Source organism: Arvicanthis niloticus, chromosome 15 (genome assembly GCF_011762505.2).
Source record: "Arvicanthis niloticus isolate mArvNil1 chromosome 15, mArvNil1.pat.X, whole genome shotgun sequence".
Taxonomy (NCBI): Eukaryota; Metazoa; Chordata; class Mammalia; order Rodentia; family Muridae; genus Arvicanthis; species Arvicanthis niloticus.
The window spans coordinates 56,635,542-56,700,558 of NC_047672.1; the positions used below are offsets into that span (position 1 = coordinate 56,635,542).

The 65,017-nt window shown below is 41.8% G+C and overlaps 2 protein-coding genes and 2 pseudogenes across 2 annotated transcripts in view; all 4 read left to right on the forward strand.

The window, feature by feature from the left end:
* Positions 1 to 4,196, forward strand: part of Samd9l (sterile alpha motif domain containing 9 like) — a 13,542-nt gene extending 9,346 nt beyond the window's left edge. The window contains exon 2 of the mRNA XM_034518762.2: positions 1 to 4,196. This exon is cut by the window's left edge and continues 876 nt beyond it. Coding sequence (XP_034374653.1) covers positions 1 to 3,886 — 3,886 coding nt within the window. The 3' untranslated portion in view covers positions 3,887 to 4,196.
* An 8,744-nt stretch (positions 4,197 to 12,940) lies between these two features.
* Positions 12,941 to 33,641, forward strand: LOC117720460 (sterile alpha motif domain-containing protein 9-like). Its single transcript, XM_076913174.1, is given in 5 exon segments — positions 12,941 to 13,055; positions 13,647 to 13,780; positions 17,429 to 17,754; positions 31,774 to 32,294; positions 32,297 to 33,641. Coding segments are annotated over 5 exon segments (2,412 nt in total). The 3' UTR covers positions 33,613 to 33,641.
* Positions 33,642 to 40,488: 6,847 nt separating this feature from the next.
* Positions 40,489 to 41,386, forward strand: LOC117720740 (non-selective voltage-gated ion channel VDAC1-like; annotated as a pseudogene).
* Positions 41,387 to 41,694: 308 nt separating this feature from the next.
* On the forward strand, positions 41,695 to 44,552 carry LOC117720461 (Krueppel-like factor 4; annotated as a pseudogene).
* The last annotated feature ends 20,465 nt before the right edge of the window (positions 44,553 to 65,017 follow it).

Consider the following 65,017-nt stretch of genomic DNA (forward strand, 5'->3'; position numbering starts at 1 on the left):
TGTGGAAGTGCTTTTGCAAAATAATACCCAATCTAATAGATTTGTTATTGAGGTAGATGTTATTCCTAAACATTCTATATGTCAAGAAAAGTATTTCAACATTATGATGCAAAGTAGCACAGGCAAATCATGGAAACAAAGCAAAGATACTTCATTGTTTGTGAGAGAAGGAGCTAGCTCTAAGAATATCCTGGGCAATCCCAACCAACGGGAGAGAAAGTTCAAAAAATTTCTAGAGGACTTAAAATCTTGGACAGCATCTAGAAAAGCAGCTGAAGAAGAAGAACTTAGAATGGTAACTAAAAAAGAGAGTGAAGGACTAAAACTGTCTAAACTTTTGACCAGAAACCAAGGCTCACTTGATAAATCTTACTATGATTGGTACATTCTTGTTGCAACCAACTGTGCACCAACTCAAATAGAGCACTTAGATTTCATAAAGGAAATTAAAGTGTTTGCTGTGCTAGATTTTGATCCTTACTCTCACATCAAGGGAGTGTTAAAAGCCTACAGAGAAAGCAGAGTTGCAAACCTCCACCTACCCAGTCACTATGAGGAAAAAAGTACCATAGCAGAGAAAATTTCTACACTGAAACTTTATGAGCAGCCCAGCTGGATCTTCTGCAATGGCGGAGTAGACTTGACTTGTCAACCTCTGGAGCCACACTTATGGCAGAGAGATAGAGCTTCTGGGGTTAGAAGACTCATTTCATTCCTCACAGATGAAAATATAATAGAAAGAGGAAAGGTCCTGGTGGTGTTTCTCTTACTTTCTCCAGTAGAAAACCAAAAAGATCCCCTCCTTGAGACTTTCTGTGCTTTCTATCAAGTTTTCAATGGAATGGACAATATGTTGTGCATCTGTGTGAACTCAGCTATCTACCAACAGTGGAGTGATCTACTACAAATAAGACTGGAAATCGAAGATGATTTAGCAAAACATAGCATTTCGACTTTAAACCTAGAACTGGTCAACAGTACCATCCTCAAATTGAAATCAGTGATTCAGTCTTCGAGGAGATTTTTGCCCTCCTGTGGCTGCTCCTCAGTTATTCTGGAAAAAATGGATGAAGATATCATGAGTGCACTGGAAATCCTCTGTGAAAATGAGTGTAGAGATACAGACATAGAGAAAGATAAATCTGCATTCCTAGAATTTAAGAAATCAAGAGAAGAACACTTTTATCGAGGAGGCAGAGTATCCTGGTGGAACTTTTATTTTTCTTCTGAAAGCTATTCTTCAGCTTTTGTAAAAAGGGATAGATTTGAAGAGCTAACAACTTTAATACAACAGTGCGCAGAATCTCCTAAACCAGTATTTGCCAAAGTCATCAACCTGTACCATCACCCAGGCTGTGGAGGTACTACGTTGGCTATGCATGTTCTCTGGGACTTAAAGCAGACATTCCGGTGTGCTGTCTTGAAAAACAAAGCAACTGACTTTGTGGAGATTGGAGAGCAAGTAAGCAAGCTGTTCAGCTACAAGGCTACCTGCCACCAAGACTACATTCCTGTTCTTCTCCTTGTAGATGATTTCGAAGAACAAGAGAACACCTATGTTCTGCAAAATGCTATCAATGCTTTTATAGCAGAAAAAGGTCTGAGATATGAAAAAACACTAGTAATAATCCTGAACTGCATGAGATCGCAGAATCCAGATGAAAGTGCAAAATTAGCTGATAGCATTTCACTAAAATACCAACTTTCTCCCAAAGAAAAAAGAGCCTTTGAGGCCAAACTTCAGGAAATTGAAAAGGAGTATAAGAACTGTGAAAACTTTTATTCCTTCATGATCTTGAAAGACAATTTTGATACAACTTACATAAAGAATGTCGTGAAGAATACACTGAAGGACCTGGATGCTAAGAGCAAGAAAGCCCAGCTCATTTCTTACCTGGCATTACTCAACTCTTACGTTACAGACTCTACCATTTCAGTATCCCAGTGTGAAATATTTCTGGGAATCACTTACACCATTAAACGTGGGAAACCAGAAACTGTAGAAGACAACATGGGAACATATTCCACACTGCTAATAAGAACCGAAGTTTCAGATTATGGGAGGTACACTGGTATACGTATCATTCACCCCCTAATTGCTGTTCACTGTTTAAAAGAACTGGAAATGAGCTACGGAATGGATAAGTGTCAGATTGCACTGAACATGCTAGAAGAGAATGTATTCTATGATTCTGGACTAGGTAGGGACAAATTTAAGCATGATGTGCAAACTCTCTTGCTTACAAGACAACGCAAGGAGCATGGAGCTGAAACAGACACACTGTTTTCCCCACTGATTGAAAAACTGCAGAATGAACAAACAGAAAAAGTCTTGACTGCAGGAAGTGATCGATTCCCACAAAATGCATTCATTTGTCAAGCTTTAGCAAGACACTTCTATATTAAAGAGAAGAACTTTAGCACAGCTCTGATCTGGGCAAATCAGGCCAAAAGGAAAGCACCTAAGAATTCCTATATTTCAGATACACTTGGTCAAGTTTACAAAAGTGAGATCAAACAGTGGTTGGGTAAAAACAAGAACTGTAGAAACATTAGTGTGGATGATCTATCCCATTTCCTAGACATTGCTGAAAAGGCTTCAAAAGCCTTCAAAGAGTCTCAGGAACAGACTGATAGTAAAGACTATGAAACCGAGGTCTGGTCACCACAGAAGTCCCAAAGAAGATATGACACATACAATACAGCCGGCTTCTTTGGGGAAATAGAAGTAGGTCTTGACACTATCCAGCTTCTTCAGCTAACACCCCTTTTCCATAAAGAAAATGAAATGTCAAAAGAATCTATGGCACAGTTTTTATCTGGAAAGAAGACCATCCCTACAGACTCGAAAGATGAATATTGTGTTGTTATCAGCAACTTTACATCCCTCCTACAGAATTTACAGTCAGATTTGAAAAGATGCTTTGATTTTTTTGGGGATTATATGGGTCTCCTGAAACCAAGGAACACTCCAAAAGAATTGACAGAACTCTTAGTAATTAAGAAAGTCAGCCGTTGTTTCAAGAAATATGCAGAACTTTTCTGCCATGTGGATACCAACTTGTTACAGGGCAAAGATCTGTTACTCCAAGAGGAGAACTGTAGGAATCAGATAAAAGCTTGGCGAGCAGATACATTTTCAGGACTCCTTGAATATCTTAACCCAAACCACAAAGAAGCTAACAATATGGAAAATATAGTGAAATACTACACCTCCTTATTACAGCGCACCCTAAATAACCAAGTGTCAAAGGCACTCACAAAGGACACACAAAATTTCATTTTGGCTAATATTATTCTCAGTTGTCTGAAACCCAGTTCCAAGTACATCCTGCCATTTACCACACTGAAAACAAAGCTCAGGGAGGTCCTGCAGATTGTGGGACTAACTCATTCATATCCAGATCCTTATTTCCTGGCCTGCCTCCTATTTTGGCCAGAAAACAAAGAGCTCGATCAAGATTCCACACTAATAGAAAAGTATGTCTCATCCTTGAATCGATCATTCAGGAGACAGTACAAGCACATGTGCAGGTCCAGGCAGCCAAGCACGCTCTTCTACCTGGGGAAGAGAAAGGGTCTTAACAGTCTTGTTCACAAGGCTGAAATTGAGCGCTACCTCAGTGAAGTACAAGATTCAAATTCCTTCTGGCAGAGTGGAGTAGTGTGGGAAAAAGGAGAGGTCAAAGGCCTCCTACGCCTGCTGGATGGCCAGGCTGAAGGCAAACTAATCTCACTAGAATATGGAACAGAGGCAAAAATAAAAATACCAGTGACTTCTGTGTATTCAGCTCCACTCCGAAGTGGAAGGAACATAGAGAGAGTGTCCTTCTACCTAGGATTTTCCATTGAGGGTCCTCTGGCATATGGCATAAAAGTAATCTAAGGAGGTATATTAGTTCAACAGTGTTAATTTGCATCTGCCATTGTACTTCATTTTTCTAGCCTATAGAATTTGTATGGCATTTTTGGCTTCATTATAATCACACAGTTTGCTTTCCTTTTCTCTGGATCAGTTATGGGAAACTTTGTAGGACAGGAAATATGTCCATACCAAAGAGCTTGGCCCACAGAAGCATCAGTTATTCCATACCCTCCATTTGAATTCCCAAACAGACATATTCACTTAAGAGGTTTCAGTTGGTTTCTATGAGTCATACTCTAGCTGATCAATAAAAAATCTGTTGTAACTTAAATGACTTTTCTGAATTATTTCTTCACTATGTCACCAGAGATTTCACTAAGAACAGGATGAAAGTAGTGCTAGAGAGACAGCTCAGCAGTGAGGAGCACTTGCTACTCTCACAGAGGACCCAAGTTCAGTTCCCAAAATGCACATCAGTGGCTCACAACCTCCTAAATTCAGCACAAGGGAATTTAATGCCATCTGTACCACCACTGACACCTGTGCTCACATGTGTGCCTGTGTTTGGGTGAGGGTGGGGAGGCATTGCCTGGGCAGGCTAGTGTGACTTCAAGCACCTGCATACTTCTCACCTCTAACACTTGATTTTAGTTAAAGCTTCTGTCTGTGTAAAGTAAATGTGTTGCACCTAGCTCTCCATTAAACTCCCCTAGTGCACGCATACATCCACACACAATTCCCTCTCCCACCTTTTCACTATGGGAATGCAAAGGGTTAAGGAACAAAACTGGAAGCAGTTTCTTGTTGAACTCACCGAATTCTTAGCCCCATCCTTAGTGAACCTGCTCCATTGTTCCTTCTTGCCTCCTGTGAACATAGACTTTCCCCCACCTAGACTTTACATCTCATCTCTCTTCCCTTTTTCCCTCCATTCTTACGTTTTTACTCTCAGTACTTCTCAGCCTGTTCTGGGCGCTTGCTCTTCCCCCTCCAAGACTGTCTTAGTTCCACCCAGCACCCTCCAAAAGGATTTATCCTTCACCATTCCATTCTCGTGTCACCTTCACTAGAAACTCTTTTCTGGTCACCCAAAGTCCCTGGCTGATTGATGGCTTCCCAGTGGCAGTATGTAACCTTTCTAACCTCTGTCTAGTACAGGGAATGGCATCCCAGAAGCTCATTCCTAAATATCTAGTAGCCAGAATAACTTCCAACAACATTCCAGACCTTAAAATTTGAAAAGCTATTCATCACCATTAAAATGAAACACATGCTAAAGTGATATTTATATATTATATATTCATTTCTGTTTCATCTGTCAAGCTATTCCAGACTCCATGCTTCTAGTCATCAAAAAGGCTGGACTCTGTCAGGGTTCTTACAGCCACTGAATCTGGAGGTGCTCACATAGTCTATAAAATAATAGTCCATTCCTATTTCCAGAAGCTACACATGCTACTGGTGCCTGTTCCTAACAACAGCTTCCTCCTCTACATCCTACCTCTCTCCCTCTGCTAACAAACCCTTCCAAGTGGCAACATTTCCCGAAGTGTCCCGTGGATCTAGTTGTTTTTTTGTTTGTTTGTTTGTTTGTTTGTTTGTTTTCTGAGACAGGGTTTCTCTGTGTAGTCCTGGCTGTCCTGGAACTCACTCTGTAGACTAGGCTGGCCTCGAACTCAGAAATCCACCTGTCTCTGCCTCCCAAGTACTGGGATTAAAGGCGTGTGCCATGGATCTAGTTTTATCCTTAAGTTCCTCACAAAGCAGCTAAGCCCAGGCTGCAGCATCTATAAATTAGGACATCCTAGGGTGTGATCTAGATGAGGGAAGTTATAAAGAAACGATGAAAAACTTTAGATTGCCCTGAGAGCCATAGCTAACTTCATGTTCCTCGGGCACAGAGACCTCTCTGAAAGTTCTTAGTCTTAGAAGTGAATTTGAAGACAGACTTAGAAAAAAAGTCATGGACAGTTTATCATGTACTTACTGTGAGCAGGAAAGAGAGAACAGGCCAGGGGAGCTAGAGAGCTTGGCAGCTGCCAGAATGTGGGAAAGTAGAAGGAAGGGAAATAGAGGGAGATACACCCTGAAAGATAACTGAGACAATGAGGAAAGTTAAAAAAAAATCCTGGTTTGCATCTGCACCCGAGAGCACATCTTATGCTCCAGCTGCCCACCCACCCAAAGACAGCTTGGCTCCCCAGGAGTTCTGACACCTTCAGGCTCACAGGTGAGTCCCCTCCTGCCCCAATACTAGCCTATCTGGGACCCCTGGGGACCAGAGGACACAGGACCTCCTATTGTGCCAAAGACACACCTTTCTTCTGATTCACATCTGCACCCAGGAGCACATCCTGTGTTTCACCCTGCTTCCCCAGTCCATCCATACCACACAGATACAACTTGATCCTCAGGAGTTCTGACACACCCAGGCTGACAGATAAGACATCCTCCCATACCCAGACACAGCCTTACTCAAGGAAGGCCACCTTAACCAGGCTCACAGGAGGGACAGATTTCAGTTAGAGACAGCAAGGCTTGTTAACACCAGAGATAACCAGATGGCGAGAGGCAAGGGCAGGAACATAAGCAACATAAACCAATGCTACTTGGCAACATCAGGACGCAGTTTTCTCACCACAGCAAGCCATAGATATCCTAACATACATAAAAATGCAAGACTCTGATCTAAAATCAAATCTCATGAAGATGATAGAAGACCTTAAGGGGGATATAAATAACTCCCTTAAAGAAATACAGGTGAACACAGGTAGAAACCCTTAAAGAGGAACCATATAAATCTCTTAAAGAATTACAGGAAAACACAATCAAACAGGTAAAATTGAACAAAAATATCCAAACTCTAAAAATGGAAAGAGGAACAATAAAGAAATCACAAAGGAAGACAACCCTAGAGGTGAAAAACATAGAAAAGAGATCGGGGTCAAAGACTCAGAATACAAAGGAGGGAAGAGGAAATCTTAGGCATAGAAGATATCATAGAAGACATTGACACAACAGTCAGAGAATACAAAGTGCAGAAAGCTCCTAACCCCAAACATCCAAGAAATTCAAGACACAATGAGAAGACCAATCTTAAAGATAATAGGTATAGAAGAAAGCAAAGATTCCCAACTTAAGAGGCCGATAAATATCTTCAACAAAATTATAGAAGAAAACTTCCCTAACCTAAGGATAGAGATGCCCTTAATCATACAAGAAGCCTACATAATGCCAAATAGATTGGCCCAGAAAAGAAATTTCTCCCATTACACAGTCAAAACACCAAATTTACAATACAAAAAAATTAAATGCAGTAAGGAAAAAAGGTCCTCAACATATAAAAGCAGACCTATCAGAATTACACCAGACATCTCATCAGAGATCATAAAAGCCAGCAGACCCTGGGCAGATGTCTACAGACCCTAAGAGAACACAAATGCCAGCCCAGGCTACTATATACAGCCAAACTCTCAATTACCATAGATGGAGAAACCAAGATATTCCATAGATGACAAAACCAAATTTCCACAAATTCAGCCCTACAAAGGATAATAGATGGAAAACTCCAATACAAAACGGGAAACTATCCCCTAGAAAAAGTAAGAAAGTAATCTATTTTTAACAAATCCAAAAAAAGATAGTCACACAAACAACTCCACAGCTAACAACTACAACAAAAAAGGAAGCAACAATCATTGGTCTTCAATATCTCTCAACATCAATGGACTCAATGCCCTAATAAAAAAGATATAGACTAACAGACTAGATATATAAACAGGACCCAGCATTTTGCTGCATACAGGAAAAGCACCTCAGTGACAAAGACAGACACTACCTCAGAGTAAAAGAATGGAAAATAATTTTCCAAGCAAATGGTCCCAAGAAACAAGCTGGAGTAGCAATTCTAATATCCAATAAAATAGACTTTCAACCAAAAGTTTCAAAAAAAGATGGGGAAGAACACTTCATTCTCATTAAAGAAAAAAAAAAATCCACGAAGATGGACTCTCAGTTCTGAACATAGTTACCCCAAATGCAAGGACACCCACATTTGTAAAAGAGAATGTTGCTAAAGCTCAAATCATTATTGAACCTTGCATAATAATAGTGGGAGACTTCAGCACCCCACTCTCACCAATGGACAGATCATGGAAACAGAAACTAAATAGGCACACAGTGAAACTAACAGAAGATATGAAACAAATGGATTTAAGTTTTACAAAAAATTTCACCCTAAAACAAGCGAATATACCTTCTTCTCAGTACCTCATGATACCTTTTCCATTATTGATCATAAAAATAGACACGAAACAAGCCTCAACCAATATAAAAAGATTGAAATAATCTTGTACATTCTTTTATACTAACAATAAAGACAAGGTCAAGCATGTGGCCATAGAAGTAGAAGTACGTTGTGGCTGAGATCATTAAACAAGAAGAGGTAGTTAGCAAGGTAAAAGGCCAAGAGATTAGGTGGATTAATTCTCTCTATTAAACTACCAATAATTATAATACAAAGTAGTATCTGTAAACATAAAAGTCCTCTTGAGCTGTCTGTAAAAATATCTTAAAGTGTATAAAAACCCATCTGAGCATGGTGGAACACCTAAAGCCCATGGTAGGAAGTACACAGGTTTTAGTCCAGCCACAGCTACATGTAGACTTGCCACAAATTTGAAAATAAAAGAACTAAAATCAGTTATTTAGAAAATTACGGCGTGTACAAGTTTGCATATGTGTGCTTGTCCCTATGTATACACCTGTGTATAGAAGTCATAAGTCAATATGGGCATCTTCAATAATTTTCCATCCTTACTTTTGAGACAGGGCCTCTCACTGAACCCTTGGCTCACTAAATAAACTAGACTTCCAGGCCAACAAGCTCCAGGAATTATCCTGTCTCCACTCCCCCAGTGCTGGGATTGCAAGAAGGAGCCCAACTATTTATGCAGTTGCTGGGACACTTTATCCCCTAAGCCATTTCTCCAGCCCCACATCAGACTAAAGTTTAATAATAAGAGATTTATATTTTCAATATCCCATATGAAAGAGAGGAATTTTAAACATCACCTTTTTTCTAAAGTGACTTCAGAAAAATCTTCAAGAATATAATGAATAACTGCTTACACTATCACTTCTGTCTAGAGTTCATAAATAATATGACATGGCAAGGCCACTCTCCTCAGTGAGATGGAATTAGCTATTTCTGTGTTGCTCTGACCAACCAAACAAAAGAGTTCAAAGGAAGAATATGTTGAGGGATATATTAAAAACAGTGGCATGCTATCTGGCTTGTAGTTACTGAGCTGCCATGTTCCCAACTAGCCAAGGCCTGAGGCCACGAGCAGCAGCAGCAGCAGCAGCAGCAGCAGCAGCAGCAGCAGCAGCAGTAGTTGTGTATTCTCAGCCACAGCTCAGCTCAGGCTGCCAATTACACCAGCCCAGCCACCCACAAGATGCCAGAGTGGGAGACGGCTCTGCCAATCTTCCATGCTGTCTCCACAAGGCTGGGCTGAGCCCAGACCATCCCACCATCCATGCCCAGTACAAATGAGACTCTAATGCTTAGCTTATCTAAAGGCTTTATATATGTTTGGTAATGCTCAATAACAAGTTGCCCACATAATTAGAGGTCTATCTCAATAGCTAACCTAGATATATCAACTACCTTTGCTAGAGACACGTACACATCCTCTGCCATTTTCCCCTCTCTCTCATCCACCTTTCTCCCTACCTCCCCCTCTTCCTCACCTTACTCCTCCCGCCTTAGCTCCTCCTACAAAAATTGATATTTTTCCTGATAGTTTCAGAGCTTTCTTTGGGTTTGTGTTCTTAGATGGGACCTTGTGGTAGTACGAACCTACAGCAGAGGACAGCTGTTCAGATCATGGTAGACCAGAAGGCAGAGATGAAAGCAGGAACTAGGGGCCAGAAGTAAACTTCAAAGGCCTGTTCTTAGTGACTTACGTCTGCCAGATGAGCCCCACACTTACCCTCTAAAGGTTTTACTGCCCTCCCAAGCACTGGAAACACTAGATTCAAACCAGAACATGGGCACATGAGATGTTTGTAGAGAAGTAAGGGATATCAGGGATCGTCCTTCAGTCCCCAAGCTGAAGAAACAGCTACTGGTCTGTATTTCCTTGCCCAGGACAACTACAGAGCAAGCCAATTCCTTGACCCTTGGTTCAAGCAGACCATCTACTTCCAGAGCACACATACCATATTCCTGAGACCACAAAGCAGGACTGAAGAAGCCTAGGCAGACTGTCACTCAGCTCCTTCAGTTCATCTCCAAGGCATCTTTCTGCTCCTCCCTCCCACCTTTAACTTCACATAAGACAGTCTCCCATATTTCTCCTACTCACAGAGCACCTGTCCTCATATCCCAGCCTAATGCCCCTCTCTGTCTAACACCTACCACAACTTCATTAGTATAACCTTTTATGAATATGCTTGGGTAACTTGTATGAAATTTATCTTTAATCCTTTTAAATGGAGTATAAGGATCATGGAAGAACTTGACAACCATTTGTGTTACAACTGATTTCCGTGAACATCATGTCTTGTCCATTTTAGACACTAACTTATTCTCGAATGAATAAATGGAGGCTAGCACCTATCTCTGAATACAATAGATGCACTAGTTTTGTGGAACTTCTGAGAATGCCCCAACTGCATTGTAAAGGAACAGAGTTGATCATCTGAAATACATTTATAGGGTTCATTGTGTCTATTGCTCTCACAGTCCCAACTGGCTTGGGACTGCTTGTGATCTTAGATTGAAGCCAAAAGAGAATTTAAGACACGAAGACAAGAAGAAAGAAATTCAACAAAGTAGAAGCTTCTCAATGGCTGCAGCCTGTGCCAATCAATATACCACCCGTCTCTTTTCCTTCTTGGGCCCATCATGGTCCTGCACTCTCAAGACCCAGTTCTTAATACTTTCCTGTTCAGGCTTTGAGAAGAGCCTCCAGGGGAATTTTTGCAAGAAATGCCAAACATATTTGGGTTGAGTCTGTATTTTGTTAGACTTTATAACTAGTAGTTCATACATTGATTTTAAACACACACATTCCTTAAATCTCTTTAAAATGAATCTTGTTAAATCAGCATAGAAATTAATGAGTTTCATCACTGCCTTTTCTTACACTTTGGGTTGATTTTCTTCCTTCCCCAATAGCCTCCCTGATCCACCTCATCCTACCCCTGCTGGTTTTCTTGTTCTCCCTGGTAGCACTCTCTCTACTGTTAAGTCACATGTGTTCTATACCTCTCTATTTTGTCCTCTCCCCTCTCATGTTTCTCTTTGAGTTTCACACACACACACCTTATAAAAATTAAATTCTAATTTCTCAATATGAGAGAATGTGTGTGGCATTTGTCTTCCTGAGCCTAGATTACCTTATTCACAATTCCATTCATTTTCCTGTAAGTATAATATTTTTTAAATCTTTATCACTAAATAAAATTCATTTGCGTATGTGCACTACATTTTTAACTGTTCATCTGTGGATATACATGTAGGATGACTCCATTTCTTGGCTGTTGCTATAGTGAAGCAATAAACAGATTGTGCAGGTACCACTGTGGTGAGACTTAGAAGATCCTCATTGTACTGCCGCAGAGTTACCTGCCTGTGAGACTGATCCGGTGAAGGTAAGAAAAAGCAATGCAATTAGGGCACAAGCATTGAGCAAACATGATTTGTTCTTAGAGGGTCTCAAAGAGTCCCTCAAGGCACGAGGAGTAAGGGTTAAGAAAAAGGATCCATTTCATTGGTGATGTTTGTCCATGGTTTCCTTAAGAAGGGACTACTGATGTGAAAAGATGGGCCAGGGTTGGAGAATGCTTAAAAGAATTTTATGGGACCTTTGGTCCTGAGAGAGTCCCTGTTCAGGCTTTTTCCTATTGGAACCTGGTGAATGATATACTGCAGGTATGAGAATAAATTGTAAAAATGAAATTTTAGGTCTCAACATGAGAGATTCTTAGGTTCACAGTTTCAATTTACACTCAAGTGTTAGCTGCCCCTGGGGTACATCCCAGGGACTTGAACTAACATTTCAAAAGAACAAAGGACCCAAGATAGAGGCAATAAAACACCTGGGTAAACAGTCACTTAAAAGAATTCTCCCAGAGCTAGAATACAGGTGTAAATTGGGAGTGAGATACAGATGTAAATAGGGACAGAGAGTGGGAAGGAAACCAAGCTTGACAACGAATGTGAATGTTAAAATCAGCCTTTGTAGTTATTAAGAGGTAAAACTGCCTTTATGAGCCTTGTGAATATTGGTATATAAATGACTCCAACTCTGATTCTGGACTCTCTTTTGTCTGCATACAAGAGAGTCCTGGTGCACCAGTATCAGTAAACCTCATGTTATTACAACCAGTCCTGCCCTTGGGTTCTCTGTGGGAGTGCATCCCTTGGTTTTGGATACTTAGAGTCCAACACAGGTCTATAAACAATGGCCAGATATTCAGAGGATAGTGAGAGAAAGAGAGAATGTCTTACAGCAACACTCTCGACCACCCTCTGTTTGTGAGTCTTTATTCCCATGCCTGATCCAGATATCCCTGCCGCCCCTCTCAAGGCTGCTGCAGCTGAGACAACTGCAAAAATACCTCCTGCTAAAATTTACTCCCCACCTCCTTGCAACTTTAAAATCCTTAGCCAAGTATGGGCCTGATGATGGCCTCTCTCTTGAAGAGGCATCATCCCTAGAGAAGGAGGCAGCCAAATACCATAATCCTCACTGGCCGCTCCTGCGCTCCCTTCTGCCAAAACCACCTCCCTGTGCTAAGGCTCCTCCATTTTGCACCCTAGTCCTTGACTTGGCTGATATTACCGATTATACCACCAAAGCTAAAGCACAACTTTCACAAAAAAATGGCTTCCCTTAGAAAGTTAATAGAGGAAAAACGGGAACATTTGCAGTTAAGAAAAGAACTGCGAGCTCTTGATTTAGAATTAATTTCTTTCTCCCCATACCCACCATCTCCAAAAATAAATCGAAGCCCAAATCTCAAAAACCTATATTGGCCTTTCCTGTCATCACAAGGAGCAAAATGGCTATCTCCCCCCATAATGACCCCCTTGCTGGGGAAGACAATGAGGATACAATGCCTTTGGGCAATGAAACCTCTGACAATGAAAAAATCGAAGCCTCTGGAGACTCAGAAAGTGAGGGCGATGAAGTAAAAAGAGCAAGCCGTCTAAGGTTCAAACATGTAAAAGATTTTAAAATGGCAGTAACAAATTATGGCCCAGACAGCATCCTTTACCATATCTCTAATTGAAAATTTGAGTGATCGGTGGCTTGTCCCTAATGATTGGTATGTTTTGGCACATGCCACCCTGTCAGGAGGCGACTATGTTCTTTGGAAGACTGATTTTGTTTGCAATTCTGAGAGTAAAACTTCAAAGAAGTGGACCAAAGATAAACTTTTGGGAAAGAGCCCTTATGATACAGGCTTGGTTCCCTCTTGGAATTCTAGCCCAAATTCAAAATGCGGGTCTTAGGTCTTGGAAATGACTCCCTCCTAAAGGGTCAGCAACCACTTCTCTTGTCCAGGTCCGCCAGGGTCCCGAGAGCCATACAGTAACTTATCAGCCTCCTTACTGATGCAGCTGAGAGGCTTGTCGGTCATGATGAAAAGAAAGTGCCTTTCTCAAACACCTTGCATTTGAGAATGCAAACCCTGCCTGCCAGGCCACTCTACGGCCCCACCCTAGTGGTGCTGAAATTTCTGATTATATAAAACTGTGTTGCAGGAATTGGCTCAGCCCATGTGATAGGACTTGCCATTGGAGCTGCCCTTAAGGACTCCAAGCAAGGTGGCCCTCCAAAAGCTTGCATTAATTGCAAACAGCCAGGACATTTCTCTAGGGAGTGCAAAGCCCCCAAGGTAGAATATAAACTCCCTGCCTCCTTGTGTCCCCTCTACCAGCGAGGGAGGCATTGGGCTTCAGAGTGCCATTCCAAGACAAAAATACAAAATAATACCTTGCCTCAGAAGCAGGGAAACCTCCAGAGGGACCATCCCCTGGCCCCAAACCTGAGACCCTGGGGCTGTCAGATTTGTCCCTCAAACATTAACCCCTCAGACTCAAGTGTTGTCTCCCTGCAACTCAAGTGTTGCACCACGGGCAGTGGAGGACTGGACCTCTGTTCCTCCACAGATATAATATTAACACCTGAGATGGGGACACAAGTCCTACACACTGGGGTCTTTGGCCCCTTGCCCCCTAAATGCCTTTGGATTTCTCCTTGGGTGTGCAAGTTCCACCCTCAGGGGTTTAAATATCTTCCCAGAAGTAATTGATAATGATTATACAGGTGAAATAAAGATCCTGACCTTGTCCACTTCTGGTCCCGTGGCTGTTAAATCAGGACAGAGAATTGCTCAATTGCTTTTAGTCTCACTTAAACATCCTAATCAAAGATTCCTTCGAGAATCTAGGAGCTCTAATAACCTAGGTCCATTCGATGTTTATTGGGTCCAGCAAGTTACCCAAGATAGACCCCTTCTTAAATTAGAGGGAAAAGCCTTTGAAGGCCTTATAGACATGGGAGCCGATGCCACAATTGTTTCACAATAAAACTGGCCTCCTCCCTGGTTTCTGACAGCCTCAGTAACACATCTAAAGGGCATCAGACAAACCTCTAATCCCCAACAAAGCTCTAAGGTCCTTACATGGGTAGATGAAGAAGGCAATTCTGGTACAGTACAGCCTTATGTTGTGCCAGACTTACCTGTTAATTTATGGGGCAGAGTCATACTCTAAATTTACCCTAATGGCTGTTGACATCCCTGTATCCCAAGCAGACAAGATTACATGGAAATCAGATGAAGTCGTGTGGGTTGATCAATGGCCATTAACCTCAGAAAAACCGGCTGCAGCAACAATGTTAGTACAGGAACAACTTGCTGCTGGCCATATTAAACCTACCACCTCCCCTTGGACCACACCTATCTTTGTTATTAAGAAAAAGCAGGCAAGTGGAGACTGTTACAAGATTTAAGAGAAACTAATAAAAATATGCTTACTATGGGAGCCTTACAACCTGGATTGCCCACCCCTGTGGCCATTCCTGCTGGATTTTTTAAGATAATAATAGACCCCAAAGATTGCTTTTTTTTTTTTTTTTTTACCATTCCCTTACACCCTGAAGATAGACAGTGGTTTGCCTTTAGCCTGCCAGTAACCAACTTCAAAGGGCCTATGCCACGTTTTCAGTGGTGGGTCCTACTCCAGGGCATGGCTAACAGTTCCACTTTATGTCAAAAATTTGTGGCACAAGTAGTTGATCCCTTTCGTAAAATTTGGCCTTCCATTTACATTGTCCATTATGCTGATGATATTCTTCTGGCGGGATGTGATAGTACCCAATTACTGCTTTCAAGAATTGTCACAGAAGCTGGCAGATAGAGGACTCCAGGTTGCCCCTGATAAAATTCAGCAAAAGAATTCTTATTTTTATTTAGGCTTTGAGCTGTGCCATCAGAAAATTATTACCCCAAAACTCCAGCTCCAAGTAGGCCATTTGAAAACACTTAATGATTTTCAAAAATTGTTAGGTGATATAAATTGGATCAGACCTTATCTTAAACTTACTACTGGGGAGCTTAAGCCACTTTTCAGTGTTCTTAAGGGGGATTCCATCCCCCTCCCCTCATTCCTTGAGCCCTGCAGCTACATGTGCCTTACGGTTGGTAGAAAAAGCCATCCAAGAACAGGGAGTTTTCTTTATCTCTTATGAAACACCACTCCTGTTATTTGTGCCACATCACATACACCTACAGGACTGTTTTGGTAACATGGCCCTCTTCTCTGGGTTCACTTTTCAGCTTCTCCCCCCCACCCCCCAAAGTACTTGCCCCTTATATCTCCCTGGTTGCTAAGCTTATTCTTTTAGGATGTGAACAGTCACCAGTTTTTTTTAGAAAAGATGCTGATAAAATAATTATGCCATATTTTAAAAATCAACTAGATTGGCTCATGCAAACCACAGATGAGTGGCCCATACCTTGCTCCTCTTTCTTGGGAATAATTGATAATCATTACCCTGCTGATAAATTGCTTCACTTTGCTAAGATTCATCCCTTTATTTTCCCAAAGTTCATCTCCTCTCAATCAATATCAAGTGCTTGTTTGGTGTTTACTGATAGCTCCTCTAATGGAATGGCAGCTTACGTTATAGATGGACAGGCTACCCTATTTGTTCCCCCCTTTAAATTGGCCCAACTTGTAGAACGTTTTTGCAGTAATAAAGGTTTTTCAGTTATTAATAAATCGCCCCTTTAATTTGTATACTGACAGTGCCTATATTGCTCACTCTGTTCCCACTCTGGAGACGGTCCCATATATTAGACACTCTACAAATGCTGCTGCCCCTCTTTTTTCTCAGCTTCAAAAATTGATTGCCTCTAGCCATCCCTTTTTTTGTTAGACATCTCCATGTTCATTCCGATTTGCCTGGTCATCTTTCTAGAGGAAATGCCTGTGCAGATGCTGCCACCCGCTTGACCTTCCCAGTGTTGTTAGGCTCTGTAGAACAGGCCCGGAAGGGTCATGCCTTACATCATTTAAATTCCCAGACCCTTCATTTACTTTTTAAGATTACCCATGAACAGTCACACCAGATTGTTAAACAATACCCCGCCTGTGTCACACTGTTGCCCACCCCCCATCTGGGTGTTCATCCCAGAGGTTTAATTCCAAATAAAATATGGCAAATGGATGTCACACATATTCCTGAATTTTAAATATCTCCATGTGACCATAGACAACTTTAGTGGATTTGTTTTTGCTACTTTACATGCCAGAGAGGCTTCTAAAAATGTTATAGCCCACGTTTTGAACTGTCTCTCAATGTTACAGCCCACGTTTTAGACTGTCTCTCCGTCATGGGTAAGCCTAAGATTATTAAGACTGACAATGGTCCTGGGGAACACGGGCAAAAACTTTCAAGAGTTTTGCCACCAATTACAAATCAGACATATTACTGGCATTCCTTATAATCCTCAAGGACAGGGTATTGTTGAACGTTCCTACCAAACTATCAAGAATACTCTACATAAGTTAAAGAAGGGTGAATTATACCCCCAGAAGGGGTCTCCTAGAAATACTCTCCATCATGCCTTGTTTGTTCTCAATTTTCTAAATCTGGACTTTCATGGCAAATCTGCTGCCGATCGCCTCTGGCATCCTGAGACTAATAAAAATTATGCCACAGTTATGTGGAAGGACCCTCTTACCTTTACATGGAACAGCCCAAACTCTGTTCTCATATGGGGCTGAGGATCAATAATGTCTGTTTGACACCAAAGAAGGCACAGCTAGAAGGCACAGAAAGACTGGCAAAACAGACAGATACCTCCACAAAACCAGACCCAATTGTAGATAAAATGGATAACAATTGAAATCCAGGGAAGAGAGATCTCCCTGAGAATTCCCTTCTATTTTCCTTTCCAGATAAAAATGAGCCACCCATGGTGATTGCTGTTGGAAGTTCTGATCCTGATGCAGGCCTCAGAACTTGTACTACTCAGAACCTTGACAGGGCCATTGACAAGGACATCGAACAGCTAGAGATTGGCATCAGAGAAAAATCCTTCATCTGTTTATCCTTCAGCAAAGGGGTCTGTGCCGCCCTCAAGGAGGAATGCTGTTTTTATACTGACCACACCAGGCTAGTTAGAGATAGTGTGGCCAAGATCAGAAAGAATGGTGAAAGAAACAGTGAGAACAAGAAAAACTGGTTTTCTGCTTCTCCTTGGCTTACCACCCTTATCCCCCTCTATCCTGGGTCCAGTGGTCAGTCCTGTTCGGCTTTCAGGCTTTCAGCCCTTGGGCCTTTAACAGACTCATTGGCTTTGTAAAGCAACAAACTGACTCCATGGCATCTAAACCTCTACAAGTGCATTATCATAGGTTTGAGTTGGCTGAGCCTTGCAATGATATATCTCCTCTAGGAGCAGCATAGAACTCAGATCTATGCACGTTGGTTCGGCATGGCATAAACGTAATGTGAGTACCTATAAGAGGTGTGTGATGAGGTACCACAGGGGGAGGACCCAAACTGTCCACTTCTGAGTCCTGTGGAAAGCAAACCTGATTGCATAGAGGTTGGTGTTGTTTTCTTGTGTCTCAAAGCACCCAACTAGGACCCTCAATATCCTATGTGGCCCATGAGACAAATAACCCTCTCCTCCCCCAAAAGACACCATTACAAATGATACTGGGAGGATCAGGTCAATGTTTTCCCCCTCTGGTCAATGCCCATCTATCTTCCAATGAGATTTCTTAATGTCCACATTCGCCTGCCAGCCTCCTTTAAAACTGTTAAAAGGGAGCAGATGCTGGGAGCCAAACCCAGGAAATTATCTGCTGTTCTAAAAACTAGTCAGTACAAGGTTAAGAAAGAACATTCTCAGGTCTCGGGTCCCAGGAACTTAGAACAACATCTGGCCTTTCCTGGGAGCCTGTTATGACAACGGGATGGTCTAGGGCAATAAGGATATGACAGTGGACTGGTCTTAGACAATAAGTATTCAATAGTAGAATAGCCCTAAGCAATGACCCTCACCCAAACTTCCCGTTTTGCTGTGTCCTTATAACCTGCCCCCAAAATTAAAGTTTCAGAGTTTAATCACAACCCCAGACTTACTTTGTGTCTCTTGTCCTTTCATTCTTTTGCCCCCTTCCCTAAGGTCTTGAATGCCCTGGGCCAGGGCATTTTGGTGGTTGGAGGTGAGGGAAGTCCCAATCCCAGGGCAAAGGAGATGAATCCTACCCTCTGGGATAGGTAGAAAATAGGAACTTAGGCTACTGATTGGCAGGTGTACTTATCTGAATAGAGTTTATTTGGTCCATGAGAGGAAGATCTGAGTGAGTTTCCTGTACCTTATAAGTTTACAAACCAGATTTGTTAACATGACAATTTTTTAAGATGAGCTTAGGGAAGACAAAAAAAAAAAAAAAAACAAAAAAACAAAAAAACAAAAAAAAAAAAACAAAAAACTTTTGTGTAACAGAAGGAACAAGAAGGGTGTTGTAATTATTTAAAAATTGTCCACTGGTCAAGCTAAGCTGTGGTGGCTCTGCCTAGCTCAGCCACCATGTTCTGTGGCCAGAGGCCAAGTGCACTCTGCAGCTAGAAACAGCCATCCAGAAAGACCAGCCCTGCCACCCACGAGATGCCAGCATGGGAGATGGCTCTGCCAATCTTCCACACTGTCTCCTCAAGGCTGGGCATTACCCAGACCATCCCACCATCCATGCAGGTCCAGTAAGAAAATAAGACTCTAATGTTTAAAGATTAATCAAAGGCTTTTATATGTTTGGTAATGCTCAATAACAATATGCCCATACAAAGAGAGTTGTTTCCCAATTAGCTAAATCTAAATAAAAGTTGTTACCCATGACTGATCTCCATATCTGCGTGGATCTCCATCCTCCTATGTCTCTACTCTCTCTAGCTCCTGCCTCTTCCTTTTCCTTTTCCTCTCCTTACTCCTCCCACCTTAGCTCTTCCTACATATCACCCTTTCTGTTAAGATAAAAAAAAAACTTTCTCACAAAATACAACTAGAGCATAAGTATACCAATTTGTATCAGTAAGGTACTAGATAAACTTAATACCCAGTCCATCATTTTTTTTTGACTAAATAGAACCTCTGTCATCTCTTCTAACTAAAAGACTTAGTTCTGAACCTGGCTTATGCCCTGGCTTTAGAATAAATGTTATCTGAAAACTATCTTCTCAAATCTGTTCTCTCAAAGTAAATAGCCTGGGTTGGCTATGAAACTATATGTCTTCAACCCCGTCAGAAATTTAGAATGACTGAATTAACTGAAATTATGGGAAGCACAAAGCATAGCTTCTAAAACTTAGCCAATTTATAGAGACTGCTGAACACCTGGACAGTCCCAATACTACAAAACGTTGGAGCATCTGATCTTCAGCCTTCTGGCCCAGGATCATCTGACAGACCTAGTAATGCAGAATTATTAAGGGCTGATTACTCTGTCTTGGCAGACATAATCAGTCGACTATTCTGCAAGTGTGTCCTTTTCTGGACAGTAATTTGTCTGTAGATGAAAAGAGGCAATTTTTGCCTAGTGGCTGTCTCACTGCAACTGAAGTAACTCCAAAGATGCTCAATTTCTTCTTAGAATCCAAGACAGGGAAGCTGTCAGGAGCAGACAAGGTCTCTAATCAAAATGAACATTAATACAGAAATGTTTGTAATGTCAATTCTGTGGACTTCTGACGTTTTTGAAAACCAACTATCTATGTAAAGCAATCTGGACTGTTGTTCGTTAAGTCCTTTCCACTATTTCTAATTAAAATCTAGAAAACATCCTAACGATAAACTCAGAGCCATGCAATTACTATAGGCTCTTAACTCACAGGCTAACCATCTCAAATCAGTTTTAAAAAGTTGAAGGACTGGGTCTAAGCCTTGTATTCCTAAATGTGTTATATAGGCACAATGCCTATGAGAGTAACAATATTAATCTTACTTTTATATTAACAAGAAACTCATAACAATGAAAATCTTAAATTTGAAATCAAAATAAATTTTGTACCATTAAAGAAATATAACTTTAGCTTAATAACACTTATACAGATTTCTACCAACTAGGTTATAGCTAAGTAATCAATTCTAACTATTCTTCCCTATTCCAAAAAACAAAAAAGCAAACAAAAAAACAAAACAAAACAAAAAAAAAACCATTACTTTCCCCTAGAAGGACAGCCTAATATTAACCACCTCAGTCCCCAAGCCCAAGGAATAGGGGCGCCGACTCTTCATTAACTTCTTCAAGCTGAATTTGGGCATTGAGATATTAGAAGAGGGGCAGGGAGAAGGGTAAATTGGTAGGCCTCTGACGTTTGTGTCTTCACTGCATCCAGCTGAATTTTTAGGACATCAGAGATTCGAGCAGGTCTGCTCAGCTTGCTTGATGAGTAGATACACCAAGGCTGTGTATTCTGCAATATATAATTCTCAAAACAAATTTTAGTATCAAGATAAATTTTTGTTTGAATTCTGGAATCTAGTATTCTGGTGGCCTGCCTCTGTCATGTGTAATCCATATAATTCTGGGAGGTAGAAGTACCTTAATCATCTCTTCTGAAAAAACACAGCCAAAATCTTTTTCCCTAAAAAGAATATCCTTGAACCAGTAACCAGAAAAACCTTCATCTTGACCTCTTTCCCACTCATGTTTTTCCCTATTTTGCCAAGCAAGAAATGAACCCAGAATTCCTGTGGGGCCCACGTTAGAAAGAACCCGAGTCTCCTGTGAGGCAATTTAACTTTATATCATCTGAATACACCTGATTTACACTATCTTTCTGTTCGGCCCTCTGACTAGAACAGGTTTTTTTTTTTTGTTTGTTTGTTTTTTTTTTTTTTTTTTTTTTTTTTTTTGTTTTTTTTTTTTTTTTTTTTTGTATTTATACCATCTATGTGTTTGGCTCTGTACTCCAGAGCAGCTTCCACTTATACACTGTACTCTCTACTCTAGAGCCGGTGACAATTTTCCCTATCTAAACTGCAAACTGTGGTCAATAATCCCCATGTGATTCGGACAAATCTGTTTATAAATCTTTCCTAAAACCAAATAATCCCTATATTTTAACTTTATACTTAAATCAGTAACTGTTCCATAACGAAGGCTTATTTGGCTCTCTTGGCTCAGAGCAGCCTTTATTTTCTCTCAAGCAGAGGACCTGCCTGCCAGCAGGGTTTTTTTTTTTCCCAGTTCCTAAGCTGGAGTCATGTGACTACTATCATCGCTAATCACTCACATTCTCACATTCACATTAAAAAAAAAATACAAGTATTATGAAACTCTAATGTTTAAAGATTAATCAAAGGCTATATATGTTTGGTAATGCTCAATAACAATATGCCCATACAAAGAGAGTTGTTTCCCAATTAGCTAACTCTAAATAAAAGTTGTTACCCGTGACTGCTCTCCACACCTGCATGGCCCTCCATTGCTCCTACATCTCCACTCTCCCTAGCTCCTCCTCTTCCTTTTCCTCTTCCTCTCCTTACTCTTCCCACAGAAGGGCTTTTTCCTTCTGTCTAGAAGACTGAATATATTACATTTAAAATATAATTAGAGAAAACTCAAAAATTTGACAACTTTGTGAATATGATAGTTGATCATATAGTTTAGTATGAGAAACACCTTAAGTCCATAGTTAAAAGATAACCAAAAGAAACTTATATTTTTAGCCATGAAAGCTGTAGTATAGATTTATCATAAGAAACACTTTAACTGAACTTGTGATTATATAAGTGGATTGTATAGTGGAATGTTCTATTAGGGTTAGGCTAATTTATAAGAACTCTCTATATATTATTGGTTAATGTTTAGGACAGTGGCATAGCAAGGAAAAGAAATATGAAGCACTTAATCACTGGAAACTGAGTTTAGATAAAGAAGTACATCTGTGAAAGCTTACATCTGAATGTGCAAGGCAAATCGACCTGACTCTGATAAGAGTTCTGTCAGTCTTAGCTAGTTAACAAATTTACTAATGAGCTAATAAGGTGTTAGATTACCTTGGGTAAGGACGTAGAGGTCTGTTTCTAGCTGTCAAGCTACAGTTAGCTTAGCTGTCAATGTAGTCAGAAATCTGGGAAGAATAAATTATAATCTAGGTGTCATGCATTAATTAAAATGACAGAGGTTGATCTATATAGTCCACTACCTAAACAGTTTCCAGGTCCCCGTGGTCTCCATTGTAACTTAGGCAGAGTCAGTCTGGCTGTCAGGCCCAAAAGATGAAACGCTTTTTTTCTGTGGAGTAGGTACATTGGAGAAATGACCCACCTTGAGTTACGAAATATGAGATAGTTAACTCTCCGGGTATCTTTTGTCCACAGTGTAGACTAATCCCTGGCAGCAGGTAAGGCAATGAAGCAGTGTTTCTCAGCAGTTATCATACCATAATCCAGGTAAGGATCACTGTTAGGCTTTGGAATCTCTGTCTGTCATAAGAAGTTCAAACATTTTACATTATGTTTAGCTGATTTCTGTCAAGACTGAGATCCAGTATCTAGTAAGCATATCTAAGTTAGACAACCTGTGTTGTGGGAAGCCATGGCAAGGCCTTACTCTTGGCAAACACTCACTCTTGGCTCTTCTACTATTTTTCTGTTTACTTTCCATGATTTGCTTGCTGTATTTTCAGTTCTCAGAGCTTCAAACAAGGCCTCATAGCAATCTACTCTGGTAACCCATCCTCCTGATCTTTAGATTTAGCCAACATCCTGCTAGATAGATGTTTTTAGGATCCCTGGAAATGGCAAGGCTTTGTGAGAACAACAGGTATAATATAGTTAGACCCCCACAGCTGCAGCTAGTTTCCTCCACCTGCAAAGACCCCTGTCTCTTCCTGTTCCTCCACATATTGTGGTTTTAAGAGTATATAACTGGTGTGACCAATGAAATCTTTGCCAGCTTGATCCGACTTCTTGACTTGCTTTGCCTCTTAATGTTCTCACATATCTCAGTCCTCTCCCCAAGGTCTGGGGGTCCCAATTTGATTGTCCAGCTGGACTGGACACTGATTATTTGTTTAAGAATGTATGTCACAAATAAAGAGAGCACACTGTAACTAATGACAGTAGCAAAACCAAGGCTAAATATATATTTAAGGCAGTGATATTTAACTTTTTACTCGTTGGGAGCCAGGTTTAATCAGAAAGTGGCTAGAAAACATCTATCAACTTTGTAGCCATCTGGAACCTTATACCCCGATAGAGACTTGTTTTTCAATAGCCTACAACAGCTGAAGCACACTCTGATAAATATCTTGTTTATCCCACATAGCTTGTTTTGCTGTTAGTGACCCCAGCTACATGGTGCACGTGGTAAAATGTTTTCATCTGTGTTCTCCTGTTTGTGCTTATAAATACCCAGGATTTCCTTGTAGTGCTGTGGTGTAATAATAGTAGGTGGGGTGGTGGTCAATAGGAGGTGTGAATATAGTCTGTGAGAGACAGTAAAGGAGACTTGACTACAGATCCTCTGGCTTGTCTCTATTCTTTGAGTCTCTTCCCCTTCTTCCCCCCACTCTCTCTCTTGCTAGACGCTGACCTGGGGAACAGAGCGAGCCATTATAGTTTGGTGCCTAATGTGGGGCAGCAAGAACAAGAGATCCAGTGAGGGAAATTACTGGAAGAAGGGTCGACTGAAAAAAATCAGAAGGTGATCACGTATCTGCCGCTTCGAGAAAGGTAAGGAAAATGGGACAAGAAATTAGTCAACCTGAATTCAACTCTGTTTTGGTTTTGTTGTTTGCTGCTCACATGTGTTAATTTTCTGCTTTTGTTCTTGAGTGCTGTCTTTTATGTTCAAAATAAAAAGAAGCGTAAGTTAGAATCCAAAATACAACCAAAGCTTGATGACAATTTGTCAGAGCCAGATTGTGCTGACCTAGAGGAAGTCAAATCTCATGATGCTGAAAGGCCCCCTCCCTACGTGCCTCCACCTCCAAGTGCTCCCCCAGTGGAGACAGTGGTTGTAGATCCCAGAAAGGAGTTACAGGACAAAATTTCTATTCTTAAACTGATAGAGTTAGAAAAAGTATCAGGACTTAAGTAATGAGTTACAAAAATTAAGGACAGGGAAGAGGTCTCAAGAGACTAACTTCGAAAATCCTATGACTCCTTGTGTTCCTCAACCCAGAGTCCAAAGGCAGCCCCCTATCCTCTAGCCCCTATCTTTTAGTTCAGCTACAGATCAGCCAGAGGAGGGAAAGGCTGAGGCTTTTCCTATATCAGAGACCAGAGATGATCAAGGGGTTGCTTGGAGACATCACACAGGGTTTAATTTTCAAATTATTAAAGAATTAAAAAAATACAGTATCACAATATAGTGCCACTGCTCCCTTTACTCTTACAATTTTAGAGTTTGTTGCAGAGGAGTGGATGACTCCTAGTGATTGGAATACATTAGTGAGAGCAGTTCTTAGTGGTGGAGACTATCTTATTTGGAAATCAGAGTATCATGAGAATTGTAAAGAGACAGCTAAGAGAAACATTCAGGCAAGCAATGGTTGGTCTTTTGATGCCTTAGTAGGAGAAGGGCAATTTACTGCTAATGATAACCAGATACAATATGACCCAGGTTTATATGCTCAAATTCAAAATGCAGCCATGAAGGCTTGGCATAAACTCCCAACAAAGGGAGACCCTGGTGAATCTTTAACAACAGTCAGGCAAGGGCCTGAAGAACAATTTTCTGACTTTGTTCATCAATTAATGACAACAGCAGGGAGGATTTTTGGTAATGCAGAGGCAGGTGTAGATTATGTGAAACAACTTGCATATGAAAATGCCAATCCTGCCTGCCAAGCGGCCATTAGACCCTATAGGAAGAAGACAGACCTTACAGGATATATCAGACTTTGTTCTGACATAGTTCCCTCTTACCAACAGGGCTTAGCAATGGCGGCTGCCATGCAAAGACAATCTGTAAGAGATTTTTTGGCAAATAGAGACAGAAAAGCCTGTTTTAAATGTGGCAAACCTGGACATTTTGCAAGAGATTGCAAGATAGAAAATGAGTTAAGCCAGAGACAGCCCAGAAAACAGCCTGGACTCTGCCCACATTGCAAACGTGGAAGGCATTGGGCTAGTGATTGTAGGTCTAAACGAGACACACAAGGTAACACCCTTTCCCATAGTCAGGGAAATGGGAACAGGGGCCAAGTCCAGGCCCTAAACTGACGCAAGCCAAAACAGGCTTATGGAGCAGTCAGTGTCATACCAGCAAACACCAATCCCTTTCCGAACTCAGTTGAGCAACACCAGGAAGCAGAGGACTAGACCTCAGTTCTGCCACCTACACAGTATTAACTCCAGAAATGGGACCTCAGGCCTTACCCACTGGAGTGTTTGGACCACTTTATCCAAATGTGTTTGGCCTGATAGTGGGAAGAAGCAGTACTTCTATGCAGGGACTACAAATTTTTCCTGGACTTATATAGATAATGATTATCAGGGTAAGATTAAGGTAATGGCACAGGCAATTCAGAACATAGTCACCATTCCTACAGGAAAGAGGATAGCCACCTATCCTCTTTGGATTGTTACTTTCATTGTACCCTACTAATCACAAACATAAGAATCCTAAAAGAGGGGATCAAGGCTTTGGTTCCTGATACATATTGTGTACAGCCTATAGTTAAACAAAAACCTATGATGACACTATGGCTAGATAGAAAGACATTCCAAGGCTTGGTTGACACGAGAGCTGATGTGACTATCCTAAAACAAAGTGATTGGCCTGCCACCTGGCCTCTGACCCCAACCTTAACCAATCTAAGGGGTATTGGCCAAAGTCAAAATGCACAGCAAAGCTCTAAGGTGCTGACGTGGAAGGATAAAGAAGGAAATACAGGAAATAAACAAACCTATGTCATCCCAGGCCTTCCTATTAATCTCTGGGGCAGAGATCTGTTATCCCAGTTGGGATTAATTATGTGCAGCCCTAATGAAGTAACCATGGCTCAAATGGTAAACTCTGAGCCTTCCCCAAAGGATTAGGAAAAGGTAAAGATAGAATTACTCATCCTACTGAGGTTTAAGGTAACAAAGAAGAGGCTTAGGGTATTTTTGATGGGAGCTACTGATTCAGCTGAACCCCTAGGGTGTTGTGCAGATCCCATCGCCTGGAAGGGGGACTCACCCATCTGGATGGATCAGTGGTCCCTAACCCCCAAAAAATTACAAGCTGCCCAATTGCTAGTGCAGGAGCAATTACAGGCAGGACATTTAGAAGAGAGTAACTTTCCCTGGAACACCCCAATATTTGTCATTAGGAAAAAGTCAGGAAAGTGGAGATTGTTACAAGACTTGAGGGGCTGTTAACACAACCATGATTAAAATGGGAGCCTAACAACCAGGGCTGCCCACACCGGTGGCCATACCTTTAGGTTATTATAAAATAGTTATAGATTTAAAAGACTTTTTTTTTTTTTTTTAAACTATCCCCTTGCATCCTAATGATAGAAAACGCTTGGCTTTCAGTGTTCCCTCTATAAACTTTAGAGAACCTATGAAAAGATATCAATGGAAGGTCTTGCCTCAGGGTATGGCTAACAGTCCTACCTTGTGCCAAAAATTTGTGGCTTCTGCCATAGAGGGTGTTAGAACTATGTGGAAACAAATCTACATGATTCATTTTATAGATGATATTTTGATAGCTGAAAAAGATGGGAAACAGGTACTCCAGTGCTTTGTTGATCTTAGAACAGCTTTACAGACTGCAGGGTTACAAATAGCACCAGAAAAGATACAATTACAAGATCCATATACTTATTTAAGATTTCAGATTAATGGTCCACGTATTATTAATAATAAGGCCACACTGAAGACTGATTCCCTTAAGACACTTAATGATTTTCAAAAACTATTGGGAGATATTAATTGGCTACAACCATATTTGAAACTTACGACGGGAGAATTGAAGCCCCTGTTTGATATCTTAGAGGAGAGTCTGACCCTAAATCTGGCAGGACTTTTAACGGAGGACGGTAGAAAAGCTTTACAGAAGGTGGAGAGTACTATTTCATCCCTATTTGTAACTCATATTAATTATTCTAAGCCTTTATATTTTCTTATTTTTAACACTAAACTAACAGCTACTGCAGTTTTTTGGCAAACTGCACCCATATTATGGGTTCATCTTTCCCTTATCTCCTAAGAAGGTTCTTAATCTATACTATGCACCTGTAGCAGATATGATTATGTTAGAGATAACAGTCAAAAATATTTTGGAAAATATCCTGATATCATAGTACAACCCTATACAAGGCATCAGGTTGATTGGCTTATGCAAAATTATGAAGTTTGGCCTATTATATGTGCCTCATTTGCTGGTCAGATAGATAATCATTATCCACCAGATAAATTGGTTCAGTTTTATAATCGCCATGAATTTGTTTTTCCATCTCGTACTGCACATGCACCTATCAAGGAAGCATTGCTAGTTTTCACTGATGGTTCCTCATCAGGAACAGCTGCTTATGCCTTTAAAGATCAAGTAATCTCCTTTGCTACATCATCTGTGTCAGCTCAATTGGTTGAATTGCATGCTGTTATTGCGGTGTTTCAAACATTTCCAAATCAAACTATTAATATATTTACACGGATAGCTCATATATAGCTCAGTCTATCCCTCTATTAGAAACTGCTACACAAATAAAGCATTCCTCAGAAGAAGCTGATTTGTTTTTACAGTGCCAACAATTAATTTTGAGGAGAAAGTGTAAATTCTTTATAGGACACCTGAGAGCCCACACTGGGCTACCAGGTCCTCTCTCTGAAGGAAACACCAATGCAGATCTAGCTACTTGTGTAGCTACAGTGACTTTATCAGATCCACAATCTAATTTGGATCAGGCCATAAAGGCTCATGAGTTACATCACCTTAATTCTAAAACTTAAGAGTTATGTTTAAAATTACCAGAGAACAAGCTAGACAAATTGTCAAACTATGTCAATCATATGTTAAAGTTTTACTAGTTCCTCATTTGGGTATAAATCCAAAGGGACTGATACCAAACAGTATCTGGCAAATGGATGTTACTCATTATAATGAATTTGGAAAACAGAAATATATACAAGTATGTGTAGATACATACAGTGGTTTCATTTATGCAACATTACAAACTGGAGAAGCAAGCAAGCATGTAATCGCTCATATGCTTGCTACAATTGCTTATTGAGTGTGACCTAAACAGATAAAGACTGACAATGGCCCAGGTTATACAAGCTCCAGTTTCCACCAATTTTGTGAGAAATTGGAAATACTACATAAAACAGGTATTCCATATAATCTACAGGGCCAAGATATGGTAGAAAGGACACATCAAACCCTTAAATGTCAATTTGAAAAAACAAAAAACGGGGAATGGTATTCTACCAAGGGATCCCCCCGAAATATCCATCATACACGCTTTATTATAAAATTTTTAACTTTAGATTCTGAAGGAAAATCTGCTGCAGACAGATTCTGACATCCTGATACCAAAAAGAATTTTACAACAGTCCTCTGGAAAGACCCATTAACTGGAACCTAAAATGGGCCAGATCCAGTGCTTATCTGGGGAAGAGGTTCTGTTTACATATATTCCCAAACTGCAGATGCTACATGCTGGCCGCCAGAGAGACTGATTAAACAAATAGACAGCAATAACAAATCCAGGGAGGAGAAAACCCCCTGAGAAGCATATTTTTTCTTTACAGGAAATATGAAGTGTGCCCTTCCCCCAGGCCTGAGTAGGCCTGCAAGTCATTTACCACAATAGACCAAGCAACAGTAGGACCTAGGAGATGCATTGCATTACCAGCCTTGGTGCCTGCTACCTGAGCTAAGAAGAATGTACTGCCTGCTGAGCTAGCCTTGACACCTTCCAGACTGCTATCTCCTTGCCCAGCCCCTGGGCTGAACCAAGAAGAGACTGGGGGGGGGGCTTCCCCTTTATATGTGAAAGCAAATTATTAAACTTCAGGCCTTGATCAGAATACTTTGTCTTGGCCCCACGATTCTCTCGCCCTCCATTCCTGTTCATTCCTAGGCTTCCTCTCAGGAGAACCCAGTAACCTATAACTGCAGGCAGCTACAATGAAGGATGCTAAAACATGAAGATGCTTCACAATTGCCTTCAAATTAGAATAGATCAATGAGCAAACCTGACCTGAGAAGTTCTCAATGCTGAAGGATACATCACCACCCGCATCTCCAGGGTGGCTCTATTGGACTCTTGATTTCCTGACTTATAATTTTGTGGGATATATTGTGTAAACCCACTACCACAGTTATTATAGTTGATTTTTGGGTTTGAAATTGATTGAACAGAGAAAGAGATTTCCTTAATTGTTTTGTTAAGATCAAAGCTATAATCAGTTCTGTAGTTCTGTGTGTTACCCTTAAAAAAGAGTGTTGCTTTTATACTGACTATTCAGACATTGCCAAGTCTCTATTCTCTTGGGTTGATGCGGTTCAACTGACTGATGACTTTTGTATGACAACAGATAGATGCTATTCAAATGAAACCCATACAGGTCCACTATTACAGGCTGGAAGTAGACTCTGAAACCTCTGCCATCAAGATTGACAAGGATTAACCCCTAACTTACTCACTAAGCCGGATAGTCAATGACAGGTAAGAAAACATACTGAGAGAGACCCTTGCCCCTAAAAGAAGGGAGGACTCACCATCCTAAGACAGGAACTCAACCAATGGCTGTTGAGTTATCTAAGGACAGGAAAGGGAGGCTGGAGTCCTTTGTTCCAACCTAGGACAGAAACTTACAGTTTCCATAAGTTTTCCCAGCCTTCCCTTTTGAAAAAATAAATTAAAAAGGGGGACCTGCTGGGAGCCGACTTTAAGCAGAAAGCGGCTAGAAAACAGCTATCAACTTTGCAGCCATCTGGAACCATATACCCTGATAGAGATTTGTTTTTCAATAGCCTACAACAGCTGAAGCACACTCTGATAAAGATCTTATCCCACATAGCTTGTTTTGCTGTTTAGTGACCCCAGCTACATGGTACATGTGGTAAAATGTTTTCACCTGTATTCTCCTGTTTGTGCTTATAAATACCCAGGATTTCCTTGTAGTGGTGTGGTGTAATAATAGTAGGTGGGGTGGTGGTCAATAGGAGGTGTGAATATAGTCTGTGAGAGACAGTAAAGGAGACTTGACTACAGATTCTCTGGCTTGTCTCTATTCTTTGAGTCTCTTCCCCTTCTTCCCCCTACTCTCTTGCTAGACCCTGACCTGCGGAACAGAGCTGGCCATCACATTTACTCTTTAGAAATCATTATTTACCAAGGATAGAAAGAAAACCTCATCTTAATTGCTAAGTGACTTTGACAGGCTGTACTTGTAAAGGCAGCAAATGGGGACTGACCAAGCAAAGATGGTGAATGGTCCTGGGACTCTTAGTTAAGATGGCACTGAAGGGGCAGCCAGCCACATGACGGCACTGAAAGATACAGCTCCACCTGGAGGAAAGTCATGTGTTTGTTATATGTTAAAACAGAATGATAGAGGGGTATGGGGACAGAGGGAGAAGGGGCAGGGAGAGAAGAACTAGAGAGCAAGAGGATAAGAGAGTAAGAGTAATGAGGAAGCACAGTCCCTTTTATAGTGTGGCAGGCATATCTGGCTGTTGCCAGGTAACTGTGGGGCAGACTAGAAGGTATGCTAACACTAGATATCAATTCTGGGTCTGAGACTTAGGTGCTAAAGGTTGCCTCTTTCCTCTGGTAATTGCTTCCTTTACTGTGCAGAAGAATTTAAATTTCATATCAGCCCATCTGTCAAGTCTTAGGATTGTTTTCTGTCCTACTAGAGTCGTTTTCAGGAAGCTTTTGTTTATGCCTATCGTCAAACTACGGAATCACAGTCTGTGCTCAAATTCAAGACGTGTCACCTGTCCTTAATAAGACAACTAGAAGAGAAAAATCCATGGAAATTAGAAGAATGACATTTATTCAATGTAGCCTCACAATCTGTGTCCTAACATGAGATTAAAGTTAAAAGAGAGGACCAAGATCTATACTTTTAAGCAGTTCTGGTCAGGATTTGGTTCCATCTACCACTGACCAATCACTGTCTAGGCTTGAATTCAAAGACTTGACAAACAGAGACAGGGACACAAGAGGATATAAAGATGAAACTTGGCAATGAGACTTTCTGATTTGCATAGGCTTGTATGAATTCACACACCAATTGCACTATGCACTTTGGAGTAAAGGACAATCCACATGGAGAAATTGTTGGGGTGCAAGTTACCAGTAAAGATGTCTTTATTAACCACTTCAATGTAATGAACAAAATATTTTCAGATCAGTTTCAGATTATGGGAGGTACACTGGCAAACGTATTACTCACCCCCCAATTGCTGTTCACTGTTTAAAAGAAGTGGAAATGAGCTACGGAATGGATAAGTGTCAGATTGCACTGAATATGCTGGAAGAGAACAGATTCTATGATTCTGGACTAGGAAGAGACAAATTTAAGCACGATATGCAAACTCTCTTGCTTACAAGACAACGCAAGGAGCATGGAGCTGAAACAGACACACTGTTTTCCCCATTCATTGAAGAATTGCAGAATGAGCAAACCGAAAAGGTCTTGACTGCAGGAAGTGATCGATTCCCACAAAGTGCATTCATTTGTCAAGCTTTAGCAAGACACTTCTATTTTAAAGAGAAGAAGTTTAGCACTGCTCTGTTCTGGGCAAATCTGGCCAAAAAGAAAGCACCTAAGAATTCCTATATTTCAGATACACTTGGTCAAGTTTACAAAAGTGAGATCAGACAGTGGTTGGGTAAAAATAACACATGCAGATGTATTAGTGTGGATGACATTTCCTAGACATTGCTGAAAAGGCTTCAAAAGCCTTCAAAGAGTCTCAGGAACAGACTGATAGTAAAGACTATGAAACCGAGGTCTGGTCACCACAGAAGTCCCAAAGAAGATATGACACATACAATACAGCCGGCTTCTTTGGGGAAATAGAAGTAGGTCTTGACACTATCCAGCTTCTTCAGCTAACATCCCTTTTCCATAAAGAAAATGAAATGTCAAAAGAATCTATGGCACAGTTTTTATCTGGAAAGGGGACCATCCCTGCAGACTTGAAAGATGAATATTGTGTTGTTATCAGCAACTTTATATCCCTCTTACAGAATTTACAGTCAGATTTGAAAAAATGCTTTGAGTTTTTGGGGAATTATATGGGTCTCCTGAAACCAAGGAACCCTTCAAAAGAATTGACAGAACTCTTAGTAATTAAGAAAGTCAGCCACTGTTTCAAGAAATATGCAGAACTTTTCTGCCATGTGGATACCAACTTGTTACAGGGCAAAGAAGATCTGTTACTCCAAGAGGAGAAGTGTAGGAATCAGATAAAAGCTTGGCGAGCAGATACATTTTCAGGACTCCTCGAATATCTTAACCCAAACCACAAAGAAGCTAACAATATGGAAAATATAGTGAAATACTACACCTCCTTATTACAGCGCACCCTGAATAATCAAGTGTCAAAGGCACTCACAAAGGACACACAAAATTTCATTTTGGCTAATATTATTCTCAGTTGTCTGAAACCCAGTTCCAAGTACATCCTGCCATTTACCACACTGAAAACAAAGCTCAGGGAGGTCCTGCAGATTGTGGGACTAACTCATTCATATCCAGATCCTTATTTCCTGGCCTGCCTCCTATTTTGGCCAGAAAACAAAGAGCTCGATCAAGATTCCACACTAATAGAAAAGTATGTCTCATCCTTGAATCGATCATTCAGGAGACAGTACAAGCACATGTGCAGGTCCAGGCAGCCAAGCACGCTCTTCTACCTGGGGAAGAGAAAGGGTCTTAACAGTCTTGTTCACAAGGCTGAAATTGAGCGCTACCTCAGTGAAGTACAAGATTCAAATTCCTTCTGGCAGAGTGGAGTAGTGTGGGAAAAAGGAGAGGTCAAAGGCCTCCTACGCCTGCTGGATGGCCAGGCTGAAGGCAAACTAATCTCACTAGAATATGGAACAGAGGCAAAAATAAAAATACCAGTGACTTCTGTGTATTCAGCTCCACTCCGAAGTGGAAGGAACATAGAGAGAGTGTCCTTCTACCTAGGATTTTCCATTGAGGGTCCTCTGGCATATGGCATAAAAGTAATCTAAGGAGGTATATTAGTTCAACAGTGTTAATTTGCATCTACCATTGTACTTCATTTTTCTAGCCTATAGAATTTGCATGGCATTTTTGGCTTCATTATAATTACACAGTTTGCTTTCCTTTTCTCTGAATCAGTTATGGGAAACTTTGTAGGACAGGAAATATGTCCATACCACAGAGCTTGGCCCACAGAAGCATCAGTTATTCCATACCCTCCATTTGAATTCCCAAACAGACATATTCACTTAAGAGGTTTCAGTTGGTTTCTATGAGTCATACTCTAGCTGATCAATAAAAATCTGTTTTAAGGTCCAAATGGGTTTCTCCCAGGCCACCTAGATCACACCAGCTAATGGTCATCAGAGTCCCTTTTCTGGATCTGCTTAGGTTCTTACAACTGAAAATCTAGTTCCACAAAATGCTTAACTCCATCCTCCAAACATCTGAGGCGCTTGAGATTCTCCAAGTCTTCCTGCCATGAAAGGACCAGGAATGACCTCCAGCTTAGCTTCATTCAGGTCTTCGGGCCTCTCACAGCCCGTGTAAAGATGGCCAGTGCGAGTCAGCCCAGACTCATGACTTCCTGCAGCTCCACAGTGATGACCTCTGAATATTCTACTATACCCCAGCCAGTCTCAACAACAAACCCTGCAAAAGCCCTTAATGTACCCCGGGCAGAGCCAGCAAATGCTGTGCTGGTTGACCAGATGATGTCCACAGGAAGCTCACCATGGACCTATAGCAATGATAGCTCCAAGCCCTTACTGTATACGAGAAGACAGCAGCCATGGGAAACAAGGTGACAGTCCCTATTGAAGAGATCCAGATAAATACCCTTTATGATAATCAGCTAGCAACTCTTAATGAGGGCACTGTGGCGAATTTCAATGCTGACCAAACCTCATTTGAGACTGTGCAGTCTTTTCCATGGAGGACCAATTCTCATATTGATGTCAGATGGTGACTGATTAGCTTCCAAAGCTAATCAGACTTACAAAGGGCATCAGAAGATGACTTCAGTAGTGAGCAGATAGTCAATAGAACTCAGTTAACAACTGCCAGTGCTGACAAGACAATCTTTATGGAACAGATGACAACATACAGTGATCAGAATGTCTACAGAGACAAGCTGAAGATTCTGATACTGGAGAAGACCAACTGTAGTGATTAAATGGCAGTTCTCAATGGAAATGAGAATCACTCTGGGGGAAACACAAAGACCCATGATTCCAACCAGACTATCTATGGGGGTCAGGCAATGCCCCATGATTTTAACCAGACTATCTATGTGGGTCAGACAATGCCCCACAATTCTAAACTGACTCCCTATGGTGGTCAGAAAATAAACCATGATTCTAACCAAACTTTCTATGGAGGTCAGACAATGCCCCATGATTCTAACCAATCTCTCTATGGGGGTCAGAATGCCCCATGATTCTATCCAAACTCTCTATGGGGGTCAAATTATGCCCCATGATTGTAACCAGACTGTCTATGGGGGTCAGACAATGCCCTGTGATTCTAATCAGACTCTCTTTGGGGGTCAGACAATGCCCCATGATTCTAACTAGACTCTCTATGGGGTCATTCAATGCCCCATGATTCTAACCAGACTTTCTATGGGATCAGACCATGCAACATGATTCTAACCAAACTCCATGGAGGACAGAATGCCCCATGATTCTATCCAAACTCTCTATGGGGGTCAAATTATGCCCCATGATTCTAACCAGACTCTGCATGAAGGTCAGACAATGTCTTTTGATACTAACCAGACTCTCTATGGGTTCAGGCAATGCCCCATGATTCTAACCAGACTCTCTATGGGGGTAAGACAATGTCTTTTGATACTAACCAAATTTTCTATGGGGGTCAGAAAATGCCCCCCCCCCCGATTCTAATAAAACTCTCAACGGGGGTCAGGTAATTCCCCATGATTCTAACCAAACTCTCTATGGGGGTCAGACAATGTCCTTTGATACTAACCAGAGTCTCTATGGGGGTCAGACAATGCCCCATGATTCTAACCAGAGTCTCTATGGGGGGGGTCAAACAATGCCCTATGATTCTAAACAGACTCTGTGGTCAGACAATGCCCCACGTTTCTATCCAGACTCTCTATGGGGTCAGACAATGTCTTTTGATACTAACCAAACTCTCGGGGGGGGGGTCAGATAATGCCCCATGATTCTAAACAAACTCTCTATGGGGGTCAGAAATGTCCCATGATTCTAACCAAACTCTATATGGGGGTCAGACAATGCCCCATGATTCTAACCAGACTCTATGGGGGTCAGACAATGTCTTTTGATACTAACCAAACTCTCTATGCCGGTGAGACAATACCCTATGATTCTAACCAGACTCTATGGGGGCCAGACAATGCCCCATGATTCTAACCAGACTCTATGGGGGTCAGACAATGTCTTTTGATACTAACCAAACTCTCTATGGCGGTGAGACAATACCCTATGATTCTAACCAGACTCTCTATGGGGGCCAGACAATGTCCCATGATTCTAACCAGACTCTCTATAGGGGTCAAACAATGCCCAATTATTCTAACCAACCTCTTTATAAAGGTTAGCCAATGCCCCCTGATTCTAACCAGACTATGGGGGTCAGACAATGTCACATGATTCTAACCAGACTCTGCATAAGGGTCAGACAATATCTTTTGATACTAACCAAACTCTCTATGGGAGTCAAACAATGCCCCATGATTCTAACCAAACTCGCTAAGGGGGACAGACAATGCCACATGATTCTAACAAGACTCTATATGGGGGTCAGACAATGTATTTTGATACTAAGCAAACTCTTTATGGTGGTCCGACAATGACCCATGATTCTAACTAAACTATTTGGGGGTCAGACAATACCCCTTGATGCTAACTAGACTCTCTATAGTATCAGACAATGCTCCATGATTCTAACCAAACTCTCTATGGGGGTCAGACAAAGCCACATGATTCTAACCAGACTATCTTTGGGGGTCAGACAATGACCCATGATTCTAACCACACTCTCTATAAGGTCAGACCATGCCCCATGCTTCTCACCAGACTCTCTATGGAGGTCAGAATGCCCCATGATTCTAACCAATCTCTCTATGGGAGTCAGACTATGCCCCATGATTCTGACCAGACTTTCTAAGGAAGTCAGACATTGCCCCATGATTCTAACCAGACTCTATTTGGGTCAGAAAATGCCCAATGATTCTAACCAGACTCTCTATGGGGGTCAGACAATGTCTTTTTATACTAACCAAACTCTCTATGGGGGTCAGACAATGCCCCATGATTCTAACCAATCTCTCTATGGGAGTCAAACAATGCCCCATGATTCTAATTAGACTCTCTATGGGGTAAGACCATGCCCCATGATTCTAACCAGACTCTCTATGGGGTCAGTCAATGCCCCATGATTCTAACCAGACTTTCTATGGGGTCAGACCATGCCCCATGCTTCTCACCAGACTCTCTATGGAGGTCAGAATGCCCCATGATTCTAACCAAACCCTCTATGGGGGTCAGACAATGCCCCATGATTCTAACCAATCTCTCTATGGGAGTCAGACAATGCCCCATGATTCAAATTAGACTCTCTATGGGGTCAGACAATGCCTCATGATTCTAACCAGAATCTATGGGGGTCAGACAATGCCCCATGATTCTAACCAGACTATTTATAGGGGTCAATGTCTTTTGATAATAACCAAACTCTCTATGGGGGTGATACAATGCCCCATGAGTCTGACCAGACTGTCTAAGGGGGTCAGACATTGCCCCATGATTCTAACCAGACTCTCTATGGGGGTCAGACAATGTCTTTTGATACTAACCAAACTCTCTATAGGGACAGAAAATGCCCCAAGATGCTAACCAGACAATCTATGATGGTCAGACAATGCCCCATGATTCCAACCAGACTCTCTATGGGGTCAGACAGTGCCCCATGATTCTAACCAGACTCTATGAAGGTTAGTCAATGCCCTATGATTCTAACCAGAATCTGCATAAGGGTCAGACAATGTCTTTTGATACTAACCAAACTCTCTAAGGGGGTCTGACAATGCCCCATGATTCTAACCAAACTATTTGGGGGTCAGACAATACCCCTTGATTCTAACTATACTTTCTATGGAGGTCAGACAATGCCCCATGATTCTAACCAAACTATTTGGGGGGTCAGACAATACCCCTTGATTCTAACCATACTTTCTATGGGGGTCAGACAATGCCCCATGATTCTAACCAAACTATTTGGGGGGTCAGACAATACCCCTTGACTCTAACCATACTTTCTATGGGGGTCAGACCAAGCCACATGATTCTAACCAGACTATGTGGTCAGTCAATGCCCCGTGATTCTAACCAGACTTTCTATGGGGTCAGACCATGCCCCATGATTTCAACCAAACTCTCTATGGAGGTCAGAATGCCCCATGATTCTATCCAAACTCTCTATGGGCGTCAAACAATGCCCCATGCTTCTAACCAGACTCTGCATAAAGGTCAGACAATGTCTTCTGATAGTAACCAGACTCTCTATGGGTTCAGGCAATGCCCCATGATTCTAACCAGACTCTCTATGGGGGTAAGACAATGTCTTTTGATACTAACCAAATTTTCTATGGGGGTCAGAAAATGCTCCCTGATTCTAATAAAACTCTCAATGGGGGTCAGGTAATTCCCCATGATTCTAACCAAACTCTCTATGGGGGCAGACAATACCCCATGAGTCTAACCAGACTCTTTATGGGGGTCAAAAAATGCCCCATGATTCTAACCAGACTCTCTATGGGGGTCAGACAATGTCTTTTGATACTAACCAAACTCTCTATGAGGAGGTCAGACAATGCCCCATGGTTCTAAACAAACTCTCTATGGGGGCCAGAAATGTCCCATGATTCTAACCAAACTCTATATGGGGGTCAGACGATGCCCTGTGATTCTAACCAGACTCTCTATGGGGGCCAGACAATGCCCCATGATTCTAACCAGACTCTCTAGGGGGTCAGACAATGTCTTTTGATACTAACCAAACTCTCTATGGTGGTTAGACAATACCCTATGATTCTAAGTAGACTCTCTATGGGGCCAGGCAATGCCCCAGGATTCTAACCAGACTCTCTATGGGGCTCAAACAATGCCCAATTATTCTAACCAATCTCTCTATGAATGTTAGCCAATGCCCCCAGATTCTAACCAGACTCTCTATGGGGGTCAGAAAATGCCCTTTGATTCAAACCAGACTCTGCATAAGGGTCAGAAAATTTCTTTTGATGCTAACCAAACTCGCTTTGGGGGACAGACAATGCCCCAAGATTCAAATTAGACTCTCTATGGGGTCAGACATTGCCTCATGATTCTAACCAGAATCTATGGGGGTCAGACAATGTCCCATGATTCTAACCAGACTCTCTATGGGGGTCAATGTCATTTGATAATAACCAAACTCTCTATGGGGGTGATACAATGGCCCATGATTATGACCAGGCTCTCTAAGGGGGTCAGACATTGCTCCATGATTCTAACCAAACTCTCTATGTCGGTCAGACCACCCCCAATATTCTAACCAGACTCTCTATGGGGGTCAGACAATGTCTTTTGATACTAACCAAACTCTCTATGGGGGTCAGACAAAGCCACATGATTCTAACCAGACTCTCTTTGGGAGTCAAACAATGCCCCATGATTTTAACCAGACTCTCTATGGGGTCAGTCAACGCCCCATGATTCTAACCAGACTTTCTTCCGGGTCAGACCATGCCCCATGATTCTAACCAAACTCTCTATGGGGGTCAAATTATGCCCCATGATTCTAACCAGACTCTGCATAAAGGTCAGACAATGTCTTTTGATACTAACGAGACTCTCTATGGGGGCCAGACAATTCCCCATGATTCTAACCTGACTCTCTATGGGGGTCAGACAATGTCTTTTGATACTAACCAAAGTCTCTATAGGGACAGAAAATGCCCCAGGATGTTAACCAGACAATCTATGTGGGTCAGACAATGACCCATTATTCTAACCAAACTATTTGGGTGTCAGACAATAACCCTTGATTCTAACCAGATTCTCTATGGGGGTCAAACATTGCCCCATGATTCTATCCAAACTCTCTATGGGCGTCAAACAATGCCCCATGATTCTAACCAGACTCTGCATAAAGGTCAGACAATGTCTTTTGATACTAACCAGACTTTCTATGGGTTCAGGCAATGCCCCATGATTCTAACCAGACTCTCTATGGGGGTAAGACAATGTCTTTTGATACTAGCCAAATTTTCTATGGGGGTCAGAAAATGCCCCCTGATTCTAATAAAACTCTCTATGGGGGTCAGAAATGTCCCATGATTCTAACCAAACTCTATATGGGGGTCAGACAATGCTTCATGATTCTAACCAGACTCTCTATGGGGGTCAATGTCTTTTGATACTAACCAAACTCTCTATGGTGGTGAGACAATACCCTATGATTCTAACCAGACTTTCTATGGGGGCCAGACAATGCCCCATGATTCCAACCAGACTCTCTATGGGGGGGGGGTGTCAAACAATGCCCAATTATTCTAACCAACCTCTCTATGAAGGTTAGCCAATGCCCTATGATTCTAACCAGAATCTGCATTAAGGGTCAGACAACATCTTTTGATACTAACCAAACTCTCTATGGGGGTCAGAATGCCCCATGATTCTATCCTAACTCTTTATGGGGGTCAGACAATGCCCCATGATTCTAACGAGACTCTCTATGAGGGGCATACAATGTGTTTTGATACTAACCAAATGCCTGTTTGCTGTGCTCCCAGCCTCCTTGCTGCAACCCCAGCCGTAGCTGCTACAGCTTCTGCTGACACCGCCTCAGAGAACATGGCTGTGCCTCCTACATAAGCTGTTCTTGGCAAGTCCGCCAGCAATGTCTTCACCGAGGGCTAAGGCTTGGCTTAATCAAACTTGATTTGAAAATGAAGTCTTAGAATGGACTGGAGTTTACCAGCTCAGGTTCTGCCAACACAGAAACCACCAAAGTGAATGGCAGTCTGGAAACCAAGTACAGATGGACTGAGTGTGGGCTAACATTTACAGAGTAATGGAACACAGACAACACCCTAGGCACTGAGATCACCGTGGAAGACCAGCTTGCTCGTGGATTGAACCTGACCTTTGATTCATCTTTCTCACCTAACACTGGGAACAAAAATGCTAAAATCAAGACAGGGTACAAGAGAGAGCATATCAACCTGGGCTGTGATGTGGACTTTGACATTGCTGGGCCCTCAATCCAGGTTGCTCTGGTGCTTGGCTATGAGGGTTAGCTAGCTGGCTACCGGATGAATTTTGAGACCTCGAAGTCCCAAGTGACTTCACAGTTAGAACCATAGAGAGTCTGGTTAGAATCTGGGGGCATTGGCAAAGCAACTTCACAGTTGACTACAAGACAGATGAATTCCAACTTCATACTAATGTGAACGACAGGACAGAGTTTGGTGGTTCCATTTACCAGAAGGTGAACAAGAAGTTGGAGACTGCCGTCAATCTCACATGGACTGCAGGAAACAGTAACACTCACTTTGGAATAGCAGCCAAGTATCAGGTCGACCCTGATGCCTGCTTTTCGGCCAAAGTGAACAACTCTAGCCTGATTGGCTTAGGGTACACACAGACCCTAAAACCAGGTATCAAACTGATGCTGTCGGCCCTGCTGGATGGCAAGAACGTCAAAGCGGGCGGCCACAAGCTTGGTTTAGGACTGGGATTTCAAGCATAAATGAATATTATACAATCATTAATTTTAAACTATTCTGCAGCATAGCTACCTTCAAAATTTAGTTACCTTTTAATGTTGTATGTTGGGGATTTGAGAGTGGATAAATACCACATTAGACTTCCAGGCTAAGGATGACTCGGCTTTAAGGTGTTTACCATTTCAGAGATATAGCAGAAACCCCATTCCAGAAAGGGTCTGATTAGCTGTAGGCGTGGGTTGGGGAGGAGCACCTCTAGAGATGCCAGGCTCTCTATGGGTGTCACATAAAGTCTTCTGATACTAACCAAACTCTCTATGAGGGTCAGACAATGCCCCCTGATTCTAACCAGACTCTCTATGGAGGTCAGACAATGCCCCATGATTCAAACAAAACCCTCTATGTAGGTCAGACAAGGCCCCATGATTATAACCAAACTCTCTATGGCTGTCAGACAATGCCCCATGATTGTAACCAGAGTTTCTATGGGGTCAGACAATACCCCATGATTGTAACCAAACTCTCGAGGGGTCAGACAATGCCCCATGATTCAAACGAGACTGTCTATGGGGGTCAGGCAATGTCCCATGATTCTAACCAAACTCTCTATGGGGGCAGACAATACCCCATGATTCTAACCAAACTCTCTATGGGGGTCAGGTAATGCCCCATGATTCTAACCAAAACTCTCTATGGGGGCAGACAATACCCCATGAGTCTAACCAGACTCTCGATGGGGATCAGAAATGTCCCATGATTTGAACCAAACTCTATATGGGCGTCAGACAATGCCTCATAATTCTAACCAGACTCTATGCCGGTCAGGCAATGCACTATGATTCTGACCAAACTCTCTATGGGGGCAGACAATACCCCAGATTCTAACCAGACTCTCTATGAGGGGCATACAATGTGTTTTGATACTAACCAAACACTCTATGAGGTTCAGGCAATGGCCCATGATTCTAACCAAACTCTCTATTGGGGTCAGACAATGCCCCATGATTTTAACCAAACTCTCTATGGGGGCAGACAATGTCTTTTGATAGTAACCAAACTCTCTATGGGTGTCAGGTAATGCTCCATGATTCTAAACAAACGATCTATGGGGGTCAGGCAGTACCCCATGATTCTACTCAGACTCTGTGGTCAGACAATGACCCATGGTTCTAACCAGACTATGTGTGTCAGACAATTCCCCAGGACTCTAACCAGACAATCTATGGGGGTCAGACAATGTCTATTGATACTAACCAAACTCTCTATGGGGGTCAGACAATGCCCCATGATTCTAAAACTCTATGAGGATCAAACAATGCCCCATGATTCTAACAAGACTCTTTCTGGGGTAAGAAAATGCCCCATGATTCTAACCAGACTCTCTATGGGGGTCAGAAAATGCCCCATGATTCTAAACAGACTATTTAGGGGATCAGAGAATGTCTTTTAATACTAACCAGAATCTCTATGGGGATAAGACAATGCCTTCATGATGCTAACCATACTCTCTATTGAGGTCAGACAATGCCCCATGATTCTACCCAGACTCTCTATGGTCGTCAGACAATGTCTTTTGATACTAACCAAACTCTCTATGGGGGACAATGCAACATGATTCTAAACAAACTCTCTATGGGGGGTCAGAAATGTCCCATGTTTCTAACCAGACTCTCTATGGTGGCGAGACAATGACCCATGATTCTAACCAGACTCTCTATGGGGAGGTCAGACAATGCCACATGATTCTAACCAAACCCTCTATGTGTGTCAGAAAATGCCCCATGATTCTAACCAGACTCTCTATGGTCGTCAGACAATGTCTTTTGATACTAACCAAACTCTCTATTTGTACAGACAATGCCCCATGATTCTAACCAGACTCTATGTGGGTCAGACAATGCCCAATGAATCTAACCAAACTCTCTATGGGAGCAGACAATGCTTCATGAGACTATCCAAACTCTCTATGGGTTCAGACAAGGCACCAAAATTCTAACCAGACTCTTTATGGGGGTCAGACAATGTCTTTTGATACTAACCAAACTCTCTATGGGGGTCAGACAATGCCCCATGATTCTAACAAAACTCTCTATGGGGATCAGACCATGCCACACGATTCTAACCAGACTCTATGGGGGGTCAGACATTGCCCCATGATTCTAACCAAACTCTCTATGGTGGTCAGGCAGTGCCGCCCCATTATCCTAACCAAACTATGGGGGTCAGACAATGCCCCATGATTCTATCCAGACTCTCTCTGGGGTCAGACAATGTCCCATGTTTCTAACCAGACTCTCTATGGGGGTCAGATAATGCCCCAGGATTCTAACCAGACTCTCTATTGTGTCAGACAATGCTCCATAATTATAACCAGACTCTTTGGGGGACAGATAATGCTCCATAATTCTAACCATACTCTCTATGGGGGTCAGACAATGCCCTATGATTCTAACGAGACTCTCTATGGGAGGTCAGAGAAGGTCTTTTTATACTAACCAGACTCTCTATTGGGGTCAGACAATGTCCCATTTTTCTAACCAGACTCTCTGTGGGGGTCAGCCAATGCCCCAGGATTCTAACCAGACTCTCTATGGGGGTCAAACATTGCCCCATGATTCTATCCAAACTCTCTATGGGGGTCAGACAATGACCCATGATTCTAACCAGACTCTCTATGGGGGTCACACAATGGAGACCCAACCTTCTACGACATGCAGATGACAACCCCCAGTGGTGACCAAACCTACTATACAGTATGGATGATGTCCCTTGTTAGTAGCCAGATGCCCTCTGATGACAGAGTCTTATACTTTCCAAATTTCCACTTGGCTCCAGAACAACCCTCAGCAGTATCTGCAAGATTTCCTGTGGTACCAGGAAACCTCCCAGACAGGAACGACCTCAGGACCCAGACCCAAAACAAAGGGAAGGCCTACATCTGCACTTATGAAAACTGTGGAAAGTCTTTTTCAAAATCTTCCCACCTCAAAAGCCATATTTCTCACCACACTGGGGAGAAGCCCTACAAATGCATGAGCCCCGGATGCACATGGAAATTTTTTTCGCTCAGATGAGCTCTCATGCCACATGAGAAAGCACACTGGGGTGACACCCTTTGAGTGTAACTACTGCAACATGGCATATGGACGATCAGATCACCTACAGGGGCATATAAAATTATGTCACTAGTTATTCCAGCCAGCACGGGAATCCGGCCGTCTGTAAGGACACGTGTACAGTTGTTAAACATCTCTTACTAACTTGAAGATTACAAAAACTCTGTGGATATCCTTCTATTCCCCTGTCTATGACAGCCAGTTACAAGCATTGTGCCAAGGTTTAGATTCCTATAAATTCCTACTGAGAATACATTGTGATTTTCTGTAAACACCAGGTGTGGCACCCTTTATCCCCACTGAGGAGACAGAGGATCTCAAAGTTTGAAACCAGGGGAGTCAATCCTGGATTTCCACCTTGTGAGTCAAGGGTTAGGACTTGGGTGGCCCTGTACTCACTCAACTATCCTGCCAACCCTTCTATTCAACTTTTTCATTTCTCTTTTTTCTTTCTTTGGGTGAGGGGGCAGCATTTGTCTGTGTGGCCCTGGCAGTCCTGAAACTTACTCTGTAGAACATGCTGGTCTTAAACTGATAGAGTTCCACCGGCCTCTGCTTCTCAAGTGCTGGGAATTGAAGGCATGTGCCACAACCGCCCAGCCTTATTAGATTTCTTTTAAGACAGCCAGTACGAATTTCTTTTTGCCTTAAAAAAAATTACCTTCCAAGCTGAGCAGTGACGTGAGATGGTTCAGGGTTAAGATTGCATCCCCTGCAGGTTGGAGCCGAGTTCAGACACTAGCAACCAAGTGAAGAGCTGGCCATTGTCTTGTATCTTCCCAGAGCCTCAGCTCTGCAGGGATGAGTCATAGACAAGAGCAGTGCTGGTTGCCAGCCTAGCTAGAGACAAAGAGCTAAGCCCAGAGGATGCTCTACCCCTTAGAACTGTTGTCAGCTATTTATTGAGCACGATTATTGATAACTATGCACGTATTGTACAACTCACTATGTGGGGATTGACACTGCTTCTTTGTGTCTTTCTTAATCTTAATAGGATATCTCCATGTGTGCAGGTACAAGTGTGGTGATCAGAGAACTAACTCTTGGGTATTGTTTCTTTTGCCACATTCTTTGTCTGGCCAGTGAACCAGCCTCTCTGCCCATGATGCCATGTTTCTCACTGCTTTGCCAGTTATGTGTTCTTGCATGGACCTGGTTTGATTATTATTCCTGAGGGGAGGCTAGTGAGCCAGCACCTCTCAACCCATGATGTCATCCTTCTCTGCTTGGACAGGCCAGTCATCTGTTCTTGCATGGGCCTGGGTCGACTATTTTGTCTAGGGTTGGGGCGGGGGGGATTTTCCACCTTCCCCATCTTCAAGAGTTTTAGGGTTGAAGTGGGGAGGGGGGCGTTCTGATGTTAAGGTCCTGTTCCCCATTTGATTCTTGCTCTGATAATAAAGCAAGCCATGGGCCAGTTGCTGGGCAAAAGGTACTGGCAGAAATTCTGGGTTCCAGGAGGGAAAGGGGACACAAGGAAGGGAACGAGGAGAACCAAGCAGCCATATGAATTCTCGGGAGGAGCAGTGGGCTGTGGTCACTCTTATAGTCAGGTGGTCAGAGATGTTTAGCAAGGACTAGATTCAACTGACCAATTAAGAGTAGGGGGAGCTGCAGAGCTGGGAGTAAAGACAAGGGTGAGTTTCCCAGGTGGAGATAGTAGAGCCCAGCAATTGAGCCAAGAAGGCAAGCTGACAATGAAAAAAATCTGTTGTAACTTAAATGACTTTTCTGAATTATTTCTTCACTATGACACCAGAGATTTCACTAAGAAGAGGATGAAAGTAGTGCTAGAGAGACAGCTCAGCAGTGAAGAGCACTTGCTACTCTCACAGAGGACCCAAGTTCAGTTCCCAAAACGCACATCAGTGGCTCACAACCTCCTAAATTCAGCACAGGGGAATTTAATGCCCATCTGCACCACCACTGACACCTGTGCTCACATGTGTGCCTGTGTTTGGGTGAGGGTGGGGAGGCATTGCCTGGGCAGGCTAGTGTGACTTCAAGCACCTGCATACTTCTCACCTCTAACACTTGGTTTTAGTTAAAGCTTCTGTCTGTGTAAAGTAAATGTGTTGCACCTAGCTCTCCATTAAACTCCCCTAGTGCATGCATACATCCACACACAATTCCCTCTCCCACCTTTTCACTATGGGAATGCAAAGGGTTAAGGAACAAAACTGGAAGCAGTTTCTTGTTGAACTCACCGAATTCTTAGCCCCGTCCTTAGTGAACCTGCTCCATTGTTCCTTCTTGCCTCCTGTGAACATAGACTTTCCCCCCACCTAGACTTTACATCCCATCTCTCTTGCCTTTTTTCCTCCATTCTTACGTTTTTACTCTCAGTACTTCTCAGCCTGTTCTGGGCGCTTGCTCTTCCCCCTCCAAGACTGTCTTAGTTCCACCCAGCACCCTCCAAAAGGATTTATCCTTCACCATTCCATTCTCCTGTCACCTTCACTAGAAACTCTTTTCTGGTCACCCAGAGTCCCTGCCTGATTGATGGCTTCCCAGTGGCAGTATGTAACCTTTCTAGCCTCTGTCTAGTACAGGGAATGGTATCCCACCAGCTCATTCCTAAATATCTAGTAGCAAGAATAACTTCCAACAACATTCCAGACCTTAAAATTTTAAAATCTATTCATCACCATTAAAATGAAACACATGCTAAAGTGATATTTATATATGCATTTCTGTTTCATCTGTCAAGCTATTCCAGACTCCATGCTTCTTGTCATCAATAAGGCTGGACTCTGTCAGGGTTCTTATAGCCACTGAATCTGGAGGTGCTCACATAGTCCATAAAAATATTCCTATTTCCAGAAGCCACACATGCTACCACTGTCTGTTCCTAACAACAGCTTCCTCCTCTACATCCTACCTCTCCTCCCTCTGCTAACAAACCCTTCCAAGTGGCAACATTTCCTGAAGTGCCCCATGGATCTAGTTTTATCCCTAAGTTCCTCACAAAGTAGCTAAGCCAAGGCTGTAGCATCTATAAATTAGGACATCCCAGGGTGTGATCTGGATGGGGGGGGGGGCGGTTATAAAGAAAGGATGAAAAACTTTAAATTTCCCTGAGAGCCATAGCTAACTTCATGTCCCTCGGGCACAGAGACCTCTCTGAAGGTTCTTAGTCTTAGAAGTGAATTTGAAGACAGACTCAGAAAAAAAAAAAGTCATGGACAGTTTATGACATACTTACTGGGAGCAGGAAAGAGAGAATAGAGAGCTTGGCAGCTGCCAGAATGGGAGAAAGTAGAAGCAAGGGAAATAGAGGGAGATACACCCTGAGAGATAACTGAGACACTGAAGAAAGAAAATAAAATCCTAGTTTGCATCTGCACCTGGGAGCAGATCCTGTGCTCCAGTTCCCATGCACGCACCCACCCACCCACAGACACCTTCAGGCTCACAGGTGAGTCCCCTCCTGCCTTAATACTAGCCTAACTGGGAATTTTAGCTCTTCCACCTTATTCTAATAAAACCATTAATTTTCCCTAGAAATACAGCCTAATATTTAGCCACCTCAGTCCCCAAGCCCAGGGAATTGGGGCGCCGACTCTTCATTAACTTCTTCAAGCTGAATATGGGCGTTGTGATATTAGAAGAAGGGGAAGGGTGAATTGATAAGTCTCTGATGTCTGTCTTAACTACAATTTTACAAAGTTAAATCAATCTAATACAACCCATTAACACTAACTTTCTGTTCACCTCTCTGCCTAGAACAACCTATTTATCTATTTATCTGTTTGGCTCTCTTGACTCAGAACAGCCTACAATTTACTCCTCAGTCTTTAAAGCCCTTTTCATCTGTTCCTGCTGACTTATTTCTTGCCCCATTTTTGTTACTATGACCTACTGGTCTCGATAACATCCTTCAATGGGTCTCCAGATCTTGCTGCCTCGAGTAGAGCCCCAAGGCCAAGCCAGCTCTGTCAGTCAACAGGTTCTCCAGCGCAGGAGTGAGGATGCTAGCTTCCAATTCCCGTGGTGTCCTTCACTTTATCCCGCTTACTGGAGCTCTAACATGAGGCGCCAAGATGACTCAGCCTGCACTGCTCCACACTACCCCACGTTTGGGGGCCAAGTGCTCCGGTCCGTGGGTCAGTCAACAGGATCTAGCAAGAGAGAGAGAGAGTGTGTGTGTGAGGTTGGAGACAAGACAGAGAGTCTGATCTAAGTCTCCTTTATGGCAAGGAAATCCTGGGTATTTATAAGCACAGGCAGGGGAACACAGCTGAAGATGCTTCACCACGTGCGCCTTGCAGCTGGGGCCACTAAACAGCAAAACAAGATGTTTATCAGAGTGTGTTCAGCTGTTGTGGGTTGTTAAGCAACAAGTTTCTTGTGTTCTCCTCGAATTTTCTGAGTGTTATTTATGTCCTTCTTAAAGTCCTCTATCATCATCATTAGAAGTGATTTTAAATCTGAGTCTTGCTTTCCTAGTGATATGGGGGAGTTCAGGACTTTCTGGCTTTCGAAACTAGGTTCTAATGATGACAAGTACCCTGGGTTGCTGATGCTTATGTTCTTAAGCGTGCCTTTCGCCATCTGGATCTCCTTAGTGCTACCTGCCCTGTCTCTGAGTGGAGCCTGTCTTTCCTATTATCTTAGTTGTATCAGAACTGTGTGGGGTGTGTTAGTACTGGGGTTACAGCTGGGGCCCAAGATCTACTCAGTGCTCAGGTGCAGACCAGAAGGAACCAGTGCTCTGGGCCAGGAGTGACTTCCTGGATTCCAATGTGTCCCAGTTACCCCCTGTTTGGAGCCGGTGTTGCTTTATCCTTACCAAAGCCTCTGGTTCCTTGCCCTCCAGGTAGTGTCAGGGATGGGTTCCCTCTCAGCAGAGTCTTAAGCTAAATCAGCCATTGATGGGTCCTTGTCACAAGTTCCGTGCCACCTTTACTGCAGTACATCTTGCAAGCAGCAGACATTGTAGGTCAAAGTTGGTGTTCAATTCCCTCTGCTGGAAGCCTTGCTTAGTTACAGAAGATGGACAGTTCAGGCTCCATATCCCCCAATTCCTTGGAGTCTTAGGTAGAGTCCCCCTTATAGATTCCTGGGAGTTTCTATTACACTAGGTTTTTACCTGGCTCCCCAAGTGCCCACAATTACAGATGTCTCTCTCAGAACTTTCTCCCTCCACTTCCCATATTCACCTATCCCCAGGCCACTGGAAATATCTATTGTATCTTCCCTTCCCAGGAGGATTCATGCTTCCCAGCCTGAGCTCTCCTTGTTAGTCAGCCTCTCTCAGTCTGTGGGTTGTTGAATGAATAGACTTTACAGTTAATATTCATTTATAAGTGAGTACATACCATGTTTGTTTTCTGGGACTGGATTATTTCATTCAGGCTGATTTTTTTTTTTTTAAGTTTCATCCGTTTGCTGGTAAATTTCATGCTGCCATATTTCTAACAGCTAAGTAATATTCCATTGTGTAGATGTACCACATTTTCTTTATATATTCTTCAGTTGAGGGACAGCTAGGTTGTTTCCAGTTCTGGCTATTATGAACAAAGCTGCTAGGAACATAGTAGAACAAGTGTTCTTGTGGTCTAGTGGAGTATCCTTTGGGTATATGCCCAGGAGCAGTATATCTGGCTCTTTGTGGGTCAGCATTTCACCCCAATACATGGCATGGAGTACAGGGAAGCACAGAGACACCACTACAGGAGTGGAAAATCACAGTCTGAGATGTGAGAAAGCTGAAGCTGGTATTCCCTGACTTCTGAGCCCCCAGTTGTTGCTGTAGAATGCACAAAGAAGTAAGGAACTAAGTGTCAGGGGTCCACTGGCCAGAGATGAGGCCAGGACCATTGAGGGCCTGTGAGTTCATCACTTTGATGAATTTTTTCTTTGATGACTATTAAGTGTTCTCCGTCTCTTTTGTTTAATTTTTGTTGGAAGTCTATTTGGTTAGATATTAGAATGGCTATACCAGCTTGCATCTTGGGTCAATTTGCTTGGAAAATCGATTTCCAACTCTTTACTGTAAGGTAATACTATCTTTGATGTTGAGGTGTGTTTCTTGTATGCAGCAGGATGGGTCCTGTTTTCTCATCCATTCTCTTAGCCCATAGGTTTTTATATTGGCAATTGATTCTATTAATATTAAAAGAGATCAATGACCAGATGTTGTTAATTCCTGTTATTTTGTTGTTGGTGGTGATGGTGTGTGTGTTTCCCCCCACCCCCTGTTTTTTGCTTTTTTCTGGTGTGAGATTATTTTTTCCTGTGTTTTCATGGGTGTAGTTAACCTCCTTGGGTTAGAGTTTTTCTTCTAGTATCTTCTATAGCGCTGGATTTGAAAATAGATATTGTTTAAATTTGATTTTTATCATAGAAGATCTTGTTTTCTCTATCTATGGTGATTGAAAGTTTTGCTGAAGACAGTAGTTACATCCATAATCTCTTGGAGTCTGCAAGACATCTGTCCAGGACTTTCTGTTGAAAATTTGAGTGTAATTCTAGTAGGTTTGTCCCTATGTGTTACTTGTCATTTTCCCTTGCAGTTTTTAATACTCTTTCTTCTATCTGTATGTTTAGTGTTTTGATCATTATGCAGTGTTTTATGAAGGACTTTCTATTCTTGTCCAATCTACTTGGTGTTCTATAAGCTTCTAGTACTTTTTATAGGCATGTCCTTCTTTAGGGTAGAAAAAAATTATGTGATGCTGTTTAAAAAACCCTCTGCTTCTTTGATCCTGGATGTTTTGTGTGAAAACTGTTTTAGATTTAACATTTTCTTTGAATGATATATCAATTTCTTCTAACATATCTTTTATGCCAGAGATTCTCTAGTCCATCTCTTTCATTCTGTTCATGATGTTAGTGTCTATAGTCCCTGTTAGCTTACCTAGAATTTCCATCTCCATGATTCCTTCACTTTGTGTTTTCTTTATTTCTTCTATTTTTATTTTCAGGTCTTGATTAGTTTTAATCATTTCCTTCATATGTGTGTTTGCTGTCTCAACTTCCTTTAAGGAATTTATTCATTTCCCATTGTTTGTGTTTCAGTGAATTTATTTAAGAGATTCACTCATTTCCTCTTTATGGACCTCTATCATCTTTATAAAGTTGGTTTTAAAGTCACTTTCTTGTGCTTCAGCTATGTTGACATATTCAGGACTTGCTATAGTAGGATAGCTGGGCTCTGGTAGTGAAATATTACCCTGGATATTTTTGACTGTGTTCTTATGCTGGCCTGTAGGCATCTAGGTTTGGTATAATTATAGGTTTAGGTACCAATTTTAGAGTTTCTCTTTGTTGGATGGATTTTCCCCTTTGGTTTTATTTCTTCTTTGGTTTTCTGGCCTTAGTGGTTTGTGTTTCTGGTAACCAGTGAATCCTCTTGTCCAGTGGGGAGCTTCCCCTAGGGTTTTGGTTGCCTGAATGAATTCTGGAGTGCTGGGGTTCTGGGTACCTGTGTGGCCTCTGGTAGAGCAGGGTCTTTTCCCAGAATTGTGGGCTGCAATATGGAAATGGGGGTGTGGGGGTGTTGTTGAAGAAAGCTGGGTAGGATCTGAGGAAGCACTGGATATCTGCAAGCAGGGTCTTACCTAGGGTTCTGGGTACCTGTGTGGCTCTGGTATAGCTGATTGAGGCTTTATTGTGTTATGTGAGGAAATTCCACCTACAAAATCTTATAGTGGTCTATAACAGCTAATATTTAAAAAGAGGCACCTGTTCCAGCTTTTTCCTGGACAGCTGCCATTTTCCCGAGTCTCTAGTTCTGGACCCTGGTTTCGGCTATCTTGAAACACTGGCCCTGGCACCTACCAGATGTCAGCATGGGTGATGGCTCTAACAATCCACCATGCTGTCTCCACAAAGCTCAACTGAACCCCAGACAATACCCAACATCCTCACGGAACCCAGTGGAAATGAAGACTCTTACTGCTTAAAGATTATCCAAAGGATTATATATTTGAAAATGATCAATTAACAAAATACCCACACAATTAGAGTTCTTACCCAATACCTAACCTTTAGATATAAATTGTTACCCAGGACTGCTCTAGACCAATTTGTCCTCCTCCATGGCTGCCAGTCTCCTCCTGTTCCTCTTCCTCTTCCTTCTCCTTCCTACTCTCTGATCCTCCCACATTAGCTCCTCCCAAATTACTGAGTTTTATTGCAAATGAAGAAGGGAAAATATCCAACTACAGTGGTCTTATATTCTATCTTATTCCATTTCATGCTGTCATCAAGGAAATATGATAGAAAAAAATGTTAGAGTGGAATATTTATCTGTTTGTGATACTACTTGTTAACCCTATTTTCTCTTTCCTCAACTCCTCCTTTCTTGGGCTCAGTGCCCTCCTTGTATCTCACCCAGCTCCACGGAAATGGCAGACTAAGACAACTGAAAACAACACAACAAACCAGCTGCATGTCTTATCATTTGGAAACAGTCGACCAAAACAGTTAGTGAATAAAACCAGCATTAGAAAGGACACAAAGACTTGTTGTGCAAACTTCTCTCTGTTAGTCATTTGCTGTGTTCTGTTGATTACTAGTTGGTTTGGGTTGCTTGGGTTGGTTTTAAAAGGACAGGATGTAGGACTTACTGGCCTGATAAAATGTATCCCATGCAGACTTTTAACTTTCAGCCTGTCTCAGGCTCCCAACAACTGAGATTACAGGTATGTGCCAGCTAGCCTGGCTTCTGAGTTTGCTTTCATGGGAAACATAGTACAGTGATTTCTTCTTGTATAAACTGAGGAGGTAAACTAATTACAAGTACATGATGAGGAATAACTTCTATATAAATGAACTTATACAATAGAGGATCAGTATAAGCACAATGCCACAAAATGGATATATTGTAGGGGAAGGTTTATAGCTCACTGATTTGATCTAAAAAAAAAAAAAAAAGTCATGCCTACTGATGGCCTTCATCCTGACAGCATCCTGCGTTGGTATCTGTGACATATGAGTGCCAAGGCAGGACAGGATCAATTCAAGTGGCTTTTGTATTGCTAGTCTAGCTATACTACAGACATCCCATTGACTCATGAAACATTTAATTTGAGTAATTAATCCATTCATGAGGGCACAGTCCTAATGATCTATTAAAGGTCCCACACAGTCCCATCCCTTAATGTCTCACAAAAGAAAAGTTTAGTGTAAGTTTCTGAGGAGACAAGTCTTTGTACCATGACAGTATCAAACAGTCATGAATGATCTAACAGCCAGGTAGATGACTACTAGAACTGTGATCCCCTGTAAACCCCAAGCTCTGAAGCTAGGTAGGAAGAAGCTGTAGGTACTGGGAAATTAAAGATGCAAGCATCCTCAGGCAGATGTGACATGCTGTATTCACTATCCACTCTGGACAAAGCATAGATCACCACACACAGGTTGCACGAAAGTTGGCACACAGATCTGCAAGCAAGCACACACAGGCAAGTTGGCTAATACACCCATCTCCAATCTTTTGGACATTGTTCTAGTTTGCTTTCTATTGCTGTGATGAAACACCATGACCAAAAGCAACTTAAAGGTTGACAGGTCTCAATCACAGTCTAACCCCAATAGAAGCCAAAGCAGGAACTCAAACAGTGTAGGAACCTTTAGGCAGAAATTAAAGTAGAAAAATATAGAAGTATGCTGTCTAAAGCAAGCCATGGCTTGCTTGCCTACATTCTTACACAACCCAGTATCACCTATCCAGGCATGGCATTGGCCTCAGTGACCTTGGTCTTCTCATATCAACTGTTAATCAAAAATGCTCCATAGGCTTGCCTCCAGGCAAATCTAATAGAGACTTTTTCTCAACTGAACTTCCTTCTTCCCAGATGACTAAGCTTGTGTCAAGCTGAAAAAACTAAACAGCACAAGAATGTTTATATGAGAGTGCCCAAAAATAGCATCCTGTCAAGAATAGTTATGTAACATCACTGCTAACTTCAGGTTTCCTGAATATTTCCTGTTAGTGATTGTTTGCTGATACACAGATTGTCCATTTCAATAATAACAGCATTCCCCATGTTTGCCCCAAACACATGACTGACTGGCTAAACAAAGAAACTAGATCAGAGAAACAAAATTTATGTTAAGCTTAGAAATACCAGTGATGTTAGATACTATAGACCAGGATGATTTTAAGGAAGCGTTGTCTTTGTCAATATCCCAATGTATTTTAGCTATGTTTTTGTCTATCAACTTCATAATTTCAGGTTTTGTATTAAAGCCTTTTAAAATTTAATTGACTTTTGTGCTCTCAATCAAGACAAAATTAACACATACATAGCATCTTCTATGCATTAGGCGGTCGCTATCCCCAGATCGCATTTATTCTTCTAACTTTAAGACAATACCTATTAGCATATCTAATTGATGAATGAAAACAAGAAAGGTCAACATAGCATAATGCTGCAAACATAATTTTTAAAACGAGCAGTCAAAAACTGTTTCACTGTGGAATCACCAATACCTACAATTAAAAATTTATGTTTCTACATAATAGAATTTTGAACTTCAGCACTTTTCAGAGTTTTTTGAACTTGAACTTTTTACAATTTCATATGTGTACACAATACATTTTGTTATTTGTCTCTCATTGCTCTCTCTTATTCTCCTCCCACTCCTGGTAAACTTCTTGTTTTTCCCAACTAATCCCCCTCCTAATTGCAGTGACTTTAATCAGAGTTGCTTGCATAAACATGGCTAGGGAGTTAAGAGCTACTTCAGTGGCTTCCTCACTGAAAAAAGTGACTTTTCCTACCCTGAGCAATCATTCACTGCCAAAAGCTCAGTCAAGCCTCATGAGTCCCTCCCCATCCATGATAGAATGTGGATGAGCCCACTCTCCTGGTCTTATGCAGGGAAATAGAGATGCTGTGAGCTTGTGATTGCAGTAGCTATGGCATACCCTCAAGACAGTCTACCACTCTGTCCTATCTTTTAGTGCTCTCAGTTTTTTACTCCCTCTTCTGTAATGTTTTTCAGATCCTGGAAAGAGTGAGACACATGTCTCACTTAGGACTGAGCATTCAACAGTCATTTACTCTCAACACGTTGACTAGTTATGAGTCTCTTCATTCATGGATGTCACCTGAAAGAAAAACTTGTTGACCAAGACTTAAAGCCCTGCTAGTCTATGAGCACAAACAAGCATTCAGAAAGCTGTTTGACATGTTCATTTAGCAAAACAGCAACAATTGTGATCCACTGTGACCAGCATAGGCTTTTGACAAAATTTAGAATACCAGACATAAATTTCCTCCTGTGAAGTAGGACTCAAATTCAGTCAGAATAGAGTTGACAGACATGCCACTACTGTACAGTGACATCTTGCTTGGCATGTCAGTATACAGAGTTAATAGCTGGATAAGACCATTGATCACCTTTCAACCCCAGCAGCCTGCATGACACTTTACAAAAAGTACCAAAACATCCTTAGCCATCAGTGAAATACAAAAGAAAACTACTTTGAGATTCTACCTAACCCCGGTGAGAATGACTATTACATGGAGAAACTGGCAAGGATGTGGGGGATGAAAAACCCTTACTCATTGTTGGTTGGAATGTAAACTGGTATGAAGGTTTCTCAAAAGGTAAACATAGAACTAATATTAAGTTAGAACAAAGAAGTAACTTCAGTCAGGAATCTAAATTTTGGGCTAGAATAAGGAAATAGGCTTCAGACATGAAAATGACTTTAGGCTAGGACAGGGAAATTGGCTCAGATATTCTGGTCATCCTGATAAGCCCTTAGAAATGGTGATCACGGGAGTGTTCACAGAATTTTGTTTATTGCCTTGTGCGTTCTTTGACTATTTGTGTTTATAAGAGTTGCCTTGATCATGGTGTCTGTTCACAGCAGTAAAACCCTAAATGAGGCAGTTTCTATATCCTACAACTGCATACCCAGCCTATACCCATGAACTCCCATCAGCAGATGTCCATCAACTGATGGATAATGAAAATATGATACATATGCACAATATATAATTGTACTCAGCTTTAAAAATCTGAAACTTTCCGGAAAATGAGTGGGACTCAAAACATTATATTTAGTGATGTAACTTAAATCAAGAAAGACAGATGTTCTCTGTTATATGGGACTCTAAAGTTCAATACTGAGGTTTCTGAGTTTAAGTTAGGGTATCTAAGGAGGCCAAGAAGCAAGAAACATACCACACTTGGTGATTGAAGGTTTTAAAGTATGTGGGAGAGGGCTAGTACAATAGATGTTATATGGAAGTAGAAAAAAATACAAGAATAGAAAAATTTAAACAATTGTGTTGTAGGGGTGGGGATGGGGATTGGGTGATGGGGAAATGAGGGACTGAGGGAAAGGATTATTCAAAACCACGGGTTTAAAAATACATATGTAAACATTAATTTATAAAATAGCTAAAATAATACAATTGGGGTGGGGATAATGTTGGTCCCAGAAGTCATAGGAAAATTCCAGTGTAAGGTCTGTGACATTTGTCTATAGTCACAGATGTCCCAGAACCCCAGTACAACCCAGGCTATTGCCATTGCTCCTGGTTGCCCATGGGAACCAGATAGTAAGACCCTATAGCTGAAAATAGCACACATTTGGTTATAGGATGTAGGAAAATCAAACTGGAGTTGATTCAGAGATTATGCATGTGGGCCACTGCAGGCTTATGTTGCCTTACTAAAAATAACAGATGCTTTTTCATTAATAGAATATTTGAATTCTCCAAGGGACACTTTTAGACAATTGAAGATGTCAAAACAATCATTTAATATCTTTCAATGAAACATATATATATATATATATATGTTTATATATGCTTACATATATGCATTCATACTTAACTTCTTGTAGCACTATTCTTTGAGTGGGTTATTTAGTATAAAAATTTATAAACACTAATAGCAAAATCAAAGTGATCTTCTGAAGTATTAGCATTTTAATAAAAATGTTAGCTTTATGTAACTGACATACATTAAGTGCTATAATCTGTCTGTGTGTAGTTTCTTAAAGCTACTATATAAATGGGGATTTAAAGATCACTGGGGTCTTATGTTAATGGTCTTCTGTGCTGGAGCCTTTAGAGGAAATTAATATTGTATGCAATCATGAGGGCACATAACCTCATTGTTGGGCCTTGGACGAGGTAACTCCATTTAACCTGCAACCTTCCATCACATAGCACAGGTAGAGGTCTCTACCTCCAGAGATTTAAATGTTAATGAGTTATCTAAAGGCCAGGGGCGTAGCTAATTAAGTTATTTCCTCCCCATTTTCCCCTCCCTATAAAATTAGGCTCCCCTGGCCTTTGGGGGAGGGGGGAAGCTCGTACCACCTACATCCATTTACCATGCCATGAACAATAAAAGCTTTGGAAAACCAGACTCCACTTGTCACCTAATCTGCCACCGAGAGGTTCCCAGCCTTGGGAAACTTGAGCCACCCACTGCCAGCCCTTGGCAGCTGTACCAATGTGAGAGACCCTCCTCTGGTGGCATGGGAAGCCCACCCGGGACCTTGATGCCAGACCACAGTGGGACCCAGCCGCCGGACAGCCACATTGGTACAGCCACTGCGGGCTGGCAGTGGGTGGCTCAAGTTTCCCAAGGCTGGGAACCTCGTGGTGGCAGATCAGGCGACAAGTGGAGTCCGGTTTTCCAAAGCTTTTATTGTTCATGGCATGGTAAACGGATGTAGGTGGTACGCGCTTCCCCCCTCCCCCAAAGGCCAGGGGAGCCTAATTTTATAAGGAGGGGAAGAGGAGGAGGGAATAACTTAATTAGCTACGCCCCTGGCCTTTAGATAACTCATTAATATTAATATGGAGGTGGAGACCTCTACCTGTGCTATGTGATTGAAGGTTGCAGGTTAAATGGAGTTACCTCGTCCAAGGCCCAACACCTCATGATACCCTTAGTGGTGTCATTAGAAAAAGAAAAGAGAGCTAAGTGACTTCTGCCTCAGCCTGTGTTGCTGTGAGTACCTGGGTACTCTGCAGGATCCCAGAGATCTGGAAGATTCTCCCCATAAAAAACACATTTTTTTTTTTTTTACATTATGAATTGCCTAGTCTGTGGTCTTTAGTTATAGCAACAGAACATATGATAAAATAATATTAAATATAGTCAATAAATAAATAACTGGCATTCCCAGGGGGATCAGTTAAACAGACTCATAATTTGACTTGAACATGTAGATTGTGTTGGGTAAGATGGCCATTTTTACTATGCTAACCCTACCAATCTATGAGCATGGGAGAGTTTTCCATCTTCTGATATCTTCTGCAGTTTCTTTCTTCAGAGACTTGAACTGCTTGTCAGACAGGTCTTTCACTTGTTTGGCTAGAATCACACCAAGATATTTTATATTACTTGTATCTATTGTGAAGAGTATTGTTTCCCTGATTTCTTTCTAAGCCCATTTATCATTTGTATAAAGGAGGGCTACTAATTTTTATTTTAGTTAATTTTGCATCCAGCCACCTTGCTGAAGGTGTTTATAGGCTGTAGGAATACTTTGGTAGCGTTTTTAGGGTCACTTATGTATACTATCAAATCATTTGCAAGTATAGCAATACTATGACTTCTTCCTTTCCACTTTGTATCTCCTTGATGTCTTTTAGCTGTCTTATTGCTCTCCTTAGGACTTCAAGTACTATACTGAAGAGATAGGGAGAGAGATGACGCATTGTCTTGTCCCTGATTTTAGTGGAATTGCTTTTAAGTTTCTCTCCATTTAATTTGATGTTGGCTATTGGTTTGCTGTATACAGCCTTTATTATATTTATCCTTGTATCCCTAATCTCTCCAAGACTTTTAACATAAAGGGGTGTTAGATTTTGTCAAAGCATTTTTCAGTACAAGATGCCCATGCTACACTCCAGAGACCCAAAGAAGCCAAACAAGGGAGGAAGAAGGACAACTCAAGTGTTAAGTGTAGTTTTAAAACTACTCCCACTTTTTTCTGAGAAGGGAAGAGCTACCAGCCTCTCCCAGATTGTCGCGAACCCCCCACGCTTGGGCACCAAACTGTCGCGAACCCCCCACGCTTGGGCACCAAACTGTTGCAGCCCGTACTGCCCGTTCCGGTCCGAGGGTCAGGGTCTAGCGAGAGAGAGAGTGGGGATAAAGGGGAAGAGACGCGAAGAATGGAGACAAGACAGAGATTCTGATCAAGTCTCGTTTATTGAAGGGAATTCTGAGCTATTTATAGGCTTTTGCCACGTGCCTTGTAGGCGCGTGGATACCACGTGCCTTGCAGGTGTTGATATGATGTAAGCCTTACAGGCGTCTATAGCATGGACAGCACGTGCACCGCAATGCCTTGCAGGCGTGGATAGCACGTGTGCCTTACAGGCATGTATGGCGTAGATAGCACGTGGACAGCACGTGAACTGCAATACCTTGCAGGCGTGGCCACCACGTGCACCTTGCAGCTGGGGGCAGTAAGCAGCAACACAAAATATGTGGGATATCAGAGTGTGCTTTAGCTGTTGTAGGCTATTGAAAACCAAATCTTTCGTCAGGGTATATGGTTCCAGATGGCTGCAAAGTTGATCTAGCCGCTTTCTGCTAAAGTCGGCTCCCAACAGGTCCCCCTTTTTAAATTTTTTTCAAAAGGGAAGGCTGGGAAAACTTACGGAAACCGTGCCTGTCCTAGGTTGGAACAAAGGACCCCAGCCTCCCTTTCCCGTCCTTGGATACTCAACAGCCATTGGTTGAGCTCCTGTCTTAGGATGGTGAGGCCTCCCTTCTTTTAGGGGCAAGGGTCTCGGTATGCTCTCTTACCCGTCACTGACTATCCGGCTTAGCGCGTAAGTTAGGGGTTAATCCTCATCAGTCTTGATGACAGAGGTTTCAGAATCCCCTACTTCCAGCCTGTAATAGTGGACCTGTATGGGTTTCATTTGAATAGTATCTCGTACAAAAGCCATCAGTTTGTTGAACCTTATTAACCCAAGAGACAAGAGACTTAGCAATGCCTGAACAGTCAATATAAAAGCAACACTCTTTTTTAAGGGTAACACATAACTCCCTCTATCAGAGGAGTAAAAAGTGTAAGCCTCTTCTATTCTGTTTATAAATGTCTTATATCAGAATCTAAATCTATATAAATACAAAACTGATCATAGCTTTGATCTAAAGAAAACTAAGGAAATCCCTGTTCCTGCTCTAGTCAATCTCAAACCCAAAAAACAAGTATAGTAACTGTGGTAGTGGGTTTTCTCCTAATCTAAATTCCCACTAAATCTAAAACAATCTAGTTCCCCACTAAATCATAAGTCAGGGAATCAAGAGTCCAATAGTGCCACCCTGGAGTTATGGGTGGTGATGTCTTTTTCAGCACTGATAACTTCCCAAGTCAGGTTTACTCGTTGATCTGTTCCAATTTGAAGGCAATTGTGAAGCATCTTTATGTTTCCTGTGAAGAAAAAATACGCTTCTCAGGGGGTTTCTCCTCCCTGGATTTGTTATTGTTGTCTATTTGTTTAATCAGTCTCTCTGGCAGCCAATGTGCAGCATCTGCAGTTTGGGAATATATGCAAACAGAACCTCTTCCCCGGATAAGCACTGGGTCTGGCCCATTCCAGGTTCCAGTTAATGGATCTTTCCAGAGGACTGTTGCAAAATTTTTTTTTTGTATCAGGATGCCAGAATCTATCTGCAGCAGATTTTCCTTCAGAATCCAAATTTAAAAAATTTAAAATGAAGAGTGCATGATGAAGAATATTTCTGGGGGATCCCTTGGTAGGGTACCATTCCCCCTTTTTAATTTTTTCAAATTGACATTTAATGGTTTGATGTGCCCTTTCTACTATACCTTGGCCCTGTGGATTATATGGAATACCCGTTTTATGTAGTATTCCCAATCTTTCACAAAATTGGTGGAAACTGGAGCTTGTATAACCTGGGCCATTGTCAGTTTTTATCTGTTTAGGCACACCCATTACAGCGATTGTAGCAAGCATATGAGCAATCACATGCTTGCTTGCTTCTCCAGTTTGTAATGTTGCATAGATGAAACCACTGTATGTGTCTACACATACATGTATATATTTTTGCTTGCCAAATTCGTTATAATGAGTAACATCCATTTGCCAGATACTGTTTGGTATCAGTCCCTTTGGATTTACACCCAAATGAGGAATTGGTAAAAGTTTAACACATGATTGACATTGTTTGACAATTTGTCTAGCTTGTTCTCTGGTAATTTTAAACATAACTCTTAAGGTTTTAGAATTAAGGTGATGTAACTCATGAGCCTTTATGGCCTGATCCAAATTAGATTTTTGATCTGATAAAGTCACTGCAGCTATTCGAGTAGCTAGGTCTGCCTTGGTATTTCCTTCAGAGAGAGGACCTGGTAGCCCAGTGTGGGCTCTCAGGTGTCCTATAAAGAATTTACACTTTCTCTTCAAAATTAATTGTTGGCACTGTAAAAACAAATCAGCTGCTTCTGAGGAATGCTTTATTTGTGCAGCAGTTTCTAGCAGAGGGATAGACTGAGCTATGTATGAGCTATCTGTATAAATGTTAATGGGTTGATTTGGAAATGCTTGAAACACAGCAATAACAGCATGTAATTCAACCAATTGAGCTGACACAGATGATGTAGCAAAGGAGATTACTTGATCTTTAAAGGCATAAGCAGCTGTTCCTGATGAGGAACCATCAGTGAAAACTAGCAATGCTTCCTTGATAGGTTCATGTGCAGTACGAGATGGAAAAACAAATTCATGATGATTACAAAACTGAACCAATTTATCTGGTGGATAATGATTATCTATCTGACCAGCAAATGAGGCACATGCAATAGGCCAGACTTCAGAATTCTGCATAAGCCAATCAACCTGATGCCTTGTATAAGGTTGTACTATGACATCAGGATCTTTTCCAAAATATTTTTGACTGTTATCTCTGCCTAACATAATCATATCTGCTACAGCTGCATAGTATGGATTAAGAACCTTCTTGGGGGATGAGGGAAGATGAACCCATAATATGGGTGCAGTTTGCCAAAAAACTGCAGTAGGAGTCAGTTTAGTGTTAAAAATAAGAAAATATAAAGGCTTAGAATAATTAATATGAGTTACAAATTGGGATGAAATAGCATTCTCTACCTTCTGTAAGGCTTTTCTACCCTCCTCTGTTAGAGCCCTGCCAGATTTAGGGTCAGGATCTCCCTTGAGAATATCAAACAGAGGCTTCAATTCTCCTGTTGTAAGTTTCAAATATGGTCTTAGCCAATTAATGTCTCCCAGTAGTTTTTGAAAATCATTAAGTGTCTTAAGGGAATCAGTCCTCAGTGTGGCTTTACTATTAATAATACTTGGACCATTAATCTGAAATCCTAAATAGGTATATGGGTCTTGTAATTGCACCTTTTCTGGTGCTATTTGTAACCCTGCAGTCTGTAAAGCTGTTCTAAGATCATCAAAGCACTGGAGTACCTGTTTTCCATCTTTTCCAGCTATCAAAATATCATCCATGAAATGAATCATGTAAATTTGCTTCCACATAGTTCTAACACCCTCTATGGCAGAAGCCACAAACTTTTGGCACAAGGTAGGACTGTTAGCCATACCCTGAGGCAAGACCTTCCATTGATATCTTTTCATAGGTTCTCTAAAGTTTATAGAGGGAATACTGAAAGCAAAACGTTTTCTATCATTAGGATGTAAGGGGATAGTAAAAAAACAGTCTTTTAAATCTATAACTATTTTAAAATAACCTAAAGGTATGGCCACCGGTGTGGGCAGCCCAGGTTGTAAGGCTCCCATTTTAATCATGGTTGCATTAACAGCCCTCAAGTCTTGCAACAATCTCCACTTTCCTGATTTTTTCTTAATGACAAATATTGGGGTGTTCCAGGGAGAGTTACTCTCTTCCAAATGCCCTGCCTGTAATTGCTCCTGCACTAGCAACTGGGCAGCTTGTAATTTTTCGGTGGTTAGGGACCACTGATCCACCCAGACGGGCGAGTCCCCTTTCCAGGTGATGGGATCCGCACAACGTCCTAGGGGTGCAGCTGAATCAGTAGCCCCCATCAAAAATACCCCAAGCCTCTTCTTTCATTGTTACCATAAACTTCAGTAGGATGAATAATTTCATCTTCACCTTTTCCTAATCCTTTGTCTGGGGAAAGCTCAGAGTTTACCATTTGAGCCATGATTACTTCATTAGGGCTGCACATAATCAATCCCAACTGGGATAACAGATCTCTGCCCCAGAGATTAATGGGAAGGCCTGAGATGACATAGGGTTGTATATTTCCTGTATTTCCTTCTTTATCTTTCCACGTTAGCACCTTAGAGCTTTGTAGTGGATTTTGACTTTGGCCAATACCCCTTAAATTGGTTAAGGTTGGGGTCAGAGGCCAGGTAGCAGGCCAATCACTTTGTTTTAGGATAGTCACATCAGCTCCTGTGTCAACCAAGCCTTGGAATGCCTTTCCATCTAGCCAGATTGTCATCATAGGTTTTTGTTTAACTATAGGCTGTACCCAGTATGCATCAGAGGAACCAAAACCTTGATCCCCTCTTTTAGGATTCTTATATTTGTGATTAGTAGGGTACAATGGAAGTAACAATAGTTGAGCTATCCTCCTTCCTGTAGGAATGGTGACTATGTTCTGAATTGCCTGCGCCATTACCTTAATCTCACCCTGATAATCATTATCTATAACTCCAGGAAAAATTTGTAATCCCTGCATAGTAGTACTGCTTCTTCCCACTATCAGGCCAAACACATTTGGATAGAGTGGTCCAAACACTCCAGTGGGTAAAGCCTGAGGTCCCATTTCTGGGGTTAATATTGTGTGGGTGGCAGAACTGAGGTCTAGTCCTGCGCTTCCTGGTGTTGCTCGACTAAGTTCAGAAAGGGATTGGTGTTTGTTGGTAGGACACTGACTGTTCCATAAGCCTGTTTTGGCTTGTGTCGGTTCGGGGCCTGGAGCTGGCCCCTGTTCCCGTTTCCCTGATCATAGAAAAGGGTGTTACCTTGTGCGTCTCTTTTAGACATACAATGACTAGCCCAATGCCTTCCACGTTTGCAACGTGGGCAGAGCCCAGGCTGTTTTCTGGGCTGTCTCTGGCTTAACTCATTTTCTACTTTGCAATCTCTTGCAAAGTGTCCAGGCTTACCACATTTAAAACATACCTTTCTGTCTCTATTTACCAAAAAATCTCTTACAGATTTTCCTTGCATAGCAGCTGACATAGCTAAGCCCTGTTGATAAGAGGGACCTATGTCAGAACAGAGTCTGATATATCCCGTAAGGTCTGTCTTTTTCCTATAAGGTCTAATGGCCGCTTGGCAGGCAGGATTAGCATTTTCATATGCAAGTTGTTTCACATAATCTACACCTGCCTCTGCATTGCCAAAAATCCTCCCTGCTGTTGTCATTAATTGATGAACAAAGTCAGAAAATTGTTCATCAGGCCCTTGCCTGACTGCTGTTAAAGATGCACCAGGGTCTCCCTTTACTGGGAGTTTACGCCAAGCCTTCATGGCTGCATTTTGAATTTGAGCATATAAACCTGGGTCATATTGCATCTGGTTATCACTAGAAGCAAA